General features: G+C 40.8%; 4 protein-coding genes across 8 annotated transcripts in view; all 4 read left to right on the top strand.

Moving 5' to 3' along the window:
* Positions 1-3,100, top strand: part of ptgdsa (prostaglandin D2 synthase a) — a 3,806-nt gene extending 706 nt beyond the window's left edge. Inside the window, exons 2-7 of one of the 2 annotated variants that reach the window (XM_083929946.1) lie at positions 1,145-1,284; positions 1,448-1,524; positions 2,230-2,340; positions 2,440-2,541; positions 2,720-2,751; positions 2,847-3,100. In XM_083929946.1, coding sequence (XP_083786072.1) covers positions 1,145-1,284; positions 1,448-1,524; positions 2,230-2,340; positions 2,440-2,541; positions 2,720-2,751 — 462 coding nt within the window. In that variant the 3' untranslated portion in view covers positions 2,847-3,100. The remainder of the gene's footprint in view (positions 1-1,144; positions 1,285-1,447; positions 1,525-2,229; positions 2,341-2,439; positions 2,542-2,719; positions 2,752-2,846) is intronic. The other variant, XM_083929947.1, reaches the window with a different exon arrangement.
* A 1,535-nt stretch (positions 3,101-4,635) lies between these two features.
* ambp (alpha-1-microglobulin/bikunin precursor) lies at positions 4,636-13,024 on the top strand (the record flags this gene model as incomplete). The annotated part of the gene is made up of 15 exons (XM_083930128.1): positions 4,636-4,961; positions 5,057-5,202; positions 5,281-5,357; positions 5,503-5,622; positions 5,754-5,962; positions 7,750-7,896; positions 8,538-8,680; positions 9,871-9,947; positions 10,049-10,165; positions 10,343-10,444; positions 10,598-10,653; positions 11,518-11,605; positions 11,761-11,928; positions 12,735-12,908; positions 12,999-13,024. Exons 1-15 carry the CDS (start codon positions 4,842-4,844, stop codon positions 13,022-13,024), a joined length of 1,770 nt encoding a protein of 589 aa, XP_083786254.1. The 5' UTR covers positions 4,636-4,841.
* Positions 13,025-17,470: 4,446 nt separating this feature from the next.
* On the top strand, positions 17,471-57,653 carry exd3 (exonuclease 3'-5' domain containing 3). Of its 4 annotated transcripts, XM_083930446.1 has the most exons (23): positions 17,471-17,538; positions 19,303-19,417; positions 19,839-19,898; positions 23,193-23,257; positions 23,969-24,130; positions 24,603-24,788; positions 24,876-24,929; positions 25,080-25,219; positions 25,307-25,413; positions 25,491-25,564; positions 26,802-26,840; positions 26,955-27,121; positions 27,399-27,552; positions 27,699-27,897; positions 27,996-28,105; positions 29,220-29,400; positions 29,591-29,760; positions 30,212-30,430; positions 30,535-30,588; positions 30,731-30,862; positions 56,883-56,949; positions 57,142-57,241; positions 57,438-57,653. In XM_083930446.1, exons 3-23 carry the CDS (start codon positions 19,871-19,873, stop codon positions 57,451-57,453), a joined length of 2,424 nt encoding a protein of 807 aa, XP_083786572.1. In that variant the 5' UTR covers positions 17,471-17,538; positions 19,303-19,417; positions 19,839-19,870; the 3' UTR covers positions 57,454-57,653. The 4 variants fall into 4 exon arrangements, with proteins under 4 accessions (XP_083786572.1, XP_083786569.1, XP_083786571.1 ...); XM_083930443.1 differs by having other exon boundaries at positions 57,142-57,653; XM_083930445.1 differs by lacking the exon at positions 19,303-19,417 and having other exon boundaries at positions 57,142-57,653.
* Positions 57,654-66,064: 8,411 nt separating this feature from the next.
* Positions 66,065-70,275, top strand: nrarpa (NOTCH regulated ankyrin repeat protein a). Its single transcript, XM_083930281.1, has 2 exons — positions 66,065-66,166; positions 66,373-70,275. The coding sequence occupies exon 2, from the start codon at positions 66,866-66,868 to the stop codon at positions 67,202-67,204; it is 339 nt and encodes a 112-aa protein (XP_083786407.1). The 5' UTR covers positions 66,065-66,166; positions 66,373-66,865; the 3' UTR covers positions 67,205-70,275.
* The last annotated feature ends 1,814 nt before the right edge of the window (positions 70,276-72,089 follow it).

Genomic DNA, 72,089 nt, shown 5'->3' with positions numbered 1-72,089 from the left:
TCCCCATCAGAAACTATCGCTATGATTTCCTCAAATTTTTGATCCTTAGCCTAAAAGAGAAAACGCAGCAGAAGTTTTTTTTTTAAAAAAGGGTTATCACTTACATGAAGAAGAATGGAAACCCTATCATGTTATTTAAAGTCATCAGTTTGAATCCAACATTAATCCCACCCTTCATTTAGTCAGTTTTAAAGGATGTACAAATGTGAGGAAATGCTGTGGATAGCGGCAGTGTTTGCAATGTACAAATACAGCTGACTTGTTTTTCCTAAATGTAGACACTAAAACTGTTTTAATGCATTAAAAAAAGCCTCAAAATGTCATATCAAATGGCAACAAATATATTTTTTCCATGCCTATGCTTGGTAACAAATATCAATGAAGTGTGAAAAAGAGCATGGATGAGTATAGACCTTGCTTTATATTTTACATTGTGGTTCAATGAATTTGCAATGCATATTAAAGGTTTGCTAAGGTGAGTTTGGTCATGTTCTATATCTTTCTCATTAACAACCAATCTAAAAAAAGAAAAGAGACCAAAACTTTCAATGAATTGATCCCACTAAAAATGATTGAGATGAGCTACACAGATGCACTGTGTGACATGTTTCTTCATAATGGTTAACATGGTCACTGTTTTATTTTGAGTCAATCCCACAGAAACTTTACTGCTTCCTTAAATACTCACAAATGCATGAAATCTGCAGCTGAAAATAGTCCCTGAGAGGAACCTTGTAACCTTAGCTAAAAATGCTACCGTGACCAGCGGTTTTAGGTATCACTGATCCTTTTTAGAAACTATATATGTGACCTGTTCTAAAGTTTTATGTCTTCAGTAGAAACATGAGACACAAACAAGGGAGTGAAGTCAGAAAACTCAACATTTCTCTGTGTGTGTGTGTGTGTGTGTGTGTGTGTGTGTGTGTGTGTGTGTGTGTGTGTGTGTGTGTGTGTGTGTGTGTGTGTGTGTGTGTGTGTGTGTGTGTGTGTGTGTGTGTGTGTGTGTGTGTGTGTGTGTGTGTGTGTGTGTGTGTGTGTGTGTGTGTGTGTGTGTGTGTGTGTGTGTGTGTGTGTGTGTGTGTGTGTGTGTGTGTGTGTGTGTGTGTGTGTGTGTGTGTGTGTGTGTGTGTGTGTGTGTGTTTAGTTTGCAGGGAGATGGTACCGGGTGGGCCTGGCCTATGATTCTCCACGTTTTGTCCACTCCAGAGACAAACTGAAGGCATCCATGGGCGTCATCACAACACTGCCAAACGGCAACGTTAACCTCACAATGTGGGACGCCATGTGAGTCTGTGTGCACAGGGCATATACAGTATACCCTACGTGTTTGTGCAAATGGGTGGCCACAAACGATAATGTGCTATTAAAGAAGAGATGAAACAGAGGGATGTATGGAGTGGAGTTCAGCAAAGTTAAAGTCACACTGCGTTTCCTCTGTGTGCTTCAGGCCTGCAGGTTGTCAGATTAAGGTGTACAACTATGAGAAGACCAACGTACCCGGACAGTTCACCTACTTCAGCACACGTAAGTCTTTGCTCATTTCTAATCCGAGTCATCAGCTTCCCAAGAGAGGAGAAAGAACTCCATTACAATGTAAATACCTTGTATACTCAGTGAGGGCCCGCAGCAGTAGAGCAAAATTTAATTCTGGATCCGATTCATAGTACACATAATCCCTTTAAAAAACTAAATCTGGTGCCCTTTTGATATTTTACTTGTCATAAATATTTGGTACAATAACATTTATTATAATGGTTGAATACTTTTAATTTTTGTTGTATCTAATGCAGCTATTGACATGATTATAAGTCCTGTAAAAATAAAATACACATCTTTGTTTTCATACTATGTGTATTCATAATTGTTTTTCTTTCTTACTGTTGTCATTTTGTAGGGCATATACTGTTTTACATACATAAATATGTATTTGTTTTCAGATATTTTCATTAATATACAGTATTTTTTTTAACATGGTTGCCTTTGATATACTACAACTCTTCTTTATCTATCTCATATAGCCCTTCTTGCCTTCTTACTGCCCAAAGTGTTTGTTTTGGAAGTATTCTAAATTTTACTTTACAGACTTTACTCATTATTCTACAGAGAGTTACAATGACATTCACATGTATTTCCATTCTTTCTCATATTTCTCTGGTTAAGTTCATATTTAATACTGAATGACAGGAAGTCACGTGTTCCTCGTTTTCTGTGTTGTGCGTTTTCTGCCAGGCCATAACATGGTGAAGGACATCACAGTGGTGGACACAAACTACACTGAATACGCTGTCGTTCTCAAACATAAGGTTTTTAACAGAGAGTACACACAGGTGGCGCTTTACGGTGAGACACACACACAAACATGCATGCGCACATTTTTACATTACCTCTCAACATGTGAGCTCCAGAGTCAAAACTGTCCATACGTGTCTCTGTTTCCAGGTCGCTCTCAAACAGTCAGAATTGATGTCATTAACAGATTTAAAGCATTTGCCTTGTCTCAGGGTTTCTCCAGAGAGTCTATTCTGACTCCACCTCCAGCAGGTAAAGTAGGGGTAACACACACATATCTACACATATACAGTATATACACATGCACACACGCACACACGCGCACACGCACACACACACACACACACACACACACACACACACACACACCGACAGATAATGGGGAAAGTTGACCCTGACCCCTGACGTTTCCTGTATGTTTTCTGGCCAGCAGATAATTGCCCACCATCAAGATCTGGTTAGGTGAGTCTTTTTTTAAAAATGTGAAATCCAGGGGAGTTTTTAGGTGTGTGAGTAACACATTTTCAGTGTAAATGAGTTTCTTTTACTATCCATAGGTTCCCTGATGTACCTGAGATGATGGCCACGTGCATATTCTGATGTGCTGCTCCAGCTCTGTGTTTGCCAGTTCACTTTTCCCCAGCTTTTACTTTGAAATACTACAAAGAATCATCCTCATTCTGGCTACTGAGATGATAAATAACAAATATTGCTGATGAAATGTATACATCATCCTCTGTTTTGTAGTGTTTTTCATTATTTTCATACTTCTGCTGCGCTGACATAGTTAAATAAATAATATTAACCTCCAGGCTATTTAAATATTTTCTTTTTCCTTCTTTTCCTATTTACTAAGCATCATTTTTACTGTGATCAGGCATATTGGTTTAACTTATATTCAGATTGTTTTAACGTAAACCATAATCAATCACTCTGTTTCACAGTGTTGACATAGTTTAATAAACAATTTTAACCTCCAAGCTAGTTAAACAGTTTCATTTAATAATTAAATTTAATCATATTCTCAGTTTTAAATGTTAACTATAGGTGTGTGTGTGTGTGTGTGTGTGTGTGTGTGTGTGTGTGTGTGTGTGTGTGTGTGTGTGTGTGTGTGTGTGTGTGTGTGTGTGTGTGTGTGTGTGTGTGTGTGTGTGTGTGTGTGTGTGTGTGTGTGTGTGTGTGTGTGTGTGTGTGTGTGTGTGTGTGTGTGTGTGTGTGTGTGTGTGTGTGTTTTTCTTTTATCAACATGTACTTCCAGGGGAGTGGTTCACACATGAACACCAGAGGGCAGATATTACACATCCCTGCACATCAGTATGTTTCTGATGTGAACCAGACTTCATAGCTCTCTTATGAGACAATTAATGCTAGCTAATGCTCAAGCTAGCTATGTAACCTGATATCATATAGCACGTAATGCACATATGATAATCAGTAAAACTGTGAGAAATTATGTTTAAGACATTACATGTAGAATCGAGAAAATACTGACTTTTGTGCGACCTGTTGGATTTAAAAAAAAGACACTGAGTCAGTCAATGTAGCTTTTCTCTAGTACCTGCGTAGTGAAGTGTCTGTTGGAGTGGGCCAATGCTTGGCAGAACTACTCATCCGAGTGATTTCACACTGCACCGCCTTGGATCCTCAGCAATACACCTGTCAAGTGTGAAGTCAATTACATGAATGATTCCTGAGATATGTGCAGGACAGTCATTCATACTGTACCTACAGGTAATACACAGACCGAGAGATAGTCCTTCCTTTTTTAGTTATATGATGCTGCTAGAGCGCCACCTATTGGTCAGATGGCACTAAATTTGCCATGACCACTCAGACATCATATCTGAATGTCTATCAAATGTGTTTTCAACAGCACAAAGCGGATGGAATTTGTTTAATATAAGCCCTGCCCAAAGCATTTGATCAAACTTTGAGGGCCAGCTTATAGCAAAACTGTATGAATCATCAAAAATCTGAAAAGGTTACTTTTTCTGTCCTGGCCCAGAGATGTTCTCTACCAAATTTGGTGACAATTGCTTAAAATTTGTAGGTCGAGGAGGAAAAATACAGATTTGGACAGAATTAAAAATGATAGATCTAGACGCAAATGGGCATGACTTATATGGCATATGATGGATAGATTTGTCTGGAACCACAGAACCCAGGGAAAAAAATTATTTTGTTTCTGAAACATATTGTTGAGTACAGCAATGCACCTGTAGGGTGAAGCAGATCGGGTGAATGAATGCTGAGGTACAATTGCTGAGGTGCAGTATGCGAATGACACACACACAGACACAGAGATTTCTTGTTTTATAATTCTGACATGTATTGATTGGTTGCTTGTTTTAGCCTCAAATTCTGAAGTCCAGTGATTCACTGCTGACTATATGGATTGCACACACTCAAACAAAAGACACACAAAAACAAGATAAAGAGACTACCAGAACTTTGCTCCTATAGCTTTGTGGGTTTTTTTTGTAGTGTTGTGAGGGGGGGGGTTACTCAGCTGAAACAAACAGTGATCCAGTTGTCCCAGAAGTGTTGACAGGATGGAGAGAGAGTTGAGTCTGGCGTCTTTGCTGGTTTTGGGGTCGGTCTGGATCCTGCGAGCGGTCCCTGTGCTGCCAGAAGCCCTTATCCTCACACAGGAGAACTTTGATCTCGACCGGGTGAGTATAGGCTGAAATACAGATTTTAAGATACTGCATATTTTTGTCATGTGCAATACTTTGCTGTACAGTAAATATTTCTGTGTCCCTTGCAGTTCATGGGGAAGTGGTATGAGGTAGCGGTGGTTTCTACGTGTCCTCACTACATGCACCGAAAGAGAGGAAACCCTGTCATTGTTGCACTGGAACTGCAACATGTTGCTACTGAGGGCAACTTCACAATGACGGCCACTAGTTTCAGGTCAGACTCAAGTGCGTTGTAGTAGTTTAAAGTGTGTTTCCTTGCACAAGCTGTTAACATGTATGTGTCTGTATGTAGGAATGGCTCGTGCAAGCAGACGTCCACAGATTATGGTTTGACCAGCATTCCAGGACAATTCTTCCACCATGTTGAAAGTATGTTTCTCCAGCCTCCTTCCACTCTCCATCCTGTTTTCATTATTTAGTTTAATATTCAGTTAAACCCCCACAGTAACTAGCTTTTAGTGGTGCTAAAATAAATCTGTCATGCAATGTACTGTGAGCAGTTTCCTGTCTGCAGGGTTCGGAGCAGACGTTGATTCCTTTGTGGTTCATTCCAACTATGATGACTATGCAATGATGCTTCAGCTGAGCTCAGAGAAACCATCAGGGAACAAAACCACCATAGTCAAGCTTTATAGTGAGTGACAGTTAAATCTGAATCTATCAACATGTTAATTTGTTGCGTTTGTTTCGGTGTGGATGTTGTTTTTTCCATTCAATATATGGATCAGTCTGTGTAATGGTAATTGGTAATTCTGTCCTCCTCAGGTCGAACTATGAGTGTGAGGGCTGCTGTGCTGGAGGACTTTAAAACGCTGGTCAGACAACATGGAGCGAGCGATGACGCTATCATCATCAATCAGAATGAAGGTGATTTTCTAAGGCTTTTTTCTTTTGACACAGAGACAAATGCTGTCAACATGACACAACACCTCATCCCCAACCCCTCCCCTTCTCCATCTTACTCTTCCCACCAGGTGAGTGTGTTCCAGGTGAGCCTGTCACTACCCAGGTAGGTGCTTTTAACCGTGATGTGCTGTAATAACATTTGCATACCAAAACCACAGATCAGTATTTGTATGACTTACTTCACCGGTTGCGGGTACTTTGCATGTCTATTGTTCAGGTTTTTGCTCCCAAAAGGTTGAAAAGAAACGTGGTGCCACCTGTGGCTACTGCACAAGAGGAGGACGATGGTGATGTTTGACCGGGTGAAAGGGCAAGTGACTCATTTGTTGAAGGTTACATTACTTAAAGCAACATTGCGTAACAATTTAACCTTAAAACAACAGCTTTAAAAATAATGTGTATGCTACTCTGATTTGTAATAAGGAGAATGGTTTCTCTGTCATACCCACTCTGTGCCCTAAATACCTTTTCCCGGGATAAGTGTTTAACGCTTTGTAGGACTACCACTGAACTTTGGTGAAACTGGATCATATTTTATGGAGAAAATGTTTTCTGGTTTTCCCTTTCATGCCCTCCGGCTGCTCTGCCTCAACTCTCTGTGATCTAAGGAAATTTCTGGTGGAAAGGAAGCTTTAATTGTTGCTCAAAGATATGCTCAATATTTTACATACTCACACAGAATCTAAAGCATGCAACTGTTTGCATACAAATATTAAATGTACAAATATAGCACATATATAATAAAATAATTTTAAAAATCTTTGTATTTTTGTCCAATTTTAGCATAATAATAAATGTGTGTTTATAGGGTAAGCGATCATGTGGAATAACTGAAGAGGAGGATCATCACACAAACCAGACTCATCATGTTGATGCTGAATGTGAAAAAACCACGTTCCTCAATGTATTAAGCAACACTGTTTTGTTAGTACCCACTTCCTATGAATACAGCACATACTATATGAATACCATATGTTCCTATATCACTATAGTATGCATATGCATTCCATATGCAGAAAATGCTTGGTATGTCCAAATTAATTTGTAATGTAGGTGAAAGGAAGAAAATACAAAAATGTGGAGTCCTGAGGAGCTGACTTGACAAAACTCTTTCCCCACCGGCCAACTATTAAGGAATAGATTTTCAAAATTAGTAATTTAGTGCTTATCAGGGACCAGTGCAAATTTCTATTTCATCTCCCCTTATGATTAAATAAATAGTCAGGAGCAGTATTTATTATTTAGATTGATTGGTTAAAGTTAACATTCAAATCCAAATAATATATCTGTATTTGATTTTATTTGAAGTAATGGAGGGAACTGCTATGGGTCGTTCTACTGCAAAATGGATACATGATATTCGCATGAAGGCTGAGGCTTGAGAAGAAAATGCAATGCCTCTACGGGTTAAAACTATATACCTGTAAAATGTCAATATATAATTTCTCATATAAAGTCTCATCCAACAGATGATATCAGAATTGTGAAATCCAAGGTGCAGCACTGAAATAATCACTGTTCTTTCCTCAATACAAAACTGCACATGTATATATACATACACAATGCAGAATACAGACACAATATGGTTTTGTTGATGTTGCCAGAACTCTGAAGATCAATGTTTAAATGGTCAGCTGCCCAGGCAAGTCAGAGCACAAAGTGAGAGACAAATAAACAGAACTTTGCTCTTTTACTTGTTTGTTTTTTACTTGACTGTGGGAGTGAGGGCATGCACTGCACACAAAACAAAGGTCAATGCCCTATCCCCATTTGAAGAGTTGAGATAGGGTGTCAGAAACAGGAAAGAGGTGGCCCTCTTCCTTTGATTCAGTGTCTCAGACATCAGTGCTCTCAGAGACGAGTGGACAGACAGGCTGATAGGATGCAGAAAGCAGTGGTTCTGGGTTCCCTGCTGGTGCTGGGGTGGTCCTGGACCCTCCAGGGAGTCCCTGTACTCCCAGATCCTCTCTACCCCACACAGGAGAACTTTGATCTGACCCTGGTGAGTTCTGCAGACTTGCATCTTCTTCTTTTATATTCTTTCATTTTTAATTTATTCATTCAGTTTTTTTATGTGTTCTCTTTTCAATCATTTTTTGTCTGTTAGATAGATTAATGCCCTTTACTTAAGAGTATAATATGTTACTTTTCTATATTATAGAGACGATGATGTTTCATCCTGCAGGCAGTGAAAACCGTCATATATTAATGACCTAAAATTCTTGATTGAAATATAAACCCTTCTATGATATTTTTGCATTAAATCTTGAAATGTTAAAGCAGTTTGGGCTAGAGACAACAGTTTCTGTTACACACATAAAAAGTCGAATATCAGTACATGAAGAACAGAATTAGATCGTCTGCATAAAGTGAGATTTTGTGTCCTGAAGGTTTTTAATCTGAAATCTAGTCTGATGAGCTCCTCAAAGGGCTTGATGTCTATAATAATTTACAAAGGTTCCTTATTAGTGTGTCATAAAAATGAATATTATCATTTTGCAACAACTTTATTTGTAAACCGTTTTAATAAAGAGAGATAAATAATTCTTTCTTTTTTTTTGTTGGTCTGATCTGTTCAGTTCTAGGTTTCATGTGTATTACATAAGTAATATGTAAATGTTTGATGGTACCTCTTTCTAACAGTTTTTGGGAACATGGCATGATGTTGCCGTGGCAAGTACATGTCCTTATATGCAACGCCACAGGACAGATGCAGCCATTGGTAAACTGGTTCTGGAGAGTGGCACCACTGCAGATAAACTCAAGATGACTCGACAGGTACTCAGGTTTGTAAGAAGTGCATGCATCATACATTTACATACAAACACACTAATGCATATTTGTACTTTCATTTGTTAGTTTCAGTTAATAGTTAGATTCAGATTATTAAGCAGACAATATAATCAACTGATAAATTATGATGTTTTATTACATATTAAAGTGAAATTCCGGCGGAAAATCATCCCAGGGTCTTTTTTCGAAAAATGCACTCACCAGATAAATCAACGAGACAATTTTTTTGTGCAACAACTAGTAATGGAGAAATCCCGGACAGTCACCGACAACCGAATGCGGCTAACATCGATTAGCTCCGGGTAGCATGGTGAATGCATTAAAACAGCTTTTTTTAACCACTTATACTGCTCATGATAACCTCAAACCTCTGCAGTAGCATGAGAAGAGTCCTTACACAGTAATCAAAGCACCAACAACGTAGTAAGTGAACCTGGAGTTTATTAAAAGAGTGTTTTGAAAGACTTACAAGACCCCGGTAGCAGATCCTCTTATTGTAAAGTCCATTCAAGTCAATTACCCAATTCAATCCAAAAGGAAGGACTCCTATCATACTGCAGAGGTTTGGTGTTATCTTGAGCAGTATTAGTGGTTAATGCCTTCACCATGCTTCCCCGAGCGAATCAATGTCCACCGCATTCAGCTGTTAGCGATTGTTAGCAACTGTCTGGGATTTCTAAGTTAATAGTTGTTACATGAAAAAAAATGTCTCAATGGCTTATTTGATGAGTGTATTTGCCGAAAAAGACCCTGGGATGATTTTATGGAATTTCACTTTAAGCTACAGGACATTATGTTAAGCGGTAAAAATGAGCCCCACCTTCAGCAACAACATTACTGATGTTTACACATTAACGCAGTAATGATCATAAGTGAATTAAATAATGTCATATATATTATTCTGAAATGGGCCATTCCACATTCTGAGTATGTTTATTGTTGGTCCTTTAAGTGGTACTTTATATGTAAATGTATATTATTTAAGTAGAATTGTGAATGCATAACATTTACTTGTAATAGAGAATTTCTACACTGCAATATCACTACTTCTACTGAACTTAAAGGTCTGACTACTTCTTCCAGCACTGGTCAAATTTAAAGGTGTCTTATAAATGTTTGATATATTCTGCAAAGATGACACTCGAGTTAGATTTACATATAAACTGTTGCGGGGCATGTGCAGGCATGGAAAATGTAAGGAGATCATTGGGGACTATGAGCTGACCACCACACCAGGACGCTTCTCCTACCATAACGCAAGTATGTCTCCCTCTGTTTAATCATGTAGTGTTACAGCTTTCGTTTAAGTTCGTATTGTCCATCATTTTTTTTCATTATTATCTTTTCTGTTCTTTCCACAGAGTGGGGGGCAGACGTGGATGCCTATGTTGTTCACACAAACTACATTGAGTATGCGATAGTGATAATGAGTAAACAGAAATCATCAGGGGATACGAGCACATCGGTTAAGCTTTACAGTGAGTGGACACTCTCCATAGATGCACTGGAACATTTTACTCTGTTATTTATGTATTTATTTATTTGAGCATTAGTGTTGAATAAAACAAAATGTAAACCAAACCATGTATAATTTAAACATCTTAAACCCTTTCCACCATGGTTAAGTTTTTACAGATTTACTCTTTCCTCTTCAGGCCGAACTATGACTGTGAGAGACACTGTTCTGGATGACTTCAAAACACTGGTCAGACAACAGGGAATGAGTGATGACACAATTATCATTAAGCAGGACAAAGGTACAACACAGATTATCACACATACAGACCTCTAAATATGAAACATTCAGATGAGATTTGAATGTGTGATGAAGGTACAGGGAAAAAGTTCAGATCTTTTTGCAGCATAATCCTAAAGCGCATGGGTGTCTTAATAATTTTTTACCTTTGCAGGTGATTGTGTTCCTGGAGAGCTGTTGGCAGAGCCGGCAGCTCAGCCTGAGCCTCAGGTATTCAAAATAAATTGAATCAAACCTAAATCATCTTATCAGGCATTTTTGGATTCTATTTTCATTCAAATACAATTTAACAAATACATGTTTTGTATTTGTTAAATTGTATTTGAATGAAAATAAATTTATTTAAATGTTTTTTGGTTCTTGTTTTATTCTGCTAAAAATTTGAATCTACTTTGCTTCAAACTAAATAAATAGCCTTTAAATCCCTTTCAGCCGTAGTTAGTAATAGTAGTAGTAGTAGTAGTATCAAGGAAAACTACACACTACCAGTAGAATATACACATTCTACACAAAATAAATACATTTATTTGTTTTAAAAATGGTCCCTTTCAGAGTGTGTTGATTTGGACGATGGTTTTCATTTTTGTCAAGACATACTGTATATAATTTTATTATTTTAATGAAATGCTGCAACTATACTGTATTTTAGAGTTGTGTTGCTGTTAAAATGAAATATAAGTGTGGATTTGAAGGTCCCATATTGTAAAAAAAAAAAAAAAAAAAGTGAGATACTGTGTCTTTCTCATTATAAAGCAGGTCGAGGTGCTTTGTAAGTACTGTGAAAGTATCAAAACACTCAATCCACAGAGAAATGCACACAGCCCGTATTCAGAAACTTTGTCTTTAAAGCCGTTAGGACTCAGATCCCGTTGTGATGTCACAACTATACTATATATATGTAGAAAAAGTAGCTACAGTGTCGCCATAGTCTTTCACTGCATGATGCAGATGCAGAAGACCCGGAAAGACTGACCAATCAGAGCAGACTAGGCTTTTTGGGAGGGGGGCTTAAAGACACAAACGCCAAAATAGAGTGAGTACCCCTAACTGAGTCTGTCTGCGGCTGTGTTACAGCGGAGGAAGAGAGATGTGCCTTCTTTGGATCCTACAGACATTGAGGGTTCTGCTGCTGGTGATGATACACCTCTTTTCAATGGAACCGGTAAGTGATCAGCTTCCTACGCTTATTGTACAGCATAGCACATTCCTGAAAATGGATTTGTGTTGAAATAAAGTTAAAAGATCTTGATCCTCATGTTGAAGTTAATGGGTATCTATCCTTCATAGAGCAATCTCTCTCCCTCTCTCCCCACGTAGAGGCCTGTAAAGCAGCACCAGACACAGGCCCTTGTTTTGGGCTGCACCAGCGTTACTTCTACAACTCCTCCTCAATGAGCTGTGAACTCTTCAAGTATGGAGGGTGTTTGGGCAACCAGAACAACTTTGAAAATGAAAGAGAGTGTCTGCAGAGATGTCGCTCTGAGGGTGAGAAGTGAAATACGGAACACAGCATCTGCATATGGAAATAGCTCTGTTGCTATGTCTTGGTTTTTTTTGTATTACTGGACAGGCAGTCAGTTTATTCTTTGGCTGCGCAATATTTTCTTTTGTTTGTTTTTTTCATCCAAATTTGGAATGGCATTTAAGTGGGGAGGAAGTAGACTTCCTTTGCGTTTCCATCTGTAGGCCAGAAGTAATGGGGCTACCTGTTAGTATGATCAGATGTGAGCTGTGGGGGGAAAAAACGGATAACCCTGGAAATAATTGAAAATAGAATAGAATAGAATATTATTTATTTGTCATGTCACCATGGACATTGCCTTTGGTCTCACTGTTAAAACACATGGGATACGTTAGAATTGACACATTCATTCCATTTAACATAGACATACATCCTCCAGATTGGCATAGCACATCATTTCCACCCCCTCCCTCTAGCCCACACACACAAGCCTACACATCAGACACAAGGCAGCAAGCACCCGTTCCGGCCCATCGCTAGCGCTCCTGTCTACACCTCCCTTTCATCTAAATGTCCTTGGTTTATTGACCATGGAAATTACATCTGGGATAAAAGAGTCTTTGTATATTTTTTTCCTTGCCATGTGTATTCTATAGCAGCGCCCTAAGAGAAGCAGCTCGAATTCAGAATGGAGGGGGTGGGTGTCATCATTTAATATGTTCATGGTTTTTCTGTGTACTGCAGTGCTGTGTAGATTATCTAGTGTTTGATGAGGTAGCCCTATAATTTTCCCTTTAAATATCAACACTCCTCTGTTCTGTTTCCTCAGCTGTGTGCCGTCTGCCCATGGTGGCCCAGCCCTGCACCGGCCAGCCACCTATCTGGGCATTTGACTCCACTGTGGGCCTGTGCGTTCCCTACAAACAGGGCTTCTGCCAGGGCAACGCCAACAAGTTCTACAGCAAGGCTGAGTGTGATGAGTACTGTGGGGTGGTGGATGATGGTGAGATGAGAAAGGAGACACAAAAAACACCAAATCTCTGCCCACATATGATGAAAAAAAACATTTAATGTATTTTTTGCTCTTTTACAGAAGGAGAGCTCCTGATGGCAAACTGAGTGTGATTAGGAAACATTGCTGCTCGTCATCATACAGAGGTTCAATAAGAACCAGCATCACAAAAAGCACACTTTAAAGAAACATTATTTTGTCTCAGCCTTCACAGAATATGTGAAGTTATACCACAACAAATCACCAATAAAACAAGTCATAACTCTGTTTGTCTGGTGCTTCTTGATGCAGTCGCTTGCTGGCGTCCAGAATGACGAAGCCTCCTCATTTCAAATATCTGTTATATCATCACAGATACAACCTGAGTAGTATATCTTACAGCCATGACCACAGATGTTTTAGCAAAGACGAATGGAAGGTCATTTGTAAAACTGTCACAAGTTGTGATCATCATCTGATAACTTGCACAAGGTCACTCCTACTGTCCAGATGACAGAGTCCTGGTTTAAAGACCAGAGTAACCATAAGGAGCTGTAAGTTGTGTCTTTCCATTTCTCGGCATCTGCGCTCTCTTAGATAAACAGTTGTATATCTAATACATGTAGGACTTTATAACACTTTTAGGACTCTGCATTACCAGCAAGTCAGCTCAAGAAGTATTCTGTTTTGTATATTCTACTTATGATATTTGAGCATTTTCAGTCTATATACAATGTTATATTTTATGATGTTTTAAATCATAATTTATATATTTAGAATTCTTCTTCAGAGGGAGGCATATTGGATACATTTTTTGGACACACTTATTCCCTATAAGGGTTAAATAAGGAGATTTAATTTTCTTGTTTTTTTTATGATGGATTTTTTATTAAAGATTTCTTTTCAGTATTTAGAACAATTTCATTTTTTAAAAATTTAAGATGTCAGTACAGAACTCCTCCTCGACGAGCTGAGGTTTCTCATCTATGGATGGCGTGAGTGCGCAACCTGAACAATTTTTAAAATGAGAGTGTGCGCAGAGATGTCACACTGAAGGTGAGGAGTGAAGTATAAAACACGTTTTACACATCTGAACACAGTGCAGTGAAAAGCTACTCTCTTTTGCATTTCTTATTCTCTTCTCTCAGTTTGTACTGAGGTGCCAAGAAATGATGCACACAATCATATATTTTAACTGAGTTGCAAATATTTCCCTTTAATCATTTCAGTCTTGTTTTATGGACCGCATGAAGTCTGTAAACCGCATCGATCTTCTTTAAACAATAAACAAGAGTCGAACATAGTAATGCATTGATTTATTGGTGACCTACAGGGCGATCTTGTTTTGTCCACAACTCAAAGTTCATAGAGGAATAAAGAAACATCTACTTTTAAGAAGCTGGAACTGAAAGACATGAATGTTTTACCAAAATAGTTTCAGATTTATTTAAAAGTTGGCAACTAATCAGTTAATCGACCTATCGTTGTAGTGTAATCTGTTGGCTTAACATAGTCTGAGGGTGTTGACACAAAATGATTTCTTTAAAGTGCTCCTTATGGTTCATGTTGCATTTCTGCGTGATACGTTCACATGAGTGGTGGTGATGCTTCTTCATCCTCAGTTTGCTTTCAGGAAACAAGTTCTCCAAAAGAAGAACGTCAACAGTCCAAACAAATTGGTGTCGGGAGCTCTTTTTCTGTAAAAGATTTTCAGAAAATATATGAAATGTTTTAATCATGTCTGGGTAGGGATTGGTGTACATTTGCATAGACACGTGTACTGCACATAGCTGTAGCTAAACAGCAGAATCTGTGTCAGTCTATTTTACTCCTCACCTTCAATGTGGCATCTCTCCATACACTCTGTCTTATTTTTGAAGTTGTTCAGATTGCCTTTACACCCTCCATAAACGAAAACCTCGCAGGTCATTGAGGAGGAGTTGTAGAAGAAATGTTCAACGTACATCCTACACGGACCTGTTTCTGGGGCTTTTTTACAGACTTCTGCAAGAAAAGAGAGAAGTATAAGACGTAGCACAGAGAGACAACCATTAGTTAGAGCTTCACTCTAACACACATCAAATGTAGTGTATTCTTTTGAATTTTTAGTTCCTGTGATGAACATCAGAAACAGAATCTCTCTTCTTTCAGCACACATCACCGCACCAAAAAGTGTACCGTGTTAATCAGCTGAGTAAGTTGATCTCTTACCCGTTGCATTGAAATGTGAATCGGGCAGATTTGCATGAACAGTGGATTCCTCCACGTCTTCCAAAGAGGGCTCCACCTATATCAGCCACAGACAAAATGTCAGAGATACACTGACGTTTAAAACCTCTTAAATAAATATTCCACATAATATTCACTTGAACTTCTCTCAAGATTAGGTTAAACACTTTCTCCACAAATATATATCACAACTATTCCAGCATTTCTCTGAATCTAACAAGAAGTGAGGCAAACATACCCCTCACTTTTTTTCTACCTGCAGCATTAAATCAAAGATACAGTTATCTGTGCTCTCTGTTCTGTTTTATACACTTATATATATATATATATATATATATATATATATATATATTTATATTTATATTTATGATTGGGCCTGGATTAGCAACAACATTAAGTGCTACACACATGTTACATCTTTAAAACAGACGTTTATCCTGAAATAATAAACCTGTTATTCACTGTTAAGAACAAGTTTGAAAGCATTACAAGAGAAAGTGAAAAAAACTAACAATAATTCACACAAAGTGCAAAAACGGCCATAATGGAAGGATAGACAATACTTCATGGAAACATCTGCAAAGCTCAGCCACTCACCTGATCTTCATCCACAGGGACCCCCTGGAGGGTCCAGGTCCACCCCAGGAGCAGCACAGTGACTAGAATCATAGCTTTCTCCATCTTAATAGTGTTTCTGTGCAGCTGTGTCTGACGTTCTGAGAGTCTGACTTGATGGAAATATAGCCTTGCTTATTATAGGCCTATACTCCTCTTCTCAGCCTCGACAGGGCATTGACCTACGACTTTAATGTTTGCTGTGCTGCAACAGCCGAATTAATGAGTAGTCTGAAACAACAAACTTTTATTGTTGATCTGTGTCATCTGACTTGGTCGGGTAACTGACCACTTAGACATTGGCCCTCCGACAACCTAAATATTTGTGTTATACACTGTCATGTAAGCAATAGGCCTTTCTCAGAATTCAGAGTTCTGAGAAAAAAAAGTCAGGATTCGGACTTTAAAAGAACTCAGCACTGAAAACAAAATGAACATATGTCTAGAATCCACATTGAATTAAAACATTACAGTATAATTCTGGACTGAAAACACCTTACGTATAGTATCTCTAATAGTACCTATTGTAATCTTATATCATCTTAACAGCCCTAACCCTAACTCATCTACTATTTTGGGTCATGACTATGACGTTAATGCTTGAACAGAAGGTTTGCATGTGAAAAAAACATTAGCTGTTGTAAAAGAGAACTTTTTTGTATTTTCTACACAAAACCTGTGAACTGAATGAAACACAATCAGCAGAACTTCAGCACAAGTTGAATATTTACAAAAAATGATATATTCACTGAAAAGAAAATATGCACTGTTTGAAGAAATGTGGACTTCCTTCTTGGACTTTGTTAAGGGCCCCCAATTTCTTAGGGCTCTAAAGTGACCTTACAACCATTTGGCAACCCAACGCCTCAATACCCTGTGCCTCTGTGTGCCACCAGGTTTTGATTGTTTTTTATTTTCTTTATTATTTTACCATTATGATATGATATATACATACATATACATACACACACACACACACACATATATATATATATATATATATATATATATATATATATATATATATATATATATATATATATATATATATATATGTTTTTTTTTTATAGTATATTTTTGTCTTGTGGGTTGCTTTTTTATTTGTAACTTGTTAACTTGTCAATAAACCCAATTGGAAAAGAATATGAATCAATGTTAAGTAACAGTGCAGGGTTTATAATAAAATAAATCTAAATAAATAAAATAAAGCCCTAAATGAAAGAAGATGACTGAATCTATCAGTTACTGGTTTAAGCAAGCAGTTCCGTTTTTTTAACTGTGTTCCTTAAATTGTTTTTCCAGTTTAGTTATTCTAGGTCACAACCATAGACTGTATAAGAGATATACCCTATGATCACAACTACAGACGTGATATGTATAGGATGTGTGCTGTGCGTTCCTTGACCAGAGGATGGCAGTAGTGCGCTGTGAGCCTGCGTGACAGCCTCCACTGAAAATCAAATCGTAGATCAAGAACAGACAGGGGGTTTATTTTCCCTGAGTATGAGATTACAGGCGGCTTTACCTGCTCTCGAAAAACTCCATCAATCAAATATTCGACATTGCAATATATTTATGTTTGCTGCTGGAGCTATGACATGGTTCAGGGGTCAGGGTCGGCAAATCCTGGCGTATACATCCAGATATGTGTACAGTGTAAAGGCGAGGAGCTGCCTGGGAGGAGAAACGCAGGGCTAAACTAGCAACTGAAAAACTTGGTCAAAGACCAACTGAACTGAAGGCAACGGCTCTAATTTACATGACGGTAGCAAACGGGAAGATAATAAAGTAACACATGGTGAGTCCATTCCCGTCAATAAAGTTACATTAATGTTAATAAAGCTAACGTTATTTCGCTTGTCAACCGCCGAAAAACAATGTCAACATGACAACCAGGCACCGAGGTGTGAGCGAGCCTAAAGCGAGTCACGAGCTAACCAGCACGACGTCCCTTGGAAAGCTACAAACACTGTTTTTGCTTAACAGTCGAGCAGTTCTTAAATGAACCCACGCACGGATGTCATCAGTTTTGTATGTGCCCTACAAGCTAATGTTTGCTAACAGAAAGTGTCAAATGAAGCACTGAGGAAGTAGCATGTGTTTTAGTACCGCTAGGTGGGGATACAAGACAATTAAAAGACCCGAGGCACGTTCAAGATGCCTCGGTGTCCGGGTTGAACGAGGTGTTCCCTCCAAACGGTGTGCAAAAGTCTTTGTAAGGCAATCGTTATTCAATCCTTCCTATTCAAAAAGAACATTTCAAATATCCACAATAAAATCTTTCCTATGTCAAATTGTCATTTCAGCAACATCTCATTCTTACAAGTACAAAAGACGTCACTTTTGCCATTCATGTGTATTGGGCTTTCAGTTCTAGATAGCCACAATTACATTTTAGATATCTAGAATGAATATTCTGTATAGCTGTAATGTCATAACTTTGGAAAAAATCCCATTTCAGATATCGACAATCAAATTGTTACTGGTCATCATTTAATTTTGGGTATCCCAAGTGAAAAAACATTCCAGATATCCATAGTGTCATTCTGACTATCCAAACATTATGAAAAAATACAATTACAGATGTGTACAACTGCAATTTTACTAGTAAGAATTACATTTCAGATATCCAGAATGATGTATGAATGATGTTGTGGATATCTTAAAGGTTGAAAATGGAGAATGAGCAGAACACCCCCATCTAGTGTCTCAAGATCGTAGTCACAACAACAGAAAATAATTCCAGCATTCAGGTTGCCAGTTTCGTCAGACCGGCCCAGTAGCCTACAAGAGACCGTTACCATTAGCCGTTACAGCTAAGTAAACATGAAAGGTAGCTTCTCAAGGAGAAACTTAGCCATGTAGGCCTGCAGTTTAATGTGTTGAACTCCTTTACCTCAGTCCATGGAGTGAATGCTTGGCCTATATTGACTTTGGTTTTTGCCCATCTCTGGTCACTCAGCTGCTGGGACAAATAAGCAGCTGAAGGGTTGGCAAACTCCATTTCACCCGGTGCCAGCCTACAGTAGCTGCACCCAACAACAGACAACCCTGGCAACCTGCAATTCCCAACGCTATTGGCTGGTACAATCTAAACAGAACGTGACCGAATTTCCCTGTCAAACTCTTAAAAAAAAATTTAAAATCTTAATTCAGACTAAATATATATTTTTTATGGAAAAGCAATACTTTCATTCTGTAACCCTCAAAACGCCCCATGGCTGTATTATTATTATTTGTTTAATATAGCTTTTAATAAAGATTCTACATATTCAACCTTTAAATGTTATTTTTGACTACGAAGAATTCAATTATAGATAGCTGCAATACATATCCACTCTAGCTATTAAATGTTAAAACCAAGGTTTTGAGGTATGTTTTCTCCCATTTGGTGAGGGCGTCAGAGGTCTTACCCATTCAGCAGTTGTTCAAATTAACGCTTTGTCAGGGCTGAACGCACCCCTCGCTACAGGTGCTCCCAACTCTTCCTCCTCCATCCCCCAGAAAAAGTGCTGCTGCCCCGATGGTGCTGCTTGCTAAAGTCGGCCTTTAAATCCTGCAGGAATTCAGACCTGGAGATACAACCAGACTTCAGGCCTAAAAAAACATCCTCTGCCTGAAATCAAGTCTCATAGCCAGCTGGCACTTTGCCCTTTCTCAGCCTGCAGTTCCCACAGGTTTGTATGTGTGTGTGTGTGTGTGTGTGTGTGTGTGAGAGAGAGAGAGAATGATTATATCAAGCAAAACTGGGTCATAATCATTGCCTGCAATTTTCTGGTGTTTTTTTTTCAATATGTTTAGGCTTGATTTCACTTTGGGGGTTTTTGTATGTCTTTGGTACAGTGATATAATTCAAGACACTGCGAAGCGGTTGCCCAACGTAACAGAGAGCAAATGCATAAGCTAACAGGCTCCACATAAGTTATCATGTCTTGGCCTACCAGCTCAGTAGAGTGGCTTTACCATATTACTGTACGTGGTACATTAATACATATTTTTCAAACAAAATTATTATTCTTTTCTTGTTGTGATAATTATGTCTGAGAAATTGTGGTGGTCTTATCTGTAGCTGTATTTTTTGTGTGCCTTTTTCAACAGAGTGACAGCAGCACACCATCCTGTGGACAGAAATGAGCCACACTACTCCAGAGGCAGTGGGTATGTACCATCATTTTACAACCCACAGTTCTCTTTCATTATTTAGAATAGAAACAACACTCATGAGGGTTAAAGGGATATTTTATATATCGAGGCAGCATCAAGAATCTGATCTGATCTGTGGCGGTGCATGCATAGAGGCGCACAGCACTGTTGTGCTCATAGGTGTACAGAAAAGACAAGCCTCAATTCACAGTATCTTATGTCAAAGGGCTTTACAGACCCACAAGTTCGCACAGAGAACATGATGGTAATTTGTATTGAATTGGCGCTATATAACGAATGAATGGTTAGTATCACAACAGGTTACTGTATTAAGCCTGGGCTCTCTGCTTGCCAGAGCTTTAATGTAGAGTGATGATGGGTTTTCAGACTCAAGGTTTTATACAGTGGTTATAGGGCATGTGTATTCACATACATTTTCTCCAACAACTTTACACATGGAGAAAAAAAACTCAGGAGGAAACAAGATTGGTTAACTCTGAATATCAATGGAGTTAACAATAATAAACCAACACTACGCTTATCAGGCTGGTTTGATAAAGTTTTGGCCAGCATGTCGTTGTGCTGAAGGCACTATGTGACTTATCATTCCTGTCTTAATTAAAAAAGTAAAAATGTACTTTATCATAAAATCACAGCAACATTCGTTTGTTGCACTCAAAGAGCTCATGGGGTAATATTGGCATCATAACTTTTTTTTTTTCATTGTAGAGTCATTTATGTGTCAGTCCACATTCGGATAGAAACCAGTTCTGGAGAGGTAATTAATATACACTGCTTTAACAAGCATCAAATTCAGCAAGTGCTTGCACTCTCCTCCTTTTTCAAGGTTCTGTCATAGCACCTGTTGAAAGGTTTTTTCCAGCGCCTAAACAAAATACAAAAGGGGATAAGTACTTGTAGAAGAATGTTGTGGCATCCTTCCAGTGGAGTTGAGCCACTTGCACAACCTCTGCCAAGTCACACTGAAGCTGTTCTGGTGTCTACAGTGACACCAAATGCCCCATTTAGACACTTGATCTTTTGTGTTTCCTTTATTTTGGCAGCTGCCTGGCAACAGACAGTTAGACCTGTCTGTAGATTTAATCTCTGTCTAATTTTACTGAAATGTAAGTGTGACTTTTATTGTTTTAAATAGCAGGAGGTTATAGGATAGTGTCTCATTACTTTAAAATCCACTTAATTCAATTCAATTCAATTCAATTATATATAAGGTATATATATATATATATATATATATATATATATATATATATATATATATATATATTATATAACTTTATTTCATTTTTATATTATTTATAGTGCCAAATCATAACAAAAGTTCTCTCAGGACACTTTACTTAGTGTAAATAAACAGTGTAAATATCTTAAAGGTGCCCCACGGTCCTGTTAAGCTAGAGCCCTGTTTTCATATTTCAAATGATCTTGTGTCAAATAAAAAAAGATCACCATCCCCCGGATGAATGAGTGTATGTAGTATATCCTGTGTATTTGTATGTTGTGATGGAGGTTATTATGTTGCATTGAATGGGGAGCCTCCAGCTCTGTCATTCATCCACCAGCCAAGACTCTAAAGAAGCAACATGCTCCACATTCCTCTCCTCTCCTCACACAAACAGTGAGACCGAAGTGAAGTGGGTTGTGCTGTTTGTGTTCATGCGAGTCCTTGTGCACGTATGCATGTCCATCAGTGGGATGAATGGGCTGGAGTGGGGTGTATAACAGTGGAGAAACATGGAGGTGCAGCAATGGAAACTCTGTAGCTAATCAAATGATTAAAATTAAAGGAACTTTAAGTGGACCGTTGCAGGGTTTTTGCACGTCTAGCCCATTTACTACATATCCAGTCTACTTTGCTGTTGACATTTTGGATAGCATGCTGTCAAAGCTGTGGCCCCATGGCGAGATACTGAAGTGAAGGTTTATTTTTAAAGCCTGTGCTTTATTACCATGCAACAGTTAAGCACCGTTTACAAAAATAAAATTAGATATTTTAGTCATTCAGATGGATTACATAGAAACTTCTCAGTATCTGGAAATAGATTTTCATATCAAGTGGAAATTAATTTAATACACTGATTATGGTGGGAAGTGCTTTCACTCAAATCAGAAACTACTGAATATTTTTTAAAGTGACTGGCATTATCATAGAGAATGCGGAAATTATTATTAATTTTTTTTTGCTTTGGCAAAAAAGAGATTTTTTTTTAAGTCCTTGTGCTGTTTTGAAATGAGACCCAAAGACCAAAGAAACTTATAGGGAAGGAAGTCAAACTCCGAAACAAGTGATAAATAATGAGCATGGAAGTTAGATAAAATGGGTGAAGCAAAGAGAAGCATAGTGACTGAAAGTAGAGAGGGTGCAGCTGGAAAATGAATATAATATTTAAAAAAAACCATTCTTAGGCAGGTAAAGAAAAAAATGTGAGGCCAGGAGAGATGCAGAAAAGAAAGAGGCCAACAGAGAGAGAGAGGGAGAGAGAGAGAGAGGCCTTTTGGTTTGCTTTCCCAGGCTATGCATCAGGAAGGTTGTATTTTTTACACCATGACCACCACATAGCCCTTTCCTGGGGAAATCCGAGACAAAATCGAGAGAGGCTGCTGCAGGGAGGGAGAGGAGAACAGGAAAACTAGCCCTGGGAAGTAGGTGGGGGGGGGGGGGCAGGTAGGGTAAAGCCCACACAGCATGCGCGACAGGGAAAAAAACTGGAGCTTTTGGTAAGTGGAACACAAGCACAAGCAGATGGACATAAAATGTGCATACATGCTTATGTCTTTTACTCTCCATAGCCTTCCAAAAAAAATGTGCCCTGGGAGACATCTCTAGAGTATTGTGGCTGAAGATTCAGCTGGAATGCAGAGCTAATGCCGGTTCCTCTACTATCCAACCAGCCTCAGCTGTTAATCCGATGTTATGGCTGCTCTGCTATGCCTGTTAAAGAAATAATATTTGACGTCATGGCTACTCAGCTATGCCTGTTTTAACTAACAATATTTCCAGTATATCAAATAACCTGTAAACTGAGATTTACGTTGGACACAAAACGAGGTATTTTAAGACAAATTTAACCTTTTATCAACGTCGTAAAGAGTGGTTCGTTAGAGCAACGACCAATCAGCATTGCAAACATATATTTGCAAAGTCCCAAATAGAAGCCCATCAGGTACAACATATGGTCAAAATACCCAAACTATTAAATCTGATAGGTTTGATACTTTGACAGGTTGATGGAGGTCAAAGGTCAGCGTGAAACCCCACCTTATCTATGCGTGTGTGTGATCCCCCAGGTCTTGACCCTGCCGTGCTGAGAGACGAACTCTTCGAACTATGGTTCCGGAAAGATCTGCAGACGGTGAGAGTCACTTTCACAGCGTGTGTGAGAGAGAGAGAGGGGGAGAGAGAGAGAATACCGGCATGTTTAAATGAAGCCGTGTGGCTGTGTGTGTGTTAATGAGGAAACCAGAGTGTCTGTCAGTAGGAAGGAAGGAATTTGTGTTGCACTGAATGAACTTGAGATCTGTGCAAGGAGGATATTGAGTGGATGACATCTGCTTTGCAAATTAAGACACAGCGCAAGACATTCTCACACAGATATTATTTTCTTGTGTAGGAAATCTCTGATGCCAGAGATTGCATTCTTTAGCTGAGAACTAAAATGTGTCACAAGCCAGTGTCTGCTGGTCCAATGGAGGGAAGTTAGCTGTTCGTCCTAACTGGCTACTGTTCTTTAGCTTGTTTTTTAAATATTGGTATCTATCAGTATCAACGGATTTGGTATCTGATATGCTCCGATATGAAAACTTTTTTATAGAGCATGAAATGCAGAAATTGATGCTTGGGTGGCTTTAGAAATAGTCTCATATCATTTTTTAAAAATGTATTCTTTATTTCAGCAATTGCTGACTGACTGATACTGAGTATGATGATATTAACAATTTATATTATTTTTATTTATACTTTATTTAGTGTTTTTAATAATGCTGCTGCAGTGTTTAATACATTCACATTATCCTGTCATTTTAGTTTGAATTCACACCACTCCCTCCCCTTTCCACCCCCACAGCTACATCAGACAGCCTTCCAGGGATTTCCAAAGCTGTCTGAGCCTCTGGAGGCATTACTAATAATCCAGGAGGGCTGTCCAGGCAAACAGAAGGGTCGGAGCCACACCCTCGGCCATCACATCCTCATGGAATTCCAGACGTGGATGAAGGAACAACCTCAGGTAGACGAGATTCTGTTCATACAGTTCCAGTCTAACGTGGTTCACCTTTAGCAGTTTAGTGCACATGTCAGTATGCACCATCTCTAGGGCAAAAGAAAATAAAATTCCACATGTGCCACTTGCAGACAGATATCTTTTTTTTTTAATAAGAAGCCAAAAGAGGTTTTTTTTTTTATTGCATATTGAATAATCAGCTCTATATAATTAATATGTATACTGTATAATATTTAAACCATAACATTCCCTCATTCACACACTGATGGCAGAGGATCTAATGACAACAAGATTTGCTCCAGTAGTTCCAGTGTTGTCCTACGAGTGCCTTTGTTCCAAAATTAGTATCAGCAGCAATTTTTTCTGTTCATGTTTTGAATCTCAGTTTAGAAAAAATTACAATATTTTTTCCCCTATTTTTTGAGATATTGTTTGTATTTAATTTTTGGGCTCCTTGTCATTTTTGTCCCTACATCAGGTGACCCTGAGCTCACTGCCAGAGCAGCGAGCCATGGCGCTTCAACAGCGTGCTCTGAGCTTACTAACAGATACCCAGCCCAGCTTTGTAGACAGTCTCATAAACATCTACCAACTTACTTCCCTGGATCCAGCTATACTCCGACTCCACATTATGAAGTTGCAGGCTCTTCACTGTTACAAAGAGGTGAATTCCTCATTCACATTATTTTTATTTATGCCATAAACATTTCAGACATAAAAAACACACTAATTAATATGTTGTTTTTCCCAGGCAGCAGTGCTCAGCATAAAGCTGAAGTTACAGAAAGAACTCGATATGGAGGAGGTAAGATAAAACATTTTCAAAAGACGCTTCTGTGTAACATTTATTCATAATTCCTGAATACTTAAGATGTTTTAGATCTGAACTTTTCAAGATGGCCTCTCTACAATCTCTCACCAACTTCCAAAACTCATCTTCAATCTCCTTCTACAGATGTGTGTACCACTAATCTTGCAGAATAAGTTGCCTTTGGCAGAATCCTTCGTCACCGGCCACAATCATCTAGAACAACGATTGGTCACACTGCTAGACTCATGGTGTCACCCCTACTTCAGTGTGGAAGAAATAAGCATGTATGGAACGTACATGTATGCAAGTAGACATCAGTGTGCCGCTGTATGAACTTGTATGTTTTCATCGGCGTGCGTGTGTTTCCACAGGCGGTTCCCTCAAGTCTCTCTGACCAAACAGTGCATGAGCCAGATCCAGCCCAAAATGCTCTCCAAACAAGTCTTCAGACTCCTGGAGAAATTCAGCATTGACCAAGGTGTGTGGCTGGGTACATATTTGTTCATTTATGGGTCACACCTCAGAAATGATTATGATCTCGTCTTCTTTACTCAGGACTGTGTCCCAATGCTCTGCACAAGAGGAGATTGGACTCTTTACGTTTCCTCATGTACAAGAGGTTTGTGGAAGTAAGTGATGCAGAAGGCTTTCTATTTTATTCAAGCATCATAGTTTACACCACTCAATGAAGCAGGCTACTCATCAGTCACTTGCATTTTTTTAGCTAGTACAAATGGCTATTCTTGTTTTACTTTTGAGATGGAAGACGGACAGCCTTTCTTGTTTGGTGAAAACACACTTTTAGTTTTGCTTCCTTCTTTTGAAAAAAAGAAATGTTTTTTTTATAGTACACCTATAGGCCTTTTAAAATTGAATTCAAAGTTTTTAGTCAACTTTAAAAGCAGTGCATGATCTGTCAGCTTCTATTCCTTGACATTACGAAATATAGGAAAAAAAGACAAGTCGAGACATGGCCTCCTGTGAATGAGTGTGGTATGCATATGAGAACGAGAAGAAATATTTTGAAATCAGATAAGGGTTACGACAAGCTTAGCTGGCACTGCTATGATGTATGTAAAGCCCATGGGGTTTTTGCTCGAGTAATTTAAACAAAAAAAACAGTTTAAAATTAAATTAGCTGTATTTAAATTTTGACAGTGATACATGTGGTGTTTTTAACACCCTGAAGAAATAATAATTATTTATTGTATGAGCGTAATGCAGTTTCATTAAATGGAGCATAAGGGAAGGAAAGTATGTGCACCCCTCGTGTCTGAGAAGTTTTTATTAAAAATGTTGTGCTTTTCTGCTTGGATCCCATGTTCCTATTGTAGTTCCACATATTTCAACTTTAATCACTGATCAATTCAGAATTGAAAGCATTTTTAGACAATAAAAGCTTGTAACAGATCTCAGTGGAATCTCGGTGGATTTTAAAGTGTAAAGGACAGATTCTGTTTCTGGAAACATGAGCAGATGGCGGTTTGCTAAAGAATCAGTTTTTGGCCTAGATTTCTGTGTGACGGAGAAAAACAAATTCTATTATAAAGTATTTATTTACCAGACCTTATCAGTTAATACATATTTCAGGCACTTTCACAAGACTTCACTACCAAAGTACATGATTTAATAAAAGTCTTAATGTCACAGTCAAACATGTGGAGCAAGGGCACTTACATTAACCATATTTACTCATGATGGCATGTGGCAATTTTGGTATGTGTATAAATGTGTTGTTTTTTTTATTTCAACAACTTTACAATATGGAATAGGCAATATTGAAGTCAGATTACCCAGTTAGATAATTAATTAATAATTAATTAATGATACTCGTGTCTTTTTTTTCCTTCTAATTTGTACTTTTAGAAAGGCATGACAGAGGAGAACTGGAGTGACCATGTACAGGTAGGTGTTGTATGTGTGTACGACAGTGCGTAGATATATTTTAGTATTAATAAAATATTTACGACATTCTTTATGTGATTTCTTTAAGTGCATGTGTTTATTATGTATATGTAGTCCGTCGTGGCAGATGACATTGAGCTGCAGATCCAGTTGGTGGAGATGTTGGTGAAGTACTGTGGTCTTCAGAAAGCCTCTCAGTGGTCACTAAGATACAACATCCCCAAACATCGACTTCCCTGTGGGGTCTGGCATACGCAGCAGAGTCTACCGCCTGATCTACAGTGAGTTGGCCAAAATATGCAAAACATATCCTGTTAAGTGTGGCATGCACCGACTGTACTTATTTCTATATAAAGAGGAACAATTGCAGCCAGGGCTTATGTTTTGTTCACATCATCCCCTTCCTACACATTGTATGACACTGTTGCCTTTCTCTGTATCTCTGATGTTCAATCCACTCTCATTCTGCAGTGGCAGATGTTTTTTCCTCTCGCTTTCCCCCCCCGCTCTTGTCTCTGTTTGACATGCGCACTCACAAAATTTGTTGCTTCTGCTCAGGCACATAGGTCGGAGTGATTCTGCACAAATTGAGGAGTGGATACCATCTCAGTCTCACTGTCAGAAGTTCTACCAGGTTCCACTCACCAAAGACAAGGTTCATTTTGTGGACTCGTTGGAAGCTCTTCAGAGATGTCGAAACATTGCACTGAAGGTACAAAAAAATGAAATGCTTCATTTTAAAGTTATTTTTCTCTTTAAATGAACCATTGATGAACATCTCTATATCAAATGAGTATTTATTGTTAATCTTTTTTTTAATTGCTTATGTTTTATTCACTCGTCTTTTTTCTTTCTTAGGAAGGCGGTATAGTAGGAGTTGACATGGAGTGGCAGCCCACATTTGGCTGTATCTCAGCTCAGCAAGTTGCCCTGATACAGCTCGCAGTTTTGGACCAGGTTTTCTTGTTAGACCTTTGTGCAAATGGATTCTGTCAACACCCAGATACTATTAGTTTTATTAGGAGCTTGTTCTCTGAAAGAAACATCCTTAAACTGGGTAAGAAAAAGACTTGATCAAAGGTTAAATCAAATTCGTCGTAAACATTTCTGTTTATATTTCTGTCTTTAAGCATTTCTTCTTTCTTTCCCATTCAGGTTATGGTATGTCAGGGGATCTCAAGTCTCTCTTGGCCACCTGGCATCAGCTTTTAGAGGAGCCATTGAAGATGGAGGGGATGCTTGATCTTCTTAAGATACACCAAAAGGTAACATTAACCTGTCATTAGAGCCCTACCGATATGGAATCTTTGAGTACAGGATTACACTGTCAAACAATTCTAGAAATGAACGCTGAGAAAATAAATAAAAATAAAATGAACTAGAGACCATCTCTTGAACATACCACGTACCAGGTACTTTCGCTAATGGAAAACCAAAAACGAATGGTTTCAAACAGGCTGAGCTGTGTGTACCATGCAGTGGAAATGCAGCATTAGCCTGGTTCAGCTCATCAACACATCACCAGTGTTGGCATCGTCACTTGTCCACCGTACCCCATAGGATTAGAGGACCAGAGGACTGTAACATTTGGGCCTGCTTTTTTATTGCGCAGTCATAACTCAGGTACATACTGCAGCTGTGGCCCAGTAGTTTTCTTTAGATATATGTCGTTAAACTCATGGTCTCTGAGGTGGACAGGAATGTGGAAATGGAAACATGGGTCTGTAACTGATGAGGTTGCTTCACCATCTGCTGGATAGGCGGCATGTTGCAGTATGTGAGGAATCCAAGAAATGTTGTTGTTTTTTTAAATCACAAGGAATGTCGGGTTGAAAGAGGATGTTATGGCAGGGAATGTATTGCTTGTTCTAGAGGTTTTTAAATTAATAGGAAACACATCTTGTTTTGGAGGAATATTCAACACTAAACCATACTATTTAATTGTCACTTTAAAGGTCCTATATTATGTTCAGGTTATTCCTAGTATTTTGGATTTCTACTAGAACATGTTTACACGCTTGAATGTTCAAAAAGCACATTATTTTTCTCATACTGTCTGTCTGAATATATATCTCTTTAAGCAACCCTCACAAAAAATTGCATTCACAAATACAGCCCGTCAGGTAATGTCTAGATAATTTCAGGTTTGCAGCGTATGTGTGATAGGGGCTTTAATTTGCAGATTGTGGGTTGGTAGGCACTCCAGATACCCAAATGTTCACAGAGTTTGCATATGTCCCCCTGTATTGTCCATAATGCCTTTTTAGAGCTGTATATGTATGCTTCTTATTTTGTGCATCTGTATTCTGTGAAGGACTTAAAGGACTTTGTTTTAAAATATGCTAGATAAATAAGATCTTACTTAAATCACTTTTACAGATGCAGCGTCAAAAGGTCAATATGACCAAAAATGGACCTAGAGAGGTGCTTGTGGGTCACTCTGCAGAAAAAGGCCTCAGTTTACTTGTACAACAGGTCCTGGGAAGGCCCCTAGACAAGACAGAGCAGATGTCCAACTGGGAAAAACGGCCACTGCGCATCAGCCAGATTAGATATGCAGGTAAGGTATTATGCATGCACACACAGACAATGACAGGGAGACAGATGGTCACTGTTCTTTTCACTATAGAATATCACAGATTATTTTGTTATCCCCTGACTAACTCCTAACCAATAAATTCCCCCTTTTCCCCCCTTAACTCTCTCTCTCTCTCTCTGTCTCTCTCGCTCATTCCGCATCCTCCTTCTAGTGGCAGATGCCTGCTGTTTGTTGGATGTGTACTCTTCCCTCTCCAGCAACCCAGCTAAGTTTGGCCTACCAGCTGACCTCCGCAGCATCTCCTCAAGCCAATCACAGGAGAGTGAGAAGCAGCAGAAAGAGAAACGGGCCAAGCAGATGAGACAGACCAATAGCAAAGAGGTCAGGAGTCAATTACCATTTCTACAGCATTGCTGTTATTGATAGTGTTTTTATTTTCATGAGGTTGTAGTTTATACCAAATTCCTTGAGGAGTAGGATGTTATAATAAATGAATCCTATAAGTGTTTTTAATAAAAGATACTTAAATGCAAATTAAGAAGAGGAGTGTGTTTGAGATTTTTCCTTTCATTGGTTAACAATTCTTAGGGCTCTGAGCTTGTGTGATAAAATAGATACAGAAAAAACTGAATTACCTGGGTTGGAGCATCCAACCTGCAGGGAGGGACAATGTGTGTTTGACTCAAGGCACTTCGGCAGTTCCTATCAGCTCCAGGGGTGCAGTATTATAGTTCACTCTGTGCTTTGACCTCCCTGCACTGTGGTGCAAGTGAAAAGAAAGTCCCCCTGTGGGGATCAGTTAAGTATCACATTATTGTCTCTGTCCATTTAGGAATGTCAGGGGGCTCAAAGGGTCAGTCCCCCTCACTCTGACACAGAGAAAGGCCTCCTGTGTGGCGAGAAGCTCTCAGAAGACACCCCCCCTCTCCCCCCCCAGCAGTTGCGGGTGGTGTGTGACAACATGCTGCAGGGTCTCGGGAGATACCTGCGCTGTGTAGGAGTCGATGTGGTTATGTTGGAGAACACTGATGATCACAGAGTAGCGGCAAAGGTTAGTTAACACATACGTTTTTTTATACACAACTGACAATAACCAATAACAACATTACTGCATTGATGTGTTTGTTCTGATGTGGGTTTGTTGTGTATTTGCAGTTAGCACAAGCTGAAGGCCGTTTCATACTCACATGTGGACAACCGTTTCAATGTGTAAGTACCGACTAATGTGAGCTCATTAACAAATCTCAAATCTACGAACTCACGATGGATTTTCTGTGTGGTGTCATGCACTTGTGTGTGCGTGCATTCCTTTTTGCTTGTATACATGTGTTGTCTCTGTCTCCACACATAGTTGCGGTCCCAGGTTGGTGAGGGTCGCTGTCTGTCCCTAGAATGTTCAGAAAAGGCCAGAGACCAGGCTGTTCGAGTCCTGAGACACTTCAATGTCCAGCTCACTCCCAGTGATATATTCAGCCGCTGCCAGGTAAGGAAATATATAATAATAAATACACAATAATGCCAGTGATTTCGATACCTAAAAATGGGGAAATGGTGAGTACAGTGAGCAGAGAAAGTCAGTTCATCAGACCTTGTTCATCAGCCAGGGTCTCAGACAAAACAGTACATACATACAATAACATGTTTCAACCTTTTGCGTACCACAGACTACATTTCTGTTTTCAGCATTTAGCTGATGCTTTCAATGTTTTGATTGAGAAAGAGGCAAGAGCTTGCGTTCCTATATCAGTGAGAAGTATAAGCAATGTTAATACCCATGAAATATTTATTTTATAAAAAACTGCTGAACTGGTTCCCAAATTCTGTGGCCGTGGTGTTTTGTGTAATACCGAAGAAAGGGGGAGATATACTGTATATATAATTTATATTATACATTACATTATACAATTCATATATAATACTGTATTTATATTAATTTCTAAATATATATAAAAGTGGAAAGCGAAAGAGGAAATGGAAGTTGGAAAATGAAGTGCAGTGGATGTTGTAATGGACTGTTCGGGTGGTGACTGAGAGAATGAGCCAAAATAGTCTCACCTTTAATGAAAGGATGAGGAGGGAGCTTGAATTTTAACTGCTGTATCTTCACTTTGAAGTTGACCAGTTGTGACTGTGTTGTAATCTTGGCACATCCAGACTCTGGGGCTGACCCAGGAGACACTGAGAGGGATAGCATATTCCATATGGCCTTAGAATGCCTCAGTGCTACTAATCATTGTCGGATGTACGGCACTTGACCTGTAGATAGCTCTGTGGGTGGCTGTTTAGGGAATCCTGTGTGTGCTGCGGCTGTGTTTGCGTTTGTGTCTGAGGCAGCGTTTGTGATTGGAGGGGTATCTTTGCAGGACAGTTTCTAGACTTGGGTGTTCTTGCCTGCGCCTGGTAGGAGGCCCTCAATGTGTCAAGATACACCACTGGGTGCATTTGTCTCAGACCACCTTGATGCTACCTCCTGTCTTGGTGACGATTACAGTGGCCAAATGGTCACCTGAACACCATTCCTATTTATTGGTCACTCCTGACTCCACTTCAAGGAAAAGTCACTTTGATATATTATGGCTAAAGGAAGGCCAAATGTGCCTTTAGTGTTGCACACCACCAGTAACAGTTCAGACCGCAAACCTGAAAAAACATTTGTCCTAGGGCAATCCCGGTCTTTTACAATGCCAACCAGGTCCTAACTATCTCTCTCTTTGTTTTATTTTAAAAGGATATTAAAAAAAGAACGAATGGAAATGACAGCAAACTAAAAAAGGACCTACCTTCTCACCTGTCCTTGATCATTTTCTGTAATTGAATTTCTAATATTGTCATCCATAAAAGTTGTATCTAAAATTGAAGGCCAACAATAAATGAGTGCATTGAAGCATATTATCTATCTATCTATCTATCCACAGATTATAAAATATGATATGTGGTTCATATTAAAATGTATTCTTGTGAGCGTGTGTTAGAGGGTGTCACCCTGGGGGCTCTGTGGCCCACCCAGGCGAAGTTAACCCCTTTTGTTATCTCTCTGATTAGCAATGGATGGGTTAGTTTCTCTCCCTTTGTCTCTCTGTGTTTCTCCCTCATGCACATACACCACTGATCAATGTCAGAAGGAAAGAGAATTAAGAAAAAGGCAGTGGAGATTAACCACAGACTGGTGTATGTGTGTGTAAAGAGTGTGCAGGGAAAGGGTTAATGTTTCTGCCTGTGTATCAATAGGCCCAACAGATTTTTAGAGGCATCGGAATGTGTGTTCACTAGGGAGACGCCAAGAGGGAAGGGGAGACGGAGAAGGGCCTCCTGTGTTGGCATGTCCTTGTCTGCATACTTGCGTGTACTCGTGTACAATGAAGTGGTAAAAACGAAAGAAACACTGCAGTCTGTATGATTCAATCAATGATTCAATCTGTGTTTATGATGTTTGGTTGATTTATCTGCAAGATAAAAGAGAAGAGAGCGACATATTTATCGTGCATTCACTCTTACAGAGGAATAATCATGGCAAATTTGAAGTCTGTGGGATTTAAAGTCATGTCTACCTGAAGTAAAACCGGATTCTGTCATCATTTTAAAGGCCCATTCAGGGACTGCATAGTATACTATCTTTAGGCTATGAGTGCTGTTGAAAATGGCTATGGTGCCTTATACTGTAACAGAGGACTGCCACACAGGATGAGCTGGATAACCCAGAGAAAATAAAAATGAAAGACATAGGCAGGAGACTTTAAAGAATAAATTCCATCCCCCAGTGTAGCTAGAAACATGTATCATCAAATACATTTCAACAATGTTAAGTGATCATTTATTTACAAAATTATGAAGTTGTGTAGTGCATCTTTTCAGCCTGCAAATGGCCCACAAATATTTTAAGAAAGTTACATTTTACTGAGTCAGGATGTTGCTTTGTGTTACTTTGTGTCACTTTGTTAATCTGTCATCACTAAATTTCATCTGTGTGGATTCCTGCACCAGGTTGAGTAAGATGGTGATAAGTTTCCTTATTCAGCTATATCCTATCCCTACCACTAATGCCTGCTGTATGTCTATACTTTCATGCACACACAAACAAACACTTCCGTAACGCTGTGCAGCTCCATCAGATGTCCCGTACTGGCCTTTTATAGACATGTTGAGATAGCCGAGATATCCTGAGAGATAGACATGAAGCCAGCCAAACACATACACTCTCACACATACATACAGTGATTAGCATACACTCTATAAACCCCAAAACCGATAAACACTTACAGACACCATCATGAACACACGCACAGTGACCTCAGCATCGTTACAGAGCACACCAACTCTGTCACAGATGCACCCGCACTCAGTTGTGGACACTATTGCAGCAGAAAACGCTGGTTCCCACGCAACAGACTACTGGGGAAGTGAAAACAAGAGCAACAGGAACCACCACACTGTGAGCGGGAGGGTTTGGAGAGGAAAAGGGGAGGGAGGGAGAGAAGTGAGAGCAGAGGTGATGACAGGGAGGTAAAAAAAAAAAAACGACAGACAGAGAAACGACTGAAAACAAGGAGTGAGTGAGTTAGGGAGAAAGACAAAAATAACATGGAGTTGTTGAGACAGAGTTACAGAGAGATTATGTGAGAAAGTCAGAAATAAACTGTGCGCGTATGTGTGAGCTGAGTGTTTGTTGAGTGAGGAAGACCAAGAGGAAGAGAGAGTGTCTGAGAAAGGTGGCATTGAAGGAAGAGGTGAGGAGGAGGGTGAGGCGATAGAAAGACTTGTCTGTGCTTTGATCTACAAAGAGGGCCGCTGGCTGAGAAACAGGAGGAATGTGAGAGGTTGAGACACGTTTAAAGTTACCCTTCACTGGCTCTGTGTGTGCATGTGTGTGTATATTTGTACATGTGAGTGAAATAGGGTTAGTATTAAGATGTATGTTTGCATTACGTATTGAAATGGAAAACAGAAGCCACTTTTTTTTATACAGGTAGACTTGTATATTCTCCCACTTAACTGCATTTTTTACTTATTTTAAAAATCACTCAGCTGTGTGGAGAACCACAGTTTCACACTTCATATACAAGCTACGAAACTCACACATTTTCACAAACATGTTGAAAAATAGCGTGTGTGTATTTTTAAGTGGATTTGAGCTCAGTGGCTTCACGTGCTGTCTCTGCATATGTACAGTTTTTTTCCTGGTGACAAAATAGGTTTTGTGTGTCCCGCCGTTTTTCCCACTGTCTCTCCCTTCTGCGCAGAGAGGGGAGCGACAGTGAGAAAGAAGGGGAGGAGGAGGAGGCGGCGGTGGAGAGGGGGGACATTCCATAGGCATGCCAAGACATTCCGAGGGAAACCATCCCAAATATTTCCCACTGTGTTTGGCGAGGGCTTCGCGTCTCCTGCTATACACATACGGTTTGAGAAAGTGCTAAAAGTGAATAGACACACACTGGGAGAAAGTGTTGCTTACACATAACACAGGTCACCTTCACAATCACTCTTTCTGGCATACACACATGTAGATGTTAGTGGGTTCAGTTATGAGTGGCTGATGGGCAGCCTGTATGTCCGTCTCCTTTTGTCTGGAGGGCGACGTGCTGTCGCTGTGTCTGTCTTTCTGTCAGTCTGTAGGGGAGCCAAATCAGGAAAGGCCATTGTGTCACTCCAGTGTGTGTTTATGAATGAGTGAGCAAGTAAGACGTGAACACATATATTAAACTTTCACTTTCCTGCTCATCGGCGTAATGGTTTCTGTGGAGATAACTTCTTTATTGGAATGAGATGTTGACTCATTGAGTGATCGCTCATCAGAAATATGAAAGAATTCCTGTGTGCTTCACTGGAATTTAAGAAACAAGTCAATGGATGGGGAAACGGTGGCTCACACTAATGAACAAGTCTTATGTAGGGGTATTATAATATGTACACTACAGTACTGTATTGGATTAATAGTAGAAAAAAACAATTGCTGCAAACTTCCAATTGACAGAAATTGTTTGCAGCAGACAGTGGTACAGTCGGAGCAAGCTTGTTTGTATTGAAAGGGGACCCTTTTTAACCGCGTACCCTTCTTTCTATTGGTTATAACTTTTAACACTACATGTACAGTAGAATAAGCCACAAAAGGCATGCCAAAAAAGAGAAATACTAATACAAATTTTTGGTCATACCGCCCAGCACTATTATGATGATATTATAATTATGATTTTTATTATTGTGAAGTATATTTTCCGATAGATATGTATCATGATATTGCAAATAGATGAAAAAACACATGTTGTAATAGTCATGTAATATTATCAAAGAGCAGTCAACTTGTTTCCAGTGTTATACCTCACATGAAACCAATCCTCATATATGTAAATGAAAAACTTTGAACACATAAGATCAAATTATCACGATTTAATTCTGCTGAAAGTTGATAAATGATAATCAGTTTGGACCTAAACATTAAAACAGTTTGCACACGTGTTAATATTGATTTAATCGTCTTTATTGATTACCTGATGAATTCAAAACCAGCTTATTCTGTTACAATGTCAAGTGCTGGCGATCACACTGTATTTTAAGGGTTAATATCAGATCAAGGTATAGATACTCGAGCTCTAGCAGATGGCTGCAACATAAACTTAGCCTGCTGTAGTTGTTAAAATGTTGAAATAGTGAGAAACGGGCAGGTTTTTTTGGAAGTGGTGTGAAAATCCCACAGTAAACTGACAGCTTGTAACCTGTGAGACGTGTCTTTAGTGTCCCTGACTCATTTTAACATTTTCATGGTTGTATGAGAAGACACAATAGCAGAGATACACACCACGTACACACCCACACCCACACACACACACACACACACACACACACACCAATAGATAAGCAAGAAGATGAGCCATCACTCACCAAGCATCTGGTCTTTAAGAAATCATGCTCCTCTGTTTTTTTTTCCCACAGTCTAGTTGGCCCCAGGATAGCATAGCATCACAATGACACCTGTGTGTGCGGGTGCATGCATGATATGCATCTGCATGTGTGTGTCTGTGCTTGAATTTATAGTTACTCAGACACCACTGAGGTTTCTGTTAGCATTTAGTGGAACAGATGAATGTGTGTAGGTCAGTGGTTCTTAAACGTTTTGTCACGGCACACCATTTATGAAAACATGTATTTCTAAGGCACACCTTTACATATGATTATATGTTCAGAAATAAGACCAATTTCAAGGCACACCTGGCCACCTCCCGAGGCACACAGTTTGAGAACCATTGGTGTAGGTTGTTTTTTAGGATGTTTAATTACAGATGGAGGAATCATTCAAGAGGTAATTATTTAAGAAGCCAGTTTTCTGCTGCTTCCAGCTTGGCTGGGGATGGCTTATTTTTTTATGCACACCCAATAGTAAGTAAGTAAGACTTTATTTATATAGCACCTTTTTAAAACAAAGTTACAAAGTGCTTCACAGGATAGATAGATGCACAAAAAAGGAAGCATAAAATACATCTATAAACTGAAAGGACACATGGAGAATTCCAGAGGGACAGCAAATCTACAATCACCCTTGGATTTGCGGAGAGCAGAGTATGGATAAGAGACCTTGGTCGGATGATCTGAGTGGCCTGGAGGTGGTGTAGGGGTGTAAGAGTTCAGAAAGTGGAAAGACCGTGTAGGGCCTTTGTATGTGATAAATTATCTTAAAGTCTATTCTGTACTTTATGGGGAGCCAATGAAGGGATGCAAGGATCGGTGTTATGTGAGATCTGCGGTTGGATTTAGTCTGGCTAAAACAGTCTGGCTGCAGGTGTGTCATTGACATCTACAGTATACGTGTCAGTCATATAATTATTTCACAGTTGGGTAGTGGTAAACCAGAGGTATAAATAGAGCGCCGGTGTTGTGCAATCTGTATATTAAACAGAAAATAAGTCACTGAGGAAGTCTAAGGAACTAAGTTCTGCCGGAATGCTTATTCGTCTTTGTTTTTTATATTTCATGTCACTATTATACTGTTTGTTTTCAAAATATACCTGAAGCAATGTCGACGAGGGCGTATTTCTCTCTGCTTCCGCTCCCTTTCTCTCTCCTTCTCCCTGACTCTTATTCTCTGAACCTCATTTCACCTCCTCACTTTGTTATAACACATTTCTTTCCCCTCTGATAGTTTCTTTCCTTTTTTTGCATACAACCAGCATTCATGCAAAAACATTTGTGCCTGCTTGATGATTTCAATCAGACACACATTCGTATTTGAATCACTGATGACAAATTCAAACATCCATTTGAAAATCCAATTGATGATGAACTTTCCATCTGCCTTCTCTTGGCAGGTACTCACATTATAACTATCATATGCATATCATAATTTGTACGCATGCCACAATAAACATATGCCTTCTTAGACAACACAAGGACATAGTTGTATGCAAAAATGGTTTCTACAGTATTAGATTGTTTGAAAACTAAATTATGCAAATCACAAATATTTTTTTAGTAGTTTGTCTTTACCTTCTCTAATCCCCCCTCTCTTCCAATTTCCCCTTTTTTGCACCCCAACATTTCTTCCTTCCTTTCTCCTTCTCATCCTCTGCTTGCCCCCCCCCCCCCCTCTCTCTCTGTCTCTCTCTCTCTATCTCTCTCTATCTCCTCTGCTCTCCCTCACCCCACCATTCTCACCCTGCTCCACTCCACTCCCAGTCTCACTCTCCTCCGTTTCAGATTAGCCAAGGCGAGGAATCCGGTGCAGCCGGCAGCTGGAATGTCCTGTTTGTCTTGCTGTGTGCGTGTGCAGTTGTGCGTGTGTGTGTGTGTGCGTGTGTGTGTATGTGTGTGTGTGAAGTTGGTGAGGCTGGTGCTGCTTTTTGATGTGTTCCATTGTCTGAGAGCCAAGCTGCTTCCTGTCCCTGCTTTCCCCTAAAGCCTGAGAGAAACTGAGGAGGAAAGGGAGAAGGGAGAGAAATTACAGTGACACACATTACAGTGACAGGTTGAGATGGAGAGAGAGAAGCGAGGCAGCAGAATAAGAAGGGAAAGAGGAGATGGCGAAGGATAGAAAGATGAGGCAGGAAGCGATGGAGGGATTGAAAAGGGAGGAGTTAGAGAGGGAGGAAGAGAGGTGAAAAGGAAGGAGGGAGAGCTTCAATAGGGCTTTTCCTCCAAACACCAATACAATGAAGTAGTGCGTAATTTCCCATGTCACCCACACCCACACACTCACACACACACACACACACACACACACACACACACACACACACACACACACACACATAAAGTTTCTCATAGGTGTTACGGCTTTATTCTCTATATGCAGGCGGTTACTTTTTCTCATTTCCTACTCATTCTTACTCTGTGTTTCTGTGGTCTTTGTGTGGTCTGACACTGTGGACAGCACAGGCAATACAGAGAGGATGAGAAATGATGGGGAAGAATGATTAAAACGGTGTGATAAAGATAAGGGAAGAGATGCAGAGAAAGAAGATATGTGTGCGGTGAGAAATGAAAAACAGTTGCCAAGCAAGAAAAAATGCTAGAGGAGAGAAAATAGCTCAAAATTACACGCGTGCGTGCGCGCGGTACATTTCCCTGTGAAAATGTGGACGTGCATAAATCATTCAACATGTGTTTTTGTGTAAGTCTATGTGCGTTCCTCTATGTGTGTCCACGTGCGTGTGCGTGAGTTGCTGGCCGGTGGAGGGGTTTTGACGGGGCAGAGCAGAGCATTCCTGCTGGGTGGTGATGTCATGAGAACTAGCTCTCCGCTCGCAGACAGACAGCCCTGTTTATGTTCCCCTCCAGAGGAGAAACCACACTGTGTGTGTGTGTGTATGCATGAATGTGTGTGTGTGTGTGTGTGTCTGTCTGACTGTGTTATTGGCTCATGGGGGAGGTGGGGAAGCCGAGAGGCACTCGAGAGGGTCTACTTTCCCCTGCCGCTCAGGGAGAGGGAACCACTTACTGATGCCTTCCTCTCAAACATCCACACAGAAAGAGGAAGTTTCTCATGTTTGAGTACAGTAGCTGCGCAGCCAGACTGTGCTGCTGTGAGTGATTGCCATCTGCGTCTAAATACTCTCCTAAGGGAGGCAGATTTTTTTGCAGTATAATAACAAAGCTCGGGTCAGCAAATGACGACAGTACCTCACACAAACATTTTTGAAGCCATTAAAAATGCATTATTATTCACTGTGTTGAATAACCTGAACCATGTGTGCATTTCTTAGGTACGTAATTAAAAACAATTAGGGCAAGCTGTGACTGTGACTATATTGTAAAAGTAGGCCAAAAATGTGTCAATGACAAATTTGAACAATTGGATTAAAGAACTAAGGCATGTATACCATGTAACTTTCTTGCAGAAAATGGAAATCAAGTAGGTAACTTTAGAAAAATGTTGTGAGAACTAGCCCCAGAAATCGTGTTTTCCTCTCCCATATACTGATCGTATGACTGTCTTTGTGTCTGTGGTCATGGTATAATGGTTTCCCTTGCGATAGTGAAATGTGATATTTAGTCTTTGCAGCTTAGTGAATCATAGATGATTCTCCCACACTCAACACACAGTGCAACATAGCAAACCCATTCTGCCTACGCTGCACACAGCTAGGATGATAAAGAACTCTTGTCAGCCATGTTAATACCTGCCAGTGAGAAATAGCTGAGAGGTTTAGGGTCGTTATTATCACAACCCTGTGGCACAAGGGCCCACTTTAGTAGCTTGTGCAACTCCTCCACATGCAGTCATGCTTTGGAGGCAGCCATGCTTGCTCACATGTAGAATTAAATGACTCCTGTTGGCAGAAACCCATTTTTTTACCTTCTATTTGTGAGCTCATTGCTATGACTTCCAGGAAAGATAATTACTTGATTGTAGGTTGAAGCCAAGAATATGTGGTTTACATCAGTTTGTCTTGAGGCAAACAACTTCACAGGCTAACATGGAGCCAGTCTTCTGTTTACTGATTGATTCAAGACTGCTTATTATCCTGTTGTTGAAGTGTGTAGGATTTTATTTCGGATTAACTACATGACCAAACTGGAACATGGCACCCAGCTCTAGAATGCAAAACTAAATATTTATGGTTACATGTGGTGGCATATAAAGGTCCCATATTATAAAAAGTCGTCATTGTCTTTCTTTTTGATAATAGAGCAAGTTGAGTGGCTATATAAATAATTATCGAAACGCTCAATCCACAGAGAAATTCACACAGCCCATATTCAGAAGCTGTGTCTTTAAACATACCGTCAGGACTTCTGACAACTATACTATATGTAGGTAAAAAAAAAGTGCCCATACAGTGCCGTTACAGTAATTCCCCGGCTGCAGTGATGGTGCAGAGACACAGAGAGTGCTGATGCAGAAGACCTAGAAACACTCAGATTATTCGCACATGTAAACAGCATTCTCGGATTATTATTGTTTCTTGTCTGTGCATGCTCCCCACTCCACAGCAGTGGCTTTTGACCCGGAAATTAAAAAAAAAAAACAGGGAGCAACAGCGCCGAACGCAACGTTAAAAAAACAACAATAATAGAGCTTTACCTTTAAACCAAGGGAAGACTTCGCAACGGCAAGTAACATTACTACCAATAAGACCCATTTCACTCGCAATTCTGTCCAAAAGTGGGCCGTTAGTGATTTTAATGAAGGTGAACCGGAAAAAAAGCTTTATTCAGTCCAGCTGTATGTTGGGAGAGAGCCAACTACTGTACTGGAGTTTGAGTAACTCCGTCATTTTCACATTCAACCCCTGCTCATGTATAGCAGGGGTTGAATGCTCAATAATCCGATCATTCCCTAAACCAGGGTAAGGCCATTTTGTTACTGATGTGCATGTAAACGTACTGAATGACCAATCAGAGTAGACTGGGTTTTTTCGGCAGGGGGGCTTAAAGAGACAGGCCCTAAAAGAGAGCCTTTTTTACACAGAGGGTGAATACAGGCATATTCATATTCAAATAGTGTTTTTTTAAACATTAAAGCATCTAAACATGTAGAAGACACCTTAAGTATGCATTTGAAATGAGCATAATATGGGAACCCAGTAAATGCTCTGGTAGACATTTGACAATATTTGAGAAGAAAAGATACCTCACCCTACGCAGGTACAACAACCACTTTCCCTTTGACACAAAGGAGTTCTAGGAAGCAATAAATCATGTTATCCTTCCCTGCTGTGTTTTGCTAATGTTAGGTTATTAACTGCATATTTTAGCTACCTTTCAGCTCATGATTGCTGCCTCTCTGCATGATGAATGTGTGTGGTCTGTTGTCTATGTGCTTAGAGTTACACAAGAGTAGGGGTATTGAAATTCTGTGGTTGTATGTGTCTTCCTGTCTCCTGTTTATAGAGTTCTGGGACTGTTAAGATAAAAAAAAAAAAAAAATTAAAGGTTGCTGCTCCATGATTCTTAGTGTGTTGCTAGTGTCTGTGCAAGACAAGTGCTCTCTGAAAAGCAACTCAGACCCTGGTCTGCATGAGCCATAGCCCTGTAGGTTTTTATTCTAGCAAGATCTCAATCAATCAAGAACTGATAAACACCTTCAGTGTCACTTAAATTTGGTTAATTCAACTGATGGGATAGAAGACCAGCAAGACTAGGAACCTATCTAGCTTTACAACAAAACCTCAACCATTTTGGGCTGGGTTTGTTGTGTCTTTGCACCGTGTATGTGTGTGTATGTTTGCAGTTTCTGAGAATGAGTTGTGTCAACAATTAGATTTAAACCTCATATAGACAGAGATAATAGATTTAACCTCCCGCGTAGTCTGTGGTTTGTAAACTCAACCACTGTACTTTAGTTGTGTTGTGTTTCATAGTCCCTCTGACATATTTCTATGTTGTTGTTTTTTTACTTGTCTCTGATTTGTGAAACTCTGTACATCATCATTGTGACTGTGTTTTTACAGTTTATGTTCCGGGTGTAGGTCTGTACATTCTGCCAACATTCTTTAAATGTCTGACCTGTGTTCACGTCGTGTTGTGCTGCTCGTACTTGCATGTGTAGGTCTTGGGAATGTGAGGCCAGCTCAGCCTTCAAACGTTAAACTAAGTCTTGCTGTGGTTCTTCCCAAAGCCTGCAGTTTGCGTGGTGTGCTATCAGGGGGTTAGAAGTCTGTTTGCTTTGGGAGCTGCATGCTTGGCAGACATGCACACGCACACATTTTCTGGTGTTTTGTTCTCTCTTTCTCCTCACAGAGTCAGATTAAAGTGAAAGTCCTTGCAGGGGTGGGAATGGTCACAGACAGTCCCCAGGCCCCAAGGAGCAAAGAGGTAGAAGGCTGGATGGAGAGGTCAGGCTGCTTGGCCTGGGAAAGGCCTGAAAAAGCAAAGGGTCGCAGTGTGGATAGATAGTGTAGATGGATTGATAGAAATTAAAAGAGAAAAGAGCAGAGAGAGAGTACTGAGAAAATGATATATTTGATAAACGCAACAGAAGAAAGGAGGAGATAAACTGAATATAGATAAATACTGAAAGTTTGGGAGAGAGAAAGGGAGATAAAATAAGAGGGGAAGCCATAAATTTGGATTTCTTGGAGTTCTAAGCTATTGAGAGACACGCAAGATATAAATGGGATGGAAAATTAGACCCGCAGTAGGTAAAAAAAAAAAAGATTATGATGACGATGCGCAACTTGCATCTCTCCCCATTTCCTCCTCCTCCTCTTTCAGGCAAAGGAAAACCAGTGTGTAATGTTTCTCATAGGAACAGCATCCCAGTATTTTGAACCAATGTCATGAAGTCTGAGAAGTTTGTTTGCATGCACGTATCTGTGCGTGTGTACTCTCTGGAGGCCAGCAGCATCGCCTATGCACCAGTACAAACATACCAAATGATAATCTATGGTCAGCTATGGTAGTTTTCTTAATCAGTAAAATTTACAGAATATCATTGGAGGGAATCACATCTCTGATATCCTAACATGACTAAGGGCCCAGTAAACCTCTGTTACATAGAGAATGAAGTATCCAAAATATCCAAATACATATAATCAAAACAAAATAAGAATAACTTTGATTGATAAAGCAAAGTTTAATTGATTTCAGTGTACAATGCCTCTGCCCTATTAGTTGAAAGTGATGTTTGCTCCACCATTTAAAATGTTTGAATGCCAATCATTCCAGTCATCTCATTCCTTACTTATGTAAACGTTTACACTGAATGCTTATGTTTGCACGAGTTGCGTTGCGGGTGTGACTGGGTGTGCGTGATGGTGTGGTATGAGTGCGCTTTTAGGGTGTGGGTGTTTGCGGTTAAGGGTGTAGCCTTTTTTTGCGCGGGACGCTGCTATCTAGCAACTGTAGGACCGTTAAAAGTGTGAGCGTGTGAGAAGGAGAGCTCTCGGTACGTCCCACCAACTCAAACCAAAGCTGCATATCTATTAGTGAATTAATGTAGCATCTCAAGCCGCGCAGCGTCCCCTTTGTTGCTAGTGGAAACCAGAGGTGACTGGAGTGCCTGAGTACCTGTCTGTCTGGATGATCCCATGGACCTCCTACGCACACATACACACACACACACATACACAGGCCTCCTTAGATGCAGGGAGCCCTTTCTTTCTTTCTTTCCCTCCATTTTCCTGCTGTCTATTTTGGTCAACTGGTGGCCCGTTCCCACAGTGCTGCTGTTCCCATGGTTATCGCCGCGGAGATAGCACATGGGGGGCTGGGGTGGTGGTGGGTGGTGGTGGTGGTGGGCTTGACAGAGAGCGGGAGAGACAGCGTTGCTCTGTTCGAAGAGATAGGGGACTCTGTGGCTGTAGAGGAGGCGGGGGTGAGGTGGGGTGTAGGGGGGGGGGGGGGTGAATGAAGGGTATGGGGTTGAGTGTGTATGTGTGTGAGCGTGTGTGATGTGTAGCTCCCATGAACATCACAGGTGGCCCATGAGGATTAAGCCAATAGGTTCTCATTAGATGTATACAATTTTTAATTGAATCTGCTAGTAGGTCTGTGTATATTATTATTATATATTACATAACGTTAAAATTGTCAGTTAAAACAAATTGTATACATTCAAAGGCATCCATCCATCATATTAGATGTTGATGATGCAGACCATTTTGTTTTTAATATGAGGTCAATATCAGCCCCGGATGTCAGCGAATGCCTTCCTAACCTCATATGAGACTTCTTTCTGAGGGTAGATGCTACTTCCTGAGATTGAGAGCCGAGGTGGGGTGCCAAAAGAGAGGTGGCAAAGGAAGGGGAGGCGAAGAGTAGGAGCCGGGACCTGGTAAGGAGTGGGGGGGGGGCTTTGCGGGTGGGAGTGCGGGGCTCATAAAGAGGGATTCAGTTCCCACACTTCTAATTACTGTGTCACTGGAGACTGAAAGGGGACTGCCCCTGGCCCTAGGGAATTTGCTGGGGCCAGTCACAGAGAAGGAGCTGTGGTGGAGGGAGGGAAGGGGGCAGAGGAGCGGAGGGAGAAAAGGAAGGGTGGAATTAAAGAGGGTGTATGACACAGGAACCCTCTCCATCGTGCTTTCTTTTTGGTTTTACCTCACTGCATTCACACTAGAGGTGAACCCCTTTTACCGCAAGCCCCCCTCCCCTCCCCTGTCCTAATACCCAAACCTCTCACCTCCGACCCACTTCTCCTTAACCCTCTCTTAGCCTCCTCCCCTCTCTTTCCCTTCAGCCTTTGTTCACCATCGTGTACTGCTTCCTTTTTACCCCAACACCCCCCTTTTCTTTTCTTTTTTTACATCCCCCTCTACCTCTCTCCTTTTCTAATGCTGGGTTCCTCTCCTGTGTTTCCTGTTGACATGGACAAGGCTTACAGAGATACTTTGAACACACACACACACACACACACACACACACACTGATGTCTTGTTCTGCATTATTATTACCACTTAACCTTGAGTCATTTTCCTGTTTTAATTGCCTTTATCTTCCCCTTTCATAGCCTGTGATATAACCTGCTGATAATATATAAGATGACTCTGAGACAGACATAGATGTGTGGGTGTGTGTGTGTGTCTGACTTGGTCCACAAGCTCAGCAGTGGTTTGATAATGGTTTGAAGCAGTAATGATGTTACTATCTTGCTCAGCATCTCTCTCCATTGTCCTGTGGACCAGTTGGTCCTTTATGGTCCCAGTAAAATCACATCTTCACACAGCTTACTGTCCTTTATTTCTAAGATAAACACCAGCTTTTTGGGTGTTCACAGACACATGTTTTATTTTTTAACTCACTTACTGGTCAGCTGAGGTATTGATCCACATTTAACCTGGTGCCTTTGGGGTTTGAGTTACCATAGTTGTAAATTTGGAGCTATTACCCTTTCTTAGTGATCTCCTCAGTTGTTGTGCTCACCTAAGGGAATTTATTGCTGACATAACGACATCATTCAAGGAAGTAATCACCATGATAATGCATTTAAAAATATAAAGTTTAGTCACTATCAAAACTATATAACCTAAGCTAGGAGTTCTCTTACAAGTTTATGTAGCTCCCATGGTCTTCATTCAGCAAATGTCTCAGTTGTCATCACATGAGCCTGAGGATGGAACTTTAGTCACAGGATAAAAGGTGTTCATATGGAGGGGAGATCGTAACTGCTTTTGGAGGATAGTCCTAAGCTTTTGTGTTTGAATGGCCTCTTTGATCTTTCTTTCATAATTATTGTTAATATGTCGAACTCCCCCACTGTAGGTCTAGTATATATAGTATATAAGCTAATAGCTGGCGGTTATAGACCAAAAAGAGACACGGCGAGTGGACATGTGCAGTTTTGTGTATACTACATGGGCTGTCTGCATACACCGATGTGTTCATATGCTTGTTGGTGTTTAAATTCTGTGCAGAGCCTCACAGACATGGGCAGATGACAAATTTGCATCAAATTGGACTCTGACTCAAACGACTACAGAAACTCATACTGCTTGGGGTTTTGTTGCTGTAGTTGAAATTAATATGTACAAGATGATGCAATTTTTTGCCCACACAAAAGGATAACGTTTTCCTACCTACTCCTTAGCAACAAGTTAGCGGATTGGTGAGTCGCTCCTGCAGCTCCCTGCTGTGCACCCAGCCCCAGTGATAGGAGAGTAGAGAAACACAGCCGTGAATGACAGCAAAATCCAGTAAACAGAAACTTTCAGTTTAATTGAAGGCTTTCTGTTTTTAAATTCTGTTATTCTACAGTTTTAATTGAAAACTGAATACTTTCCAAACATAGAAATATCCGAATAGTTGAATATTCAGGTCCAGCCCCACTCCCTTCCCTCATAGTTCTTCAGGAGAGAACAGACCAGACCGACAGTGGCAGCCACCACAACCGTTCCCACTGTCAATATTTACAATCCTGGATGAAGCACTCCATATTACAGTAACATTCCCGGCATGCCTTTACATCAGGAAGAGATGAGAAAAAAAGAAATTGTAAAAACGGGGGCTGGAGGGTGAAATATGCGCCAGCAGCGATAAACGTTGAGCATAGGAATCTGCCGGTGGCTCTCCCATGACGTGTGTGTGTGTGTGTGTGTGTGTGTGTGTGTGTGTGTGTGTGTGTGTGTGTGTGTGTGTGTGTGTGTGTGTGTGTGTGTGTGTGTGTGTGTGTGTGTGTGTGTGTGTGTGTGTGTGTGTGTGTGTGTGTGTGTGTGTGTGTGTGTGTGTGTGTGTGTGTGTGTGTGTGTGTGTGTGTGTGTGTGTGTGTGTGTGTGTGTGATTCAGGTTGAGTGGCTGGAATTTCAGTTTGATGTGTGGGTGTATTGACAGTTTGGGAACTGTTAGCGCATGTCGAGGAAGCTGTGGATGTCGTAACATTATTGGAGTGAATGGGTGCATTGAAGACACGGGAACAATTTCCATATTTTAACTGTTTTAGGGTGAGAGTGTGTGTGTTAATGTCACAGCATAGGCAAACAGGATGGGGGGGCATTTGGAACACGTGCCTGCCTCAAAAGAATAAATGTTAACTGACAGTTGCATGGACGCTTTCTATTTGAGAGAGTCAGTTATCTATACAACAGGCCTGTGAATATTTGTCAAGGTCATCGTTATCCCCAAAGAAGGAAGTGGACTTGGTTATAACCAAGCTTTTGACTTGGATCTCTTCGGGGCTATACGACAGCATCACAGAACCCACCATTTGTCTCATCAACAATAGCATTTTCCAAAAGACAACAGGCAGAGAAGGATCCGAGTGTTTCCCCAACCTTATGCAGCTGAGCATGTGGAGTTTTCTCTGTTAAACTTGTTCAGTAGGTTGTGAGAACAATTCAGAGTATTGTTTTGTTTCATGTATTCACCTGCAAGTAAGTATTATTCATGATCTATAGGGCTGTCCTGGATTTAAGAAATTCACTGTCGAATAACGCTCATATAATTTGGTCGACTAATCGATTAGTTGATTTAATCGACAGATTCGTAAAACTGAGTTCCTCCAAAAAGAATCATACAAAAGCACCATTTTACATCCTATTTTTACCAGAGTTCTTAAATTATGCACCGATTCAGTTTGTTCCGATCTAATCCGATACCTGGGATGAGCGTATCGTCCGATACCTGATAACGATCTGAAACTACTGTTGAAGGAATGAAGCGTATACCTGTGTGAGTGAAGGCATCAGGCTTGACATAAACATTTAGCCTTTTTAAAAAAAGGTAACAACTTAACACAGATATAAATGTACTTAATATTATTTATTAACAAACAACAAAGTGTACATTAGCAGCAAAAATAAATAAATAACACTTTCATGTAAAGTGCACTGCGAACAGATATTTTCAAATGGAATATAAAACCCTAACCGGTGATGCAAACATAGAATTTAAGTGACTAGATCTCTGCAACTGTATTGCTGTTTATGATATTAATAAAAAAGAAATGACTGGATCGGCCTCATTCATCCGATATCTGATCCAACTAATTTGTCAATATCGGAGCTAAATCCAGGTATCGGATAGGTGCATCTCTAGTCATTAGTCATTCAGCAGCATGGAAAAAGCATAAAACTAAGAACAAATTGACCGATTAGTCAACTAATCTACTAAGAGGGGCTTTGTTTTTACAATTATAATACTTAGACTTGCTGTCCTGATGTCACATTCAGGCTCGCCACTACTTTTCTAACTTGTGTAACTTAATGCAATTGATGTTCTACCATCCCGGCATTTACTATCCATATTCCAAGCTTAATTATAATCCACTACAGCATATGTTATTAGGATTTGAACTCCTAGTAATGGTAACAAATATCACCAACGATCCATTTGTTAGCATTCCATGAAATGTTTTAAGCATAGAACTCCCTCACTCACTCATCTTCAACTGCTTACCCGAGGTCAGGTCACGGGGGCAGCAGCTTTAGCAGGGGACCCCAAACTTCCCTTTCCCGGGCCACATTAACCAGCTCTAACTTAGGGATCCCGAGGCGTTCCCAGGCCAGTGTGGAGATATAATCTCTCCACCTAGTCCTGGGTCTTCCCCGAGGCCTCCTCCCAGCTGGACGTGCCTGGAACACCTCCCTAGGGAGGCGCCCAGGGTTCATCCTTACTAGATGCCAGAACCACTTCAACTGGCTCCTTTCAAGCAAAGGAGCAGCGACTCTACTCCGAGTTCCTCACGGATGGCTGAACTTCTCACCCTATCTCTAGGGGAGACTCCAGCCACCCTCCTGAGAAAACCCATTTTGGCTGCTTGTACCCGCGACCTCGTTCTTTCTGTTATGACCCAGATTTCATGACCATAGGTGAGGGTAGGAACGAAGATTGACCGGTAGATCGAGAGCTTTGCCTTCCAGCTCAGCTCTCTTTTCGTCACAACGGTCATTTGTGTTTCTACAAATGTCAGTGTGCTTTTGAATACACTTTTCTGGAACATTTTCTCTTTGGCTCATATATTAATGAGATGATCTACACATCCTGGGTCCAAATTCCATGTGGTTAGGGCTACAAATAATGATTATTGTCACAAGTAATATATCTGCTGTTTACTTTCTCAATGAATGGATCAATAATCAAATCTACAAACTCACTTTACCTTACTAATAGAGAACATCATATCATCCACACAGTTGAGGAGCTACTGTACTTTTACTTGTACATTTTTTCTAGATGAATGACTGAAACATTTATTTGACAGTTCAAATATTCACACATACATTTTCTGTCTGACTAATTGTTTCACTTTTAGCCGATCTGCTCTTTCTGAAGCACAGAGCAATTTTCAGTTGTGACCCAGCACAACACTTACATGGGAATTAACTCCTACAATTGAAAAGCAGGGCAAGTGTTTAATTTCATGTGCCACCTATCGCATTCCCCCTCCAACTTAGAATGCTTAGTCTGGCTGTTTTTATATTTCAACCCATAATACAAAAAAAGCAACAATCAATAGAGGCTGGCTGGCGGTTTAATCCATCTTTTTATGTTTTAAGATGAGCTGTTTTTATCCCTCTTCAAAACCCACTGCCCAGTGAGCAGCATTGTCAACGGACCTTTTCAGTACGTTGGTTGTTTTCCTCAGCTGTTTGGCTTAAACCGGCCCCAGCGATCTGGCGTCTGAAGAGAAAGAAAAAACGAGTGCTTGGAGATGGAGAGAAAGAGAGAGGTTAGAGGTGAGAGACAACTAGAGAGAAGGAGAGAGGGAGATGGAAGGGAACACTGGAAGGGGGTAAATGGAGCTTCAAGAAAGACATAGAATAAGAGAGAAGACATAGGTTCAGTTGGAGCGAGGGAGAGATAGAAGTTGAGGTTGAAGGTTGAGTGGGTAAAAAACAGAATGAACTGACTGTGCCAAGCCAAGGGAAAGCATTAGTGCTATTTGTGTGACGGCTAGACTGTTATCTGCTAGACTCTAGACTATTATCTTCTTCATTACCCCGTTTAGTGGGCTCCAATAAAGAGGGAGAAAAGAAAAAGCAAAAAAAATTCCCTACATCAAAAAATCTGAGTGATAATAAAGAAACAATGAGTAGATGTGTTTTTTAAGATGAGTCTTGAATATTTCAGTAGTGGGGGAGAATCTGATGGTGACAGGAAGATAATTCCACAATTTTGGGGCAGTGATAGAGAAAGCCCTGTCCCCATTACACTTTGTCCTGGATCTTGGGACGAACACAAGTCTTTGGTGTGGTGTCTGATGACTTGTTACCACTCTTAATATGTAATCATAATGGTATGGTTAGAATGAAGCCATCAATATGCTACATTTCTCATGTAATGTTACCTACCATATCCTAATGTAGTACCTAGAATATAATATTACATTTTGGGTTTTTAGCAGTCAAATAAATAAATAAAGAGATTAACTAAGTCATCCACGTGTACTTTAAAATTGGAGAGATTAAAGATCCCATTTCAAGTTCATCCTTGTATTTTTGGTTTCTACTAGAACATGTTTACATGCTTTAATGTTCAAAAACATTATTGTTCTTATATTGTCCGTCTGAATATGCCTTCATCACCCTCTGAGCCGGGGAATGACTGTTAAGGCACTGTAGCAGAAAATTTGGAGAAGGTTCCCCAAGCGACCGAACCAATCAGTTTTGGTTTTGAGGCGGCTCGAAGTATGATGCAACGAGAAGCGACTGTTTTGTAAACAATGGTGGCTTCCGCAGATGAGATGAGCGCAGCTATTGAGCAAGCAGCTCGCTAGCACTTTTTTCTCTTGGATCCTTCGGTTGGAATATTGACCCGGCACCTGAAATCGTGCCTTTTATCCGCAAATTCACGTTACACAAATATCCTTTACCGAGATGTTGTTTACTTTACCTCAACGCTGTTAGTACGTCATACGCTTCGTTGATCGGATTGGTTGATTTGGCACCAACATAGGTGGTGATAGACGGATGATTTATCTGATCAGCAACCAGTATTTCTGCCTCTTCCCAAAAGATCTCCAACCGAGTGTTCCCAGATTGATATGCAGAGCAAATGCCAATTATGCGAATCAATCCATCTGGCGGAGTCAGGTTACTGTAGCAGCACTTTCTACCTATATATAGTATAGTTGTGCCATCACAACCATTAAAGGCACAGTTTCTGAATAGGGGCTGTGTGCATTTCTCTGAGGACTGAATGTTTAAATAATTATTTCTGATTCTGATTTTTCATACTTTCACAGTATTTTTATAGCACCTCAACCTGCTTTATGATCAAAAAAGCCATGGAAATCATAGAAGCATAGAAGCATAACACATCTCTGTTGGGTGATTTGAAAACAAATTCCCCGAATTTGCAATATCCTTTTATTGCATGCTAATTTCCATAATTTTTAGCATCTATGCACAACATCAACAGAACAGTAGGCTTTCACAAGCATATTCTATTAAACACAACCAGATATATCCCTGTGTGTGCGTGCGTGCGTGTGAGTTTTTACATCTTCTGCATGCATGTGCAGTATGTGCGAGTGTGTATGTCTGCACATGTGTGAGTGAAGTGAGTCAGAGGAAGGTGTGTGTGATGTCAAGCCCAGACAGGCTCTGCTGTGGTCCAAGTTCAGGTTGCTGTCAGGAGGTAATGGTTAGTTAACATAGCTGGTAATTACCTCAGACTGTCGGGCTGAGACACTGGCCAGATACCCTCAGGATACTGTGGGAAAGTACATTTAGTAGGTCACGGCAGTATTTCCCTCATTCTCCTGCTGCAGCAGAAAAGTGAACCCGACTCCAGGTGTTTAGCTACTGTATATACTGGAAAATTTTATTTTTAAAAGGATGTACAGAGGAAAATGCACATGCAGTACAAGAATAATAGTAATATGATAAGACAAGAGGCTTATAAGAAGGTTTTTACCTCGCTGTAGACAAGCTTGGTTTCTTTAATTTAATCAGTTAATCATATTGTATGTTAATCAACTGTATTTCCCGGTGTTTTTTGTGGAATTCTGTTTATTACATCTGTCCAATATATTATAGATTTTGTTCATTCTTTCTTAAGTAACCCATGTTTTGTGTAAATTCAGATGAACAATGTGTCCATACAGAAATGATTAAAGAAGGCATACACATTCCTACTTTAATGCTCGTAGTGACAGTTTTAAGTGTGAGGAAGAGCCACAGGCAGAAGCGAAACATCACTAGTAGCATTAAAATCCTTCCAGAGCTATTTGGTGTGCAGATCTGCAGATTTGTCATCTATTTGTTCAGCCCATCTGAAACTAAATCACTAAATTATTTTCCCATGCACCCTCATATTATCATTTAGTTTTTCTTCACCATGAATAGACTGGTTTCAAATGTCTAATTTCAATCATTTGGCTGCATTTCAAAATCTAATGGTGTCTTGTAGCAAATTTAAGTAAAAAAAAAAAAAGAAAATTGTGTTTGCAGGATTAAATTGATATAAAAAAAGATTAGAGCACAATATTTTAGACCCATAGTAGGATGTAGCCCCTACTGAACCACAAGATTTTAATTTTAAATCAACATATGTATGTCTACATGTATCTGTTTTATCAGTAAAGATAATTTCATGACACTGTTACAACATTGTAGACTTCTGACTGGTATTCAGGCATTATTCTCAATACAAAGATAATTTAATGTTGAACAGAAATGATGTCTGTTTTTTTTCTGTAAAATAGTGCTAAATGAAGCAAGATGTTTCCACTCTTTCTGCACTTTCCCCTTCTTTCTGCCCAGCCAAAGAAAATGAAAACAGGTCTGTTTTTCGCGGTTTGCATCCGTCAGTAAAAATCTGTGCGTGAGATTTTCGATCGCATTTGGAAGGTATCCAAATCACCTAGCATGACCTTGGAACTGTGTGGGAAAGCAGAGAAAAAAAGTCAATGCTTACTGACACTTAGCTTCTTCTTACTCATCATTATTAAAGTAGTATGAGGCTGCTTTTGCCAGTTCAGCATGCCATCTCACTTACAAAGGACCCATCGTTTCACAGCAGCAGCAACATTTTATATCTGCCTCACCAAAGGACAGGGAACTAAATGTGGCAGAATATCCCGCACATGGAAGCAAACACTGGTTCTCTGGTGTTGTGTTTTATTTTTCTTTCCTTGGAAGAGCTACTGTAGTTTCTAGAATGGCCTTTTATTATATACCGTGTATATGTTTTAGACCACAGAAACCTTTGACAGTGGAATTAAGTATTTTTCCCTGAAGTTGGAATTGTGATTCACATTAAAAAGGAAAAGACAACATTTTCAAAGGGAAACGATGGCGCAATTCTTCCTCCCGTCTCACTCTTCTCCTCTGCAGTTCCCACGCTGGCCCTTACCTGACTTACCACAATTTGAATCAAATCACTAGTGCCCAATTGGCTGCTCTGACCATGTGACCTACATCAGTCCCAAAAGCACTGCCTTTTAAGATTGGTCTAGGATTTTCCCATGGGAGCTGCCTACAGAGAGAGAGAGAGTGTGTGTGTGTGTGTGTGTGTGTGTGTGTGTGTGTGTGTGTGTGTGTGTGTGTGTGTGTGTGTGTGTGTGTGTGTGTGTGTGTGTGTGTGTGTGTGTGTGTGTGTGTGTGTGTGTGTGTGTGTGTGTGTATTAAGGAAATATCTCCCACCCACCCCCTTCCTTTCTTTCCTACCTCCTCTCCACTATCCCCCTTTCTCCTCTTTTTTTCCACCACCTCCCATCCTTTGAAACACAGTATCACACTTCAGATAGCCTTTGTTGTCACGGCAAGGAGCATTCTTTCTCTGGCGCGGCCACACGGAGTGTGAGAATGCAGGAGGTTCCCTAAAAGAAAAACAGAAAGAACAAAAGACAGAGTTAGAAAAATGTAGCAACTGCCTAAAACTTTATAGAGTCAAATTAAAATAAGAAAAAAAAGAATTTATATTTGCTGATTTCATTTTTGGCCTTTTGATCTTAAGGTCTGTCTGTGGCCTCAACTTGCAAGAAGAAGCCTGGTGACAATACTGACTTAAAGCCCGTTTTTAAATATAATTTGTTTCTAAATGGTGTGGAACTGTGAGGACAAAACCCAGTACCCTCTTTGCAGCTTGGTTGCTACATTCAGTGTTATAGTGAGAAGCTTGTGAGTCCAGCCTTACCAACCTGCACGGACTGCGGTGACTAAAGCCATATTTACTGCTTCTTAATGATCACAAATATTATTTTGCCTGCGCAAACATGCCAAGCTATGATTGGTTTGACAGCACAATCAGTGTGATTCTTTCTGTGTCGCTAGACATGCAGGAGCTGCAGAGAAGGCACCTTCTTACGTTTGTGCTTCTTAGGCTTTTTGTAGTGCTGTGGAAAAATTGAGTCTTCATGTCCTGCAGCGAGCCAAAAACTGAAAAAAAAGTCACAGAAATCAGCCAGTCCAACCAGGCTTCTACTTATCTCTTAATATCATCATAATCATAATTTCACTTTCTTCAGAACGCCTTTGCTTTGTTTACTTGTCTAATATATCTCTGCAGGATCTTTGCCTTTATAACAAGCTGTGTTTTGATTAATTATAGATAGAATTACTTCCATCCAGGTTCCGTGTGCGTGTGTGCTTGCCTGTCCGTGGCTTAGCTTTGAGAGTTCAGAGCAGGTTCTGGCTTGCTCTATTCTGGGAAAATTTGAGCTGAGCAAATAGCTGGGTCTTTTTTCCTGGCTGCCACCGTGCTTGTATGCATGCACTCTATGCGCACTTTAGCATAGCCTGTGCAGTGTGTGTTTGTGTGTGTGTGTGTGTGTGTGTGTCTGTCTGTCTGTCTGTCTGTCTGTCTGTCTGTCTGTGAGAGAGAGGCTGAATACAAAGAGGAGAATACAGAGTGTACTGAGGGAGAGATGTGCTTCAAGACAGGAGATGACACCTCTGCTATTCCCACACCTCCACTGTCTAGCCGCTTTCTCCTGTCCCGACCTCAGTTACCACAGAGGCAAATACCGCTCTGCATGTGCACACAGAGGAGAGGACATGCTGTTGCTTCGGGCGGGTGTATGCTCCCAATCTGCAGTCTTAAGCTTTTCCCGGATAAAGAGAGACAAACTGACTTTAAGTATGCCAGTCAAGGAATCTTGCTTTGTGAGGTCTGGTGAGTGTGGTTTGATTTACAGCCCACCTCTAAGTGGAATGCTGTTTGCTGGGTGGAGCTCAGGTGTGTTGACAAGGCTTTTAGCACTGACATGTCGTCAGGACGGCTTACAGACGAGTGTGTGTGTGTGTGTGTGTGTGTGTGTGTGTGTGTGTGTGTGTGTGTGTGTGTGTGTGTGTGTGTGTGTGTGTGTGTGTGTGTGTGTGTGTGTGTGTGTGTGTGTGTGTGTGTGTGTGTGTGTGTGTGTGTGTGTGTGTGTGTGTGTAGGTGTAGGTGTAGGTGTGTGTGTGTGTGTGTGTGTGTGTGTGTGTGTGTGTGTGTGTAGGTGTAGGTGTGTAGGTGTGTAGGTGTGTGTACGTTGAGGGCCGGCAGACAAGAGGTCACTAATGCCCCACCGGTGAGACCTTTTCCACGGAGAGTCAGGACAGCACGGACATGTGAACGTTACTGAGGCGTAAACGCTGTCTTTAAACACACTTACACACTGATCTGATCTCTCTCCATAACACTTAGCTCCTTTCACACTAAAGCAACTACTAAGGAAGGATGTCTGTGTGAATGGGTCAACACAGTTTTTCATGACCCTGGTCTCCACTGGATTTTATCAACAAAAAAGGGTCTTGCCACACGAAGAGGTTAACGCTGGTTGCTATAGTTACCATAATGTTACTTAAGTAAACTTACAGCTTCACACACATTGTTGTTGTATGACTGAGATGGGTAAAATCGCCCACTTCAATGAGTCAGGTGAACATCAGTGAGACAGTTGGCAGGGTTTTAAATTGTCTCTTTTTTTCAACCGACTTATTCTGTCACTAATATGTACAAACAAGTGCAATGCCATGAATGCCTTCGAGGAAGGATTGTCTAAACATGCTCGCTGTTTTCCCTGTTTGAAAGATTTCATCACAACTCCAGTCTCTATGAGCGCAGGATTTTCACCTTGCCTTCAGGCGTAGCTGTTCGAAACAGCTATACACACGTGGTACAACTTGTTTGTTTCGAGCGTACCCTGGCCTTTGCGGTATCTATAGCTTCAGGTGCAGGGTTTAGACCAGGTAAGAAAGAAAGAAGAAGAAGAAAGAATTCCTTTATTAGTCCCGCGAATGGGGAAATTCAATTTTCACTCTATTTTTTTTTTTTTACACACACACAGGCCCGAAATACACACACATGCTCAGACAGGACCTATATACATGCAACCAATGGAGAGATGTTAGAGCGACGGGGCTGCCAGTGACCGGCGCCCCGAGCAGTTGGGGGTTCGGTGCCTTGCTCAACAGTACCTCGGCAGTGCCCAGGAGATGAACTGGTACCTCTCCAGTCACCAGTCCACACTCCATTCACAGTCCTCACAGGGACTTAAAAACCAGCAACCTTCCGGTTCCCAGCCCAGTCACCTATTGACTGAGCTACTACCGCAATTTTCTATTGACTATTAGGATGCAAATATAGCTCACTTAACTTGTGTTCTTAACAAACTTCAGTGATATCTGTAGTTTTTGTTTACAGCCTGGCATTAAAAAAAAAGAATACACCTCTTTTAACCCTGCCGCTCAAGACCACGTTATCTGTTGTTCCAGGCATGCAACAGTGACAAGTACGCGGCGGTACCCAGAAAGGACATGGTCAGGATGCTTAAACAGAAAGGTCAGTCAAACCACACAGCATCATGGAAAAGGGTTAAATTTTTGTGGACTCTTTATAATACAGAGTAGAATATGTAAGGATGTATCTAATATGCCACTACTTCTGTTTAGTGTTGTTTTGAACTAACTTACCACAATTCATTTTGTCTTTTCAAGAATAAAGTTATTCAGCATTGTTTTTTTTTGTTTGTAGGATTTCTGCCGGACCAGGACAACACTGACCGCACACAACAACAGGAAGAGGAGAAGCTCAGTGACATCCTGACCCCCAGCATGACCCCCGAATTCTCCAGGTATGTTCAGTGTCAATGGGCCCCCCTTTCAGGCCTGGACCCCGACACCCTGACCTTTCCGGGGGGGGCACCCATACAGCTCCACACTGTGCCCCCTGCCCTCCTGCCGAGGATACCACTCTTCTATGTCTGCACCAGATGTGGCAAGGTGTTCTGGGAAGGCTCTCACTACGGCCGTGTCCTCTCCATGTTTCAGGACGTCTTGCACATAACAGACAAGGACGCTGGTCCGGCTGCAGCAGCACAGCAGAACTGACTGCACTTTACCCCACCCTCAAAAACATCCGAAATACTGTTATACACATTTAGAACCTAGCTAACATGAAATCCAATTAAATTGCCTCATACACTCACCCGCCACTTTATTAGGTGCACCTGTCCAACTGCTCGTTAACGCAAATTTCTGGTCAGCCAGTCAGCCATGGCATCAACTCAATGCATTTAGGCATGTAGAGATCAGAATGGGGAAGAAAGGTGATTTAAGTGACTTTTAACGTGGCATGGTTGTTGGTGCCAGACGGGCTGGTCTGAGTATTTCACAAACTGCTGATCTACTGGGATTTTCACGTACAACCATTCTCTTTAAACTAGGGTTTAAAGAGAATGGAAAAATAGGAAATTCCAGGGAGCGACAGTTCTGTGGGCGCAAATGCTTTGTTGATGCCAGAGGTCAGAGGAGAATGGTCAGACTAGTTTGAGCTGATAGAAAGGCAACAGTAACTCAAATATCCACTGGTTACAACAGAGGAATGCAGGAGAGCATCTGTGAACACACAACACAACCTACTTTCTAGCGGAGAGGGAACAGCAGCAGAAGACCACACTGGCACTTTATTAAGCACCAGGTGCACCTAATAAAGTGGCCGGTGAGTGTATATTATGTTTTGAGGTTATATTTAAATAAAAATAACAACCTCAAAAGTCAAATCCCTTGGACAAAATAAGGTGATAGGTAAATACTAAGCGCTCTAGTCCTCTATGATAAGTTATTTTTATGTTTTTTTTACACCTGAATCAACAGCCTGCCCTCAGAGGTCGGCTCTCCTGTTAACCGTCTGATTTTAAAACTTGACAGTTATACCAAAAAAAGGCTTGATTTGGATTAAGGCTTTAAGTCCCTTTAGTTTTAAAACTCAGTAAACCAATGACTGGTCAGGCCGTGGTCACGTTTTGACTTTGCAATCTTTGTTGTTGATTGTGTTCACTGTTTTACCACATTTATAGTGATTCATGGTTTGAATTGCCCTCACCGGAGGATTATATCATCAAACCCTAAATGCAATGCGTTACGTTTGTTCAATTTAACTATTTTTTTTAACCTTGTTTTTATTGTTTTGATTTCAAAAGCTTCTCTTAATTGTCAGCAACCTTTTTAGCAGTCTGTGGTACTGTATAATTCTTAGTGACTTTGTTTATGTAATGTGTAATTATTAAGCTGGAAGCTAAATATGTGTTATTAAAGTATTTTTCGTTTATGAATCTGTGAGAAGTCACAATCGTTTTTTTGTCAGTATACAGGTATTTTTGGATGTGTTTCATAATTCACAAAACAGATGGTAAAGGGACTAAGAGTGGACAGATTGATGAGATCTTCTAAAGCTCCACTGATGTCTGTCAGGTGTAACCCTAACAGTGTGGGGGTTTCCTTCCCCGAGGCTGAAGAGCAGACAGGTCACAGAGTAACCCAACACACACACTGCCTGAATCCCTCAATATTTTCTCATACCTTTCTTAATTCTCCTCTGTTCTCAAACGCCGCATTCGATTTGTGTCAAAATGAGATCGGCAAGAGAGTTTTAAGAGATCTGAAGTGGAAAATTAAATTTGTTCTGTTTTTTTTCTGGACAATTGCACGGTAAGCATTTTTTTGAGACTGCATTGGAAGGCTGCGCTCAAATCTTTTACACTCATATAATCTTAAGGAACCCAAACCACAGCCAGATGTGCACTTTATTTAATTGATCCCCTTGCATCAAAAAAAGAGTGATTTCCAAGGAGAGCTCATATTGTGAATCACTGAGGTAAGTGTTTTCAGTGTGTTTGAATCACAGCGGCTGCAGCAGGAAGTCAGACATTTGAACCTCAGGATGATTCAGTGACACTGAATGACAAATTACATTTCCTCAGGACGTTTAAGGTGAATGCATTTCTCCAGAACGTGCACACTGTAACCTGATTATCACATCATGAATAACCGCATTGAGTTTGCAGATGGTAAATGTTTTCAGCTGAAAGTCTTGGAACTTCACAAACCGTCTGTTTGCAGGGAGCTGCTGCCCAACCTTTATTACAACAAGCCGTGGAGGTAGAAATTACTTTGGAATGTTATCTAACCAAATGGCCTTCCTTTCCAAAGTTATTTGGAAGAAGTGGGCATTTTTCCACACCACATGTCTGAACAGCACATCACCACCTCCACATGTAAGTAATGTAACACAGTTTAGCAATTGCATAACTTGAGGTGCATTACTAAATGTAGGCGTGGGGCTTTTTGTCGCAGTAAGTAATGTTACACCATCAATAATGCAGTTATCTCTAAGGACATTGTCCCTTCTAAAGAATAATATTGCAGAAGTGGGTGTCTGTGTGTGAACTTCGCTGTTTGTTGTTGTGAGTGCAGGGTAAGCCGGATCTGAACCTGCTGCTCATGTGTAGTCTTGACATCTAGGCTATAAAAAAAAGAAACTTGTGGACAATGGAGATCATGTGGATTACTGTCTCAGACATGACTTACAGGTTCTCAAGCAAAGCAATCCTGTAACTATATGTTTATAAGTTATTCTTAGATGTAAAGAGTTTTTAGTTCGGGATAATCCTGCTGTGGATATTTTTAGAGGTTTGTAATATTTGGTATTTGACTGGTCTAAATATAGCCTTTATTGCTGCTACCACTGCCTAACAAAGACACACCTGACTTTGACTACATTCATTCTTATAGTTCAGTTCAGTTTGATTTATTTTTCATTCTTTGGTTCATTCATGCATTTAGATAAGGTAAATCGATTTAAATTATTACAATATATTTTAGTTGGAATCGGCCAATGATAAACGGGATGCATGAGTGATGTTTCCGGCAGAAGATGGTCATTGAGATCAGATCAGGGCTGGACTGGGACCAAAAAATGGCCCTGACATTTTGATCCCTGGCGGCCCACCATGGCCATCGCCATACCAGAGGATGTATGTGCACATTGTGAAGTTTCAAAAAATGAAAATAAAGTGCAGAAGCCAACATGGAAGAGAGTAACCATGTTTTAAAAAATTGATACGCTCTTTCACTACTCACAGAGATCTCTTTCTTGGGGGTGACAGCCCCAGTGCCACTATTCCCATCTTGAAGTGAAAGTGGTTGTCAAAGAAACTTGTCTTTTCAATGTTTAATTAAACATACAATATACACGAGATAATTAGGCCTACAGTCAGAAGGAGAGGGCGGGAGATGCAGAGACAGGCAGACATAGGAAAGAAAGAGAGGCAGGGATGTTAGTGTCACTAGTGTTTCTTCTCTGTTTACCAATGATTAATCATCCATTTCAGCAAATAAATGTTTCACTAATATTATGTGATACAAATAGGCCGAACTGTAAGCTGCAACACCTGCAAACTAGAACTTTATGGCAAACTAAAATAGATAACACTAAGTTGGACAACAAATCTACTCAAAGCATTATTTGACAACACATGCTATAAAGGCAGTATACATAAACACTCACACACACACACACGTATGTTTTAAGTCTGACTAAATAAAATGTATATATTAATATTATTATTATATATGTATAATAATTCTCTAGGTTGACCATTTGCTTATGAGCCTACAATTTCCCCAGATACTGTTAAGTGTACACATCCAATAACTTTTTCATTGTTGATGCCACGTTCTCTCCTGACATTTCAGTGGCCTCTCTGACCTCAGTCTGTCCCTGCTGCTGCTGGGTCGCGTCTCTTTCGTCATCCTCATCCTCTCCATCCTTCTCCTCCTCCTCCGCTACCTCTCCGACAACCACCTGTGCACTCGCCGCCGGCGCCGGGTCCGGGACGGCTGCACTCGACCCGACGACAACCGCCGAGCTTGTGGTAGCAGCAAACATGTCTGTGATTTTGGTACATTTTGCTTCGTCCTCTTTTAGTATTTTATTTATTTTTTCCCTGAGCTTTTCTGCTCCCCCCCATCCGTTTTTGTCTTTTCCCGTCCATCTCGAATAAAGCTACCACACTCCCTCCACCTCCGGTCAGGATAAAATGATCGGAGGGAGGGGAGAGGCGGGCCAACGAAAGCTGAGAGGTTTCATTGGACTAGCCCGATGTCCCTCAAGAAAATCAACCAATGGGCCACGTTTCGTGTCTCAGATACCGTTGCGGTAGATCGAAAACTATATATTTTTTTTTTGTATTATTATGAGAGTCCTGGGCCGGCCCAAAAATGCGCATCGGCCCAACGGGCATTGCCCTGTATGCCAGATGGTAAGTCCAGCCCTGGTTGAGGGGGGGATACTGGCCTGGTTCTTATCGGCTGGGCGTTACACTTATAGGAAAAAATCTATACCTGCATAAAGAGCAAAAAGTCGCCTTATTGTAATGTTTTATATAATATATTTATTCTCAAAAGTACATCCAATAATACAAAAATCTTGGCACAATGCTTTGCGCTTTTTTCCCTTTTTTTTAAGCGGACTATATAATAACTAATAATAATCTGCCCTTAAGCATTTTTTATTGCTATGAGAGAAAAGTCGGCACTCTAGCTCCCAAATAAGCCCCTCTCTGTGTGTCTTGTCCCGTCCTTGTCCGGGTGGTCGCAGCCCCTGCCTCTTCGCAGAGCGCGAGCTTTCTGCTGCAGCACCGTGTTATTTGATCCTTGCTCTTTCTTTGCTGGGAAGAAAAGCTCGCCTCTTTCCCACGCTCTGAGGACACGTGGTGCCCGGAATGAATTGGATTCAGAAGGCCCTCCCTCCTGGTAAAACGTCACCCCTCTCTCTACCTCTCTCTCTCTCCCTCCTTCCTCCTTCCTCTCTCGTTCAACACGCTTTCTGATATAAATGTAAAATAACAATACAGCCAACGCGTAATGATAAAAATAGAAAAAAATCAGTTTTTCCTTCGTGTATCCCATCGTGTGAGTTTCCCCATCTGGAATCTCCTCGGCAAAATGCATGCGCGCAACATCCCGGGACGGGACGGGAGGCTCCTCCCGTCTCGTCTGGCCCCGACTGCCCCAGCGCTCGGCGCCAAAACTCGGCACAGCGCAGAGATCTGTCCGGTGCTCCGTTTACAAGACAGCCTCACAACACTGCACGAGTCTGGGTTCGCTCTATGTCGCTATGGGAAAAAAACACGTCTTGTTTATCAACACACAGCAATAGAACAGAGATATGGCTGCAAAAATAGAACCAGAATAGACTCGTATTATCTTTGTGTGAACAGTTTGTGGAGAATTGGCCTCAGCGCAGCCTCTGTCGACCCCTCAGACTGACTGCACAAATCCTGACTATCCACACTTAAGGTTGACTATTAGAATATTAGAGGTCGATTATTGCATTATTAAATGATGACTATGATTGGCATGCACTTTTACGCATGCATTAAACGCGTCATTGGTCGTTTTAAACGGGATTTTAGGCTTTTAACAGCTGTTATCAATAACTGTGCTTGTCAGAGAGAAAATCAAAGATGAAAAAAATTATTGTTTAAAGTATTTCATCACTGCTTGAACTACACAGCTTCGTCTGGTTTTGGCTGCTTCCCAGACACACATTACCAAAAAGACTCTGGAGCAAAGTAGTGGTGGTGGTGGGGGCCAGAGAGAGGAGAGCAAATGCCACAGCGTTTGGGGGAGAAACTCATCCAGTCGGAGAAACTTTTGGCTCCTGCGGTCTGTGCAAATGTTTTCCAAGTGTCCAGACGCGCTGCAGCCAAAGCTCTGATAGCGGACAGATGTTCTTGATTTTCCAGAAAATGTCCTGCACCATTCGGTAACCCAGAGAGGGAGGGGGGTGCATATAACAAAACTTATAGTGATCCTTAACATACCAAATCTGAAGAGGTTACCATACTATTTGTACATTTCCTACTGTGGGAGCTTTTAACCAAGAACTTTAGTATTCATATAAACGTCAATGCTGTGCCATACGAAGACGCTATAAAGGAAGACACATCTGTTACTGTGGCCTACGTTAAAAGGTCTTGGTTAGATATTTACCACATAGAAATGAGTCAGAGATGCAGTCTTTTGTTTTGGAGCATTTGCAGCTGTGGGCCACTTGCTGCAGAGGAACAGTCACCTGCAGATGCACTTATAAGTGTTCAAAACACATGAATCAGTCTGCCGCACAAACTGTTTGGCCTATTGTCCATTATTTAAGTCAAATCTGTGACAAACATCTTAGGTTATTCAAAATATATAATCATCTATGATTTGCTGACAGGTGTCTAGTACTTAAATTTCATTACTGGGAAACCTTTAAACATAGTTTAGACCCACAGTTTAACAACGGTTCTAGGTCAGCCTGTGTCATGTTTACTTGCACAAACCACAGCAACAACACTGTTACATTACCACAACATCCACCTTATGTCTAGTCAATTGTATTTGCCACAAAGGGTTTAAAGTTTGCAGTGTCCTGAATCTACCAAACATACTTAACAGAAGTGAACTATGCTTAACTTTAGGGACCTTAGTTTAAACCTTGACATTGCACCCCAGAGTGTTCTGTTATAGAAAATAATGGACCCAAGCAATCACAGATAGATTTGTGTGATGGCATGCTTCTATACAGAAAAATAATGAATGAGGTGGAGGTCACTAATACTACAACCACCAAAGGAATATGGAAACATTACTAGGCTACATACTGTATAAATATATACATTATTTTATTAAAGTCAGTTTTTGTGCTAACACAACTTGAAGCACAAATACTGCCTCTATTGTAACCTGTGGTTTAATAAACCAGCCTGGACATTTATTTAGGCCTGTGGTCGACCTGTTTATGTCTCAGGTGTCACAAGACCCTAATGGACACCTCAAACTAACATCCACAAACATGATAATGCACTGTATACGTGTTTATATCTGTAAATAATGAACCTGGCTCTAATTTAAATAATCCTACAGTCCTGTTTTCAGTCATATTTACACTTGTTTTTAGGTTAAATAAAACAGATTGTGACCTTCATATGTGGGATCTGTTGCTGTCTCTCACGCTGTAGCACAGATGCACAGTCACACACTTAGTAGACAGATGCAGACGTGCGCCAAATGTACAGTTCAGAGTGTGGGAAAACGGGGCAGTGTGAAAGCCACCCAACCATCCGAGCAGAGAGCGGTTTATAAAATGTTACACAGAGGGCCTCCAAACGGAGCAAACGGCCCCGAGGGAGGCTCAGATGTACCTGGTGTGGTTAACACACATTTCTCTTCCTTTCCTTTCTGTGCATCCAGCTCTGTCACTTTCACATGCATTCTCTCTGTCAAACTCTGCGTCTATCTATCAATATCTATCACCGTCTTCATCCTAGTCTTTCACACGAACACACAGGCACACACAGGCACCCAGTTCCCACGGTGGTGGGGGAAGCGGAGCGGGGTGTCAATCTGCGCACAGCGTCACTCTTTTCACTTGCAAAAAGGAAGTAGCGCAGGGCTTTTGTTATTCGAAGTCCCACAGTGTGTAACAACTGGAATATATCCGCAGTTTATGATTCCAACAGCCACCTATAATCTCCTGCTCAGGGCTGTTTTTAGATGGAGCAGTAATGCTTCATTTCTATTTTACTGTCCTCTCCGTTTGGTTCGGAGGTAATCAGTGTCTTGAGGGAACACTGTGGCTCAGTTTTAGATGCGGAAATGTGGACAATAAAACTTTATTTAACTTTAGATTCACCGTTAGTCTTTGGATTTGAAATAACCTTTGCGCTCCAACCTTTTTGCTATTTTTTTGTGTCATATTTGTACGATGTTAACTGGCCGTAAGTCATCCTTGTCACGGTGACCCTGCAGAGAAAGTAGGGCCAAGTATATGTCGGACAGCAGCACGTAGCTGTAAACCACACCCTCTCCTGCATAGTATGTCATTATCAGCACCACTTCTGCCCCCATTTAACATGAAAGGGTGTTAATGAGTCCAGGTACACCTTTACTTAAATATACATTTTAATCAACCATTATGACGTATATCATTTGTAGTCCACGAGCCAGTTATTACTTATTCCCTAGTTAAGTTAAATGTTTTCTTCTTTCACCTGTTGGGAGAGTCAAAATAAAACTGTAAACGTCGAATTTGACATTTTAATATTGTGTTAAATGATCTGCATGTGTTATTTTCAGCAGACGTATTGCTCTGTATGAATATAATTCTCTCCGGTGCTCTTCAGACGCCGTTCACATCGCTGTCAAAGAGACGTGGAGAGGCTTGATTGACGTTTTGTGTTCGAGTTCCTGTTGATGTTAATCCACTGGATGATCCTTTACAACGTGCCCGCTCTCTCAGCAGTTTACAGCTCTGGCAGCACCATGCCTCTGGCTTTCAGTCCGCTTCCTGGGGTCGGCTACAGGAGATCGGATATAGAGCTCACCATAATATTGCTGCGGGCGGCTTGTTTAATATTTCTTCAGCAGCGTCTCTCTCTCCCTCTCCCTCTCTCTCTCCTCGGATGACTACGCCTCCTCCCTGCAGATTCACAGGGTCCCGATCCCTCCCCCTAACCGAGCCGGCAGCCTATAACCTCCCCGGGTTTCCGCCCATTCCTCCACAGTTGATTCTTAGGGATGGTATTGTCATGCAAATAAAGGACGCGTAAAATATTCCCCCAGAGCGCAGCGCAGGGCAGAGACTCACACGGACCGCGCGGAGGACACAGACCGGGGCCACACGGTGGATTTGTATCGTTTTTCGTCGCTACGGACCCGTCCATCTGTCACAGGTAAGTCCCAAACCTGCAACGGATTACATTTCCAGACCTGTTTAGTGTAAAAGAAAAACAAGCAGTGTAACCGTGCGTAAACGTGTGCGCACTGAGGTCTCCTCTCTCATTCTTGGATGTGGCGGAATGTGGGGTCCCACTCGAAGTCTGTTGGTGAGGCATTGGGATTCATGCGGACCTTTCTTGTCTTTTTTTGTATTTTCCAGACACCCTGGCCACATGAGCAGCGACATATAGCCGGGACGTGTAGCCAGGACTCAGGTCGGACCGTTTAAGGAAACCCTTCGACTGCCCTGTGGAGATAGTGGTCATACTTCCAGTTTCCCCCAAGTGAAGTCGGAGGTGTCTCTTCTCCATCCCCTGCTACAGGCTACCTGATGCTGCTACACAGGGGGAACTACGTCTAGAGACCCCTGGATCGCTTGAGAACCCTCTTTTATGTTTTAGGGATTTTAGGATCTCTTAAATAGTAACATTTTTGCACACCAAGTGTGTTATCTCCTATCTTGTCCTTTTTGGGATATATACAGTCATCTTTTTGTTTTAGTACTTTAAAGTGCCTTATTAGCTGGTTATAATCCAGTATAACTGTGGCATTGTCATCAGACCAGAGACGTTCAACAGGGAGAAGACGATTATTATCAGCTTTAGAGCCCGGGCAGGATTACTGGTTCCCCCACCCTCCAGCGAGCTGCAACCATGAGCCAGGCGGATGTGTCGACTTGCTCCGCGCCACAGAGGGTTTTCCAGGAGGCGGTGAAGAAGGGCAACACCAAGGAGCTGCACTCTTTGCTGCAGAACATGACAAACTGCGAGTTCAACGTCAACTCCTTCGGACCAGAAGGACAGACGGCCCTGCATCAGTCCGTCATCGACGGCAACTTGGAGCTGGTAAAACTGCTGGTGAAGTTTGGCGCAGACATCCGACTGGCCAACAGGGAAGGGTGGAGCGCTTTACACATCGCCGCCTTCGGGGGCCACCAAGACATTGTGCTATACCTCATCACCAAGGCCAAGTACTCCTCTGGCGCCCGGTGATCTGTCTCTGCTGTCAGGTAAAATAAGAAAATAAAAAAAATAACAAGTGGAAAATTTAAAAAAACTGCAACACAAACGGGAAAGCCAGGCTCTTGTAAAAGCAAAAAAAACTGCCATTATCTACATAGTTGTGCCAAATTATATTTTATTTTTTAAAAAAGGAAATAAAAATAGACCTGCACAATAACCTTCCCTCATTATAAACCAAAACGGGGCCCTCTCTGCACTCCTGAGGCACCGCATGGTTCACACACAGCGCTTCAACACGAATCTTTAACAAAAGAAACGCCACTTCGGTGAGTTTGTTGGTACTAAAGCTTTCCTCTTGAATGTGTATATTAGATCTTGTCCTCCACTATAAAATAAGCGCGTGTGTGTGTGTGTGCGCGCGCGTGTGCGTGTGTGTCGACTCCAGAGTGCAGATGGCCCAGTTTTCTTTTCTATCCATGACCTCCCAATCCCCAGTATACAGTTGAATAGTTTCTTTGTGGTGGTGGGGTGGGTGGGGTGCAACTTTTTTAAGTTATTTTATATGAAACACGGCACTTGATGCTATATGGCTGCATGCTGGAATATCTGAAAGGGAAGACACACGAACAAGAGAAAAAAAGGGGGTCGGCCCTCTGTTGGCCACCAGAGGTCTGATTTTCTTCAGTAGACTTTTTTTTTAACTCAAAGAGCGGCATTATGGCTATCCAACACGCTTTCAGATGTGTAATCATTATGTAACAACAAAGTGACTCCATCGTTGTTGTGAAGTACTGTACACAATAGCTTTACTTTGATTTTGTTTTGTTTTTAAAGAGAGAGGGGAAAAAGAGACAGTGGCTTCATGCAGATCATGCCATGCTGGCGTCCAACTTTTCAGGCCAGTTGTGACCACTTCTAGCGTCGGTCATTGTGTTATTGAACAAACAAACAAAAAAACGCTGCTTTCGCTTTGTATCAAAAAAAAAGTTGCATTTGGAATTCACTTTATAATCTCCTTTCAGTATTTTATTAACATCCTAGTCATCACTGTGAAAGCAGGCTGGGGTTTTTTTTATTTATGAAGGTACATTGAGAAGATGCATTTTTTTTTCTTTAATATGTTGTGGTTCTTTTTTTTTTTTAATCTATAAGTGTAAGAATATCTAGGGTGACTCAAGCTGCTTCAGACTTGTAGTATAAACTGTCCCGTGTGGAGGTAGACTTGTCACCCCCCCCCCCCCCCCCCCCCCACCCATCCACCCCTCTGTTAAAGCCTGTTGACCCCTCAAGATGACTTTCTCCCTCTCCTCCTCCTCCTCTCATTAAAATGACTTTGTTTGGTTGCCTTTTGCCAGCTACCTCGACTATAAAGTATTCTCAAGTTGTTCAGCTCTCTCACCACTCTGCCACGTTGTTTGGAGTCCGAGGAGATTCACAATTTGTCTGTGATCATCCGCATGCTAGTTTGTTTTTGTTTTTTTTCATAGCCAGATGGACTTCAATACAGAAGATGCAATGAACCCATCTCTGCATCCTGAGTCGGGACAGTTTATTTTACACTACAACCAAACCTATTCTGTCAAGCAATGCATCGTTTTTGCCTTTCTGCAGGGGAGTCTGGGGTTCTCTCTCTCTCTCTCTCTCTCTCTCTCTCTCTCTCTCTCTCTCTCTCTCTCTCTCTCTCTCTCACACGCACAAACACACACACACACTGCCATTGTTTTCCCTATAAACCTCTACTTTCCTATCTCCTTTCTCAGTCATACAAAAATGGAATTGTATCGCATGACTTATAAATGCAGGGAGTTTTATTGCACAAAACAAATGCGGAGCCTTGTGCGCCCCCAGTGTTTGTATGGGGTAACTGCAGGAGCCAAGGCTTTGGAATAGTTACTACTACTGAGCAGGACCCTAATACTGTTGGACGATGAAGACTTTAAAAAAAAAAACAACAACACATGACTATTGCAGGATGTCACAGAAAAGGAACAAAAAATTTGGTTTCATAAACTTGCCTGCTGCATTTTGAAAGTTATGGCACCCTAACCTTTGTATCAATGCTGCTTGTATGTTTCTTTTTGTTATGTTGGTGTTTTGTTTTTTGTTTTTTAAGCCTGCTCAAATGGCCAACAGTTGTATAGAAGCTTCACAGCAGCACTGGATCACCACACGAGAAGCTGCTGAAAGAGAGTGTTTGGTTTTTTTTTTTAAATTGAAGTGTGCTCGTGTGCTTCTCATAAGGGACCCCCGAGTGTGTTGCTGTTGTTAAAGCAGGCATCCTGACTGAGAACATCCCAATTTTAAACCTGGAAACAACCACAATTCAACTGAAGCGATAGATCCACTACATCAAGGTATAGATTGGTATCAGGCAACAAATGAAATATGCATCGCTTGTCTTAAACTTGATTTAAGTTTTTTTTTTTTTCCTTTTTTGTTTGTTTGAATATTGCACTGATGACTGTTGTTGAAAGGTTGGCTTTTATGTGTCAACATTTAATTTTTTTTCTAAATGGAAAAAAACAAACACAACAAAATACTATTGTATAAATATATGCTCCAGGTGATGTAATGTCCTAATGTGTGTGTTACTTTGTGGGGAAAAAACTAGCTGTTTTTTTTAAAACAAAGATGCGTGTATCTCTGTGATTGGGTGTATGTATATATACATATGGATATATATATATATCAACGCTGATGACGATGATGATGATGATATCTTGGGGCACTTTCTTTTCTGAAGTGCTGTCTTCCTGTTTTTTTGAAAGGGGAATAATACATTTGATGGTAAGATCATTGTAACATGATTAAAAATTGCACGGTTGTGTGGTTGTTTGGCTTACCAGGGTCATAACATTTATGACGTAAGGAGCCAGCCGCCGGATTGGTGTACATGAGTGAGATGAATTTTTTTTTTTAAAGAGAAAAAGAGTGCTGACTTCTTTGGACCAAGTTGTGTTTCTGGTCTTGCTTCATTTCAAGCGAGAGGAAACAGTTGAATTTGTCATGAGTGATGCAGATGTTCCATCATGTTTGGTTTTGTTTGTACTCTTTTATTTTTGAACGTTTGTAACACTGTGATGATGACGTGATGTCATGTGGAGATGAGTGCTGTATTATTTTTGTACGTTTGTGTACAAGCCAGTAAAGAAATCATTAAACTCAAACTCTCTGTGTATGCATACATTTCTTCCTCATCTCCCAAGCAAAAACCTACGTTCTTCTCCTCCTCCTCCTCCTCCTCCTCCTCCTGCATTTTCATAGAAAAGGTTGGTTTGTGAAACACACCCCTACCCTCCTCTTTCTCTTTTCCCTCCCTGTCTTCCAAGCCCAGGCCCAACCCAGATCCCCATTCTCCCCTTTTGTCATTCATCTGGCCTCATCCTTTCACTGCTGGGATAAAAGAGCCCAGTGCATTGTGGGTAGGCTCAGTTTAAAGAAGGGTCCCCTCCCCTGTGTGTGTTGTGGGAGAGCTGGTTTTATGTTACCCCCGCACACACTCAAAAACTTTCCCAACACACACTCCTCTCCTGTGCTCTCTATAGGCCCAAGCTTTGCTCTACAGTTCTCTCCTGCTTTTACTCACTTGAATGTGTCTTCCACTCATCATTTCCTCTCTTTTCCTCCAATTATCTTTGTACCTTTCACTTTACTAACAACCTTCACATAAGCTGTGTAACACTGCTTCTAAAAAACAAAACAAACACAGACTCGCTAACCTGCAATCAGCTGATCCGCTGGAAGGGAATAACACATTTTTATGACTGTTTCTGTGAGTTTTCTTGTGAAATGTGTACCCTGACGCCTCCTGTGATGGTGCGTGTAATTGCCCTGATGCTGTTAACCACCCTCCCCTCATTTAATCCGGCCATGAGTCAAAAAAAACCAACAAAAAACTGAAACACTTCGGCTTCATTTGCAGCCAAAAAGATTATGAAACACTGTGGTAGTGTGTGCATTTTGTACTGAGCAACAAATGTCGGTGTGGTTTTCAAGCGAAGTCTTTAAATGAACACTTTCAAACGTTTTTCTTCTTTCTTCTTCACTGTAGCGCGCGGTCTCAACACCTGTTTATTTGAAATGAAACCTCTCATTGAGTCATGGAAGTGCTGCGTTGCAACTGATATTGCGTGACTGTGGGAGGGTCGTGGGAAAAAGCGACACGACAATACATCTTCCGGCATGTCGGACCTGTTCGTGTTGTAACATCTGCTGGGTGTCGACCCGCAGTTAAGTGGAGGGTTACAAATAAGGGTTATGGTTTGAAAGTCTTCATTTGAGTGTCATCCTGAGAGAAAAAGTTCTGTTGTCAGAGCAGCCGCTAAACTTGCCTCAACTGAACCATCTTTGGCTCCCCTGTTCTGCACCGACCTGATGCATTTTCTTTGTCAGACACAAACTCAGCGCTCCTCTTAAAACCAGCCCCCTCTGTGTTTTGATGCCGTGGCAGGCCGAACGGAGCTATCTGGCGTTGTTGCTCGCTTGTCCTTTCCTCTCTCCCTCCCAGTCTCTCACTTCTGCAGGATGTTTTTGTTGAGCTGGGTTCCCTATTGTTCACACACTGAGCTGGCTGGCCTCCCAGAGTTTCTGCTGGCTGCCAGGCCCCCTAATAGGTTCTTCATGTGTCTTGGCTTTCCTCGCTCGTCTTGGTCTGGCCTGTGCGTGGAGCGACCTGCTTTAGTGAGCCAGACAATACAAGGCATTTTGGGAAGAATTTTGCAGAGAAGTCACTGACAAAAAAAAAAATCAAATGTAGATAACAGCATCAAAATGACCTTACTGAAAAGGCGAGCATGCCACATTGGCGTATATGCAGTTACAGTCCTTCGCATGTGTGTTTTTTCAAAGTCATATATTGTTGGTGCGTTGATGTTGCAGCAGCTGTGATCAAGTGGGTCCCTGTGCGATTATCTTC

Source organism: Echiichthys vipera (assembly GCF_963691815.1).
Source record: "Echiichthys vipera genome assembly, chromosome: 16".
Lineage (NCBI taxonomy): Eukaryota > Metazoa > Chordata > Actinopteri > Perciformes > Trachinidae > Echiichthys > Echiichthys vipera.
This window is presented reverse-complemented; position numbering and strand designations above follow the sequence as displayed.

Excerpts from the sequence above, each read along its gene's own strand:
- exd3 (XM_083930445.1), top strand. The coding sequence starts at position 19,871 with ATGAGCCACACTACTCCAGAGGCAGTGG. Across the intron at positions 28,106-29,219 it reads TTCTTAAGATACACCAAAAG|ATGCAGCGTCAAAAGGTCAA; the intron begins GTAACATTAACC and ends TCACTTTTACAG. Across the intron at positions 29,401-29,590 it reads CAGCCAGATTAGATATGCAG|TGGCAGATGCCTGCTGTTTG; the intron begins GTAAGGTATTAT and ends TCCTCCTTCTAG.
- nrarpa (XM_083930281.1), top strand. The coding sequence starts at position 66,866 with ATGAGCCAGGCGGATGTGTCGACTTGCTCCGCGCCACAGAGGGTTTTC.